This window comes from Taurulus bubalis, assembly GCF_910589615.1.
Source record: "Taurulus bubalis genome assembly, chromosome: 13".
Taxonomy (NCBI): Eukaryota; Metazoa; Chordata; class Actinopteri; order Perciformes; family Cottidae; genus Taurulus; species Taurulus bubalis.
In genome coordinates, this window is record NC_136601.1 from 2,063,635 (window position 1) to 2,135,723 (window position 72,089).

At 42.5% G+C, this 72,089-nt stretch overlaps 2 protein-coding genes across 2 annotated transcripts; one reads left to right on the forward strand and one right to left on the reverse strand.

Moving 5' to 3' along the window:
* Nucleotides 1–3,797: 3,797 nt before the first annotated feature.
* Nucleotides 3,798–16,169, forward strand: LOC306745723 (uncharacterized protein; the record flags this gene model as incomplete). Its single annotated transcript, XM_079228562.1, has 21 exons — nucleotides 3,798–5,375; nucleotides 5,518–5,579; nucleotides 6,046–6,081; nucleotides 6,394–6,473; nucleotides 6,554–6,585; nucleotides 6,682–6,804; nucleotides 7,276–7,401; nucleotides 7,917–8,033; nucleotides 8,686–8,810; nucleotides 8,898–9,487; nucleotides 9,654–9,798; nucleotides 9,875–10,038; nucleotides 10,126–10,310; nucleotides 11,460–11,538; nucleotides 11,641–11,711; nucleotides 11,799–11,927; nucleotides 12,026–12,156; nucleotides 12,241–14,383; nucleotides 14,575–14,692; nucleotides 15,259–15,380; nucleotides 15,499–16,169. 21 exons carry the CDS (start codon nucleotides 3,798–3,800, stop codon nucleotides 15,529–15,531), a joined length of 6,189 nt encoding a protein of 2,062 aa, XP_079084688.1. The 3' UTR covers nucleotides 15,532–16,169.
* An 879-nt stretch (nucleotides 16,170–17,048) lies between these two features.
* On the reverse strand, nucleotides 17,049–30,180 carry slc25a48 (solute carrier family 25 member 48; the record flags this gene model as incomplete). The annotated part of the gene is made up of 7 exons (XM_079228705.1): nucleotides 17,049–17,675; nucleotides 21,298–21,431; nucleotides 23,325–23,612; nucleotides 24,652–24,904; nucleotides 25,280–25,351; nucleotides 26,936–26,979; nucleotides 30,126–30,180. 7 exons carry the CDS (start codon nucleotides 30,178–30,180, stop codon nucleotides 17,571–17,573), a joined length of 951 nt encoding a protein of 316 aa, XP_079084831.1. The 3' UTR covers nucleotides 17,049–17,570.
* Between the last annotated feature and the right edge of the window lie 41,909 nt (nucleotides 30,181–72,089).

A 72,089-nucleotide genomic window follows, 5' to 3' on the forward strand; every position in this document is an offset into this window, starting at 1 on the left:
CGCCACCTGGTGGGCAGCGGCCGAACCACCAGACCTCCAAAGGATCAACATTGGATTAAAATATACTATAATATAGTTTAGACATACACACTAAAATAACAGAAAATACTACACAACTAAATGTAGAAAAGTGAAATAAAATGAGGATGCTACACAATAATAAAAGTGTATATATAGGAACATTTGACTGAATTAAAATCTATCTAAACATATTGTTGGAAGACATGCAATGTTATGTGAATATCTCATCAACGTAAAGACCTGACCTTTCACTGCAGCTTTAACTGAGAAGGTTAAAGCTGCAGTCATTTGTATAAGTAATATACAAGTGAAATATATGGTTTGGTACGTGAGAAAATTAAAATGTCACAGTGTGCAAATGCACATTTTGGAGACCTCGTCTGAATGTTCTCTGTTCTAAACCCTCTGTATCTTTGTTCTGCTTCACTTTATCAAAGTCAACCTTTGCAGAGAGAATGTTCACATATTGAGTTATGATTTGGGTTAGAGAATGTTCACATATTGAGTTATGATTTGGGTTAGAGAATGTTCACATATTGAGTTATGATTTGGGTTAGAGAATGTTCACATATTGAGCTATGATTTGGGTTAGAGAATGTTCACATATTGAGCTATGATTTGGGTTAGAGAATGTTCACATATTTTGTATGATTTGGGTTAGAGAATGTTCACATATTGTGTATGATTTGGGTTAGAGAATGTTCACATATTGAGCTATGATTTGGGTTAGAGAATGTTCACATATTGAGTTATGATTTGGCTTAGAGAATGTTCACATATTTTGTATGATTTGGGTTAGAGAATGTTCACATATTGTGTATGATTTGGGTTAGAGAATGTTCACATATTGAGCTATGATTTGGGTTAGAGAATGTTCACATATTGAGTTATGATTTGGGTTAGAGAATGTTCACATATTTTGTATGATTTGGGTTAGAGAATGTTCACATATTGTGTATGATTTGGGTTAGAGAATGTTCACATATTTTGTATGATTTGGGTTAGAGAATGTTCACATATTTTGTATGATTTGGGTTAGAGAATGTTCACATATTTTGTATGATTTGGGTTAGAGAATGTTCACATATTGTGTATGATTTGGGTTAGAGAATGTTCACATATTGAGCTATGATTTGGGTTAGAGAATGTTCACATATTGAGTTATGATTTGGCTTAGAGAATGTTCACATATTTTGTATGATTTGGGTTAGAGAATGTTCACATATTGTGTATGATTTGGGTTAGAGAATGTTCACATATTGAGCTATGATTTGGGTTAGAGAATGTTCACATATTGAGTTATGATTTGGGTTAGAGAATGTTCACATATTTTGTATGATTTGGGTTAGAGAATGTTCACATATTGTGTATGATTTGGGTTAGAGAATGTTCACATATTTTGTATGATTTGGGTTAGAGAATGTTCACATATTTTGTATGATTTGGGTTAGAGTTGGACCTTACAGTTGCATCATTTCAAAGAAACAATCATCCTGAAAGTGATTTTTTTTTATAGGTGGACTTGAAACCTTTTCATTTGTTTCTGTGTGTCATCTTCATTTACTTTTAACCAGTAACATATAGACTGATATTGACACATCTGAACAACATCTCACATGTGTACCTTTTATTATAACACAATTATTCAAATAGCCCTAGTGGTTGCAGAGATACACCCTTTTTAGTTTGGGGATGATATTTATGAGCAGAGGCCTAAAAATAGGTTGGTTTTCTATTAAGCAAGCGTCTGACACAATCGACCTAACGCAGAACTCTGCAGGAGGAAGAGCCGTAGACGGTAAACGACCGTTAGTTCAGACCTGTCGACATCCTGAGGTTCATTTATACCTGGCTGGCCTCTGGCTCCCTGCCGGGCACCGCTGTGTGTCTAGTCTACCGGCTGAGGATTAATCGTGTTAAATCACCTTTGCAAGAGTTTGTCAAACTTGAATGAAATATAAAATAAACGGTGTCTTGTTGGAATAACACTCACTGCAATAACAGCACAGCAGCAGACTGTTTAACAATATATAAATAAGATATCAAACAAAACCCAAAAAATATATATACAATTATATATACATATAAATATTTTATAAAATATTTTAATTTAATTTAATCTGATTTTGTTACTTTATTTTACTTATTAAATTAAATTTAAATAATTATATTTAAATCGCAGTGCGCCCTCCACGCCAGCAGGTGGCGGCGAACAAATCCGCGAAGAAGAAGCAGCTAAAGCAGAAGACGAAGAAGAAGAAAGATGGCGCTTCTTGCACGTAGCTAGCTAGCTTGTCACGAACCCAAACAGCTCGACGACTTTCAGCATTCGTCTTCTTTTAAACAACGTTTTCACACCGGAGGGTTTTTTTTTTACCGGCTGACGTTAGAAAGCGACAGCGGCGGTTGCTCGATCAAATTCGGCGTTTAATTTGAGGTAAGCCCGCTGTTGGTTTCTGCCTGTTGATGTTGTTGTTGTTGTCTGTTTGTGTTGTTTTTTTTCGCAACACACACATTATGAGGGTGTGACATTCACACTGTCAGCTTGTCCTGTGTGTTAAATACACGTTGTGTTCAGCCTGCAGTACACAGAAGATGGAAGAAGCTGCGGTAAATGTACTAATACTATCAACACGGTGACTGATGCTCTGCAAACATCCTGCTTTCAAACGTGACTCACCAACGTGTACTAGAAGTAGAAGTACATGCTAGTGCTTTAAAATGGTCCCTACCGGTGCTCTGCCATCAACACGGGATTTATTTCCTGCTGCATTAATGTGTAGTACAGTAAAAAGTACAACATGTACCTCTGAGATGTAGTGGAGTAAAAAGTACAATATTTAACTCTGAGGTGTAGTACAGAAAGAAGTACAATATGTACCTCTTAGATGTGGTACAGTTAAAAGTACAATATGTACCTCTGAGATGTAGTAGAGTAAAAAGTACAATATGTACCTCTAAAGTGTAGTACAGTAAAAAGTACAATATGTACCTCTGAGGTGTTGTACAGTAAAAAGTACAATATGTACCTCTGAGGTGTTGTACAGTAAAAAGTACAATATGTACCTCTGAGATGTAGTAGAGTAAAAAGTACAATATGTACCTCTGAGATGTAGTAGAGTAAAAAGTACAATATGTACAATAAATAGGTAAATGTACAAGTACATCAACAACGAGTACAGTGCTCTAATAAATGTAGTTCATGTTATATTCCACTTGTAATAAATACTTTAAATTCTTTGTGGCACGACAGCAAAAGCCAAATATTTATTTGATGTTTTCATAATTTCCAGACATTTAAAGCCAGTACTATTAATACATAAAAATATGACCTCTATGGCTATAATTTACTTTTCTTAAAATACCTTTTTAAATCTGCAATGAGCTGATATCAACAGACCTGATGGAAGTTATCTCTGGTTGTCATTTATTACACATATAAATATACATATATTAATTATACTGAACTTTTTAGTCAGACGCAGCCACCTTTAAGAATACTGTGATGGGTATTTTTCTTCTTCTTTTCTCGCGGTCGAATCAAAGGTGGCTTTGATGACTTTAGTAACACTTTGGTGAGCGGTCTAGTGACTTGTTGGTCTTCTTTGAGTCCGCCTCCTCCCTCGTGTGCGTTTACTCGCTCGTGTTTTTCCTCTCGACACGAACCGTCCTCGTCCTTTTTTTTTTCTCTCCGCGTCTCTGTAAGTCAGATTTTTACATCTCCCTTCTTCCCTGACACCCTCTGTCTGCAGAAGACGCCCCCGAGCGTTTCCACCATGTCTCACAACTACCCCTACAGACCGCCTGCGTCCGACTCCGATCGCAGACCCGATCCCGGACCTTGCGGCTCTTCTTTGGACCGCCGCCGCCGCGGCTCGTCGGACCGCGACTTTTACAGGCCGCCCCAGGAGTCCTTCTCCCCGCCCTCGTCCTTTTCCTCCAGAGGGAGCCAGTGGGCGCAGGACGGCGCCCTCGGCATCCTGGACAGCTGCGGCCTGGAGCCCGCCGACCTGGCGCTGCTGGCCGAGCTTCCCGAAGACGTCCTCACCGTCGAGTCGCTGCCTCAAGTCCTCAAGCAGATCAAAGGGAAGCGGGGGACCGTCAAACCTTTCCCTTCCGATACTCCTTCTCCTTCCTCTTCTTCCTCCCGCCGCCAACCCGCCGCCAACCCCGCCGCCGCCGGCCGGGATCACCCCCGCGGCCAGCCGCTCCAATACCCTCTAGACCAGGTGACACCTGGTCCTCTTTCATCCGAGCGTGAACGCTGGGGGAATCCCAGGACCCGCGGCTCGGTCAGAAAAGACCTACCGTCGTTGTTGTCTATCTCCAGCTTTGTGGTGGACCACAACTACAGACCAGGACCTGCTGGTAATGGCAAGACGGGCAGAGACGCCAGTCAAGTGTCCTCTCAGGACTACAACCACAGACCAGGGCCTTCTGATTATGGCAAGACGGGCAGAGACGCAGCTCCAGTTTCCTCCCAGGACTACAACTACAGACCAGGACACTCTGACTATGGTAATGACGGTCCAGTGTCCTCTCAAGACTACAACCACAGACCAGGACCTTCTGATTATGGCAAGAAGGGCAGAGACGCCAGTCCATTGTCCCCTCAAGACTACAACCACGGACCAGGACCCTCTAAGTATGGTAAAGCCGGTCCAGTGTCCTCTCAAGACTACAACCACAGACCAGGACCTTCTGATTACGGTAAGACAGGCAGAGATGCCAGTCCATTGTCCCCTCAAGACTACAACCACGGGCCAGGACCCTCTAAGTATGGTAAGACGGGCAGAGATGCCGGTCCAGTGTTCTCTCAGGACTACAACCACAGGCCAGGACCTTCTGATTATGGCAAGACAGGCAGAGATGCCGGTCAGGTTCTCTCTCAGGACTACAACTACAAACCAGGTCCTTCCGATTATGGCAAGACGGGCAGAGATGCCGGTCCAGTTCTCTCTCAGGACTACAGCCACGGTACAGGACCCTCCAGGTATGGTAAGACGGGCAGAGGCGCCAATCCCGCGTCCTCTCAGAACCGGCCCCCTTTCCGCTCTGCAGGAAGAACCAATAGAACTCGTGCTTCCAAGTTCTCTCCGCCGGAACCAGCTGGTCCCATGTTGGCGCCTCATCCTGAAGAGCACCGCCCAAAACCCCGTGGGGAGCGCTGTGAGTCGGGGTCCTCTTCCACCAAGAACATCATCCAGGTTGTCCCCACCGCCACCGATGCCGCCGCCGCCGCCGCCTCCTTCACTTTGCCCTCCAAGAAAGAAGCTGTGGACTTCCACGGGACGTCTCCGCCGGGGTTCCCGTACTCGTGCGCTCTGTGTAATATCACTGTGATGTCAGAGAAGGTAAGTACACCTGTCGTCCTCCTCAACAAACCTCTCTCTACAGAGTGATGGGGGTGTGTGCATGCAGCTGCTGCAGCTGTCAGGTAGACGCAGTCTAGTGAGGCGGATTCATTGATGCTGCTGTGTCTTCTTGTGTCTTCAGGTGTGGATCAAACACATAAATGGGCCTCACCATGCAGACGGACAGCTCAGACTGCTGGAGCAGTAAGTTTCTCTCACTTTAACGCCTCCGAGGCCCGAAAACCCGCCGGCGGCATTCGAGAGGAAAAGCGTGTTTTCTTCAAACAATCGCCTCCGTTTAGAAGCTTTTAAAAAAAACGCCATTATCGTGAGATTATCATCTTTCCAGAAGGTCCTCGAACACATCACATGTGACCAAACGAGGAAACGCGACGATAAGGAAGCTTCATATTGTGACATCTCATCACAACAAATGTTAGAAACACGTCCGCCGATACACAAAGAGTCTGGAACTGTTTCAGGACGTCTTTACCTTGAAAGGAAAAGGTTTGTCTTCAGTGACCTAGAACCCAGTCCTAACCCGAGAGGACTAGAATGAATCCGTTATAAAGTGTAATTTATGTCTGTGATTTGAGGTTTAAGGACTTCTTAGGTTTCCTGATGATCTTTTGTTTCTGTTTTTAATAACTGCGTCCCGTCTCTTCTGCAGATTTCCTAACTGGGACTGTCGCTTGGAGACGAGCAGGTCAGTGTCTCACACCACAACAACCACAACAACCACAACAACCGTAAAGACTGCGGAAAAGAACTACAACGGCATATAAGGGCAACAAAAAATATCGGAGATCAAAGGGCTACGTTTCCGAGACAAAACATTGAATACATTTAGGATATTTTCTTCGTCAAGGATCCATACATCAACCTAAATAAATATAAATATTTATTTATTACTTTTAACCTAAAAAAAAGTCCCTCATATGCCGTGGTAACAGCCTCCATTCATGTAGTTTTGATAAAGAGGTTCACATCCTGAATACAATGTCTCTTTTCATTTTAGGCCCGACGACCAATCAGAGAAGAAGGATGATGAACAGGCCGCCGCCCAGCAGCCACAGGCGGCCAATCAGAGCTCCTCCAGTAAAGACATCTTCTTTTCTACCAGCTGTTCATTATATCTCTTTAACATGTATGTGACGTACGTTGTTTTCTGTTTACAGACCCGGCGTCGAATAAAAAACCCCAAAAGAAGGTAAAGACTCGGAAAGCACAAACGTTTAGTGTATCTGCTCCCCGATGAGCTCTTACATAACAAAGTGTGTGTGTGTGTGTGTGTGTGTCCTGTCAGACGTCGGAGAAGGGCAAGGTGGTGTGTGTGAGGTTCCCGGCTCAGGCCGTGGACGAGGCGTACCTCCGGAAGCTGACCGAACCGTTTGGAAAGATCGTCAAGGTCCTCATGTTCCCGTCTCTCGTGAGTCTCACACACGGCCGTTCACATGCCACGGATCAGCTGTCGCATTCATGTCCTGCTTCAGCAATAAGACACCAAATGTATTTTCATACATTTGGTGTGGGGAATTGATTTGTCTGCAAAATAATGAAATGATTCCAACCCAGCCGATGTCCCCCCAGTGTTGCATGACCGGAGAGAATAATGTTGGACACTTGGACTTTGGATTTATTTATTCATATTTTTTCAGTCCAGAAAAGAGCAAGTGACCCTCGATCGTTATTGAACCACGCGGTGCAACAGGGCTCTGTTTGTATTGAGTTAAATGTCATGCATGTTGCACATAAACGCTCAACGTATCGCAGACTCCAGACCGACGTGCAGCTCAGTGAAGCATAACTCCTGTGTAGAAAAGAAAATGCAAAAAAAAAAAAAAACGTTTGTGTTTTTTCCACACACAAAAAAAATCAAATCTATTGTGAAACCCTGCAGGCGTTTGTGGAGCTGGGCACCGTGGACCAGGCCAAGGACTTGGTGAAGTTCCACGGGAACTATCCTCCAACCGTGAACGGAGAGAAGATGGAGTTCAGCATCTCCAGTACCTTCAACTTCCTCCAGGTAGACACTCACCCGACCGGCCGCTGTGAGACCCGAGCATCTGACCAGTCACGACGAGTCCCTCCCTGATTGGTCACACAGCCGGGAGTAAACAAACAACAACGGCCTTGATTAGCGATGGACCACCAGGTCAATTCAGCATGGATGATGGATTACAGGCCTTGTTGTCTCTTTACTCGCAGCTGTTGTGCAGGAATGTATGTTTATGGAAGATGTATGTATATATTTATTTTATTTTTTCTTTGTTTTTATTGTATTATAATGATTGACTGAATAAAACGCACAAACAGTTAAATTCTTCACTTTTGTATATAATTCTACTGCAGCCGCTCTCCTTCTCGTATCGATGCATAAGTTGTTTTCTGCACAACTATTGCAAAGAAACTGTAAACAAACAAAAGCTAAAAAAAAGCGACAAGAAAACTCGAGAGCAGAAGAGGACGAAGCCGAGAGGAAACGGGGAAGAGTTGTGTGTTCGTGACCCGTAATCTAGTCCAACGCCCGTTTCTCCTCAGAGTTCTCGGGTGGTGAGTTTCTCTCCGGCTCCGTCGGGAGACGACGGCCAATCGGACCTGATCGCCGTCATCAAGCGCTTCGGCCTGCCGCTGTACACCCTGTTCCTGCCGTCCACGGTGAGGAGAACCCACGCTGTTCTGGTCCCGTTGGGGCCGTGGTTCTGATGCGTTGATCCAGTACCTCCTTCTTCTTTTATACATCTGTAAATGTTTTTGTTAAAATCTAAAATCAAGAGGTGGTTTAAGAACGTTGAACTAAGGACAATGTGTTCTTTGTGTTTTTGTTGTAGTAATACCGTACAGCAGTACAATATCATACTGTAGTACATAGTACTGTATGGTATTACTGTATCGTAGATACTGTGTTGTAGTACCGTAAAAGTCGGGTTACAAGCCGCTCCTCCGGTCAGTGTCCCCGCTGTAGCAAGCTAGGAGCAGCGCAAGCTAGGAGCAGGGCAAGCTAGGAGCAGGGCAAGCTATGAGCAGCGCAAGCTAGGAGCAGGGCAAGCTAGGAGCTGCGTGAGCTAGCGCTGATGCTGCTACTGCTCGCGTCCCCTCTGCCCAAATCGGGTGTCGAGCCTGGTCCCGCTACCTTTTGGTGGTTGTCAGGGAGCTAGCGGAAGTTAGCGGGGAAGTAACGGAGCGCTAGCAGGAGCCCCAGCTGGCTACAGCGGGTAGCTAACGGGGACACTGACCGAAGGTAGTAGCGGCTCGTAACCCTCGTCTTTTACGGTACTATAGCCTAACATCAGGTGTATTGGTTCCTCAGGCCTTTGCAGAGATGAAGGATACTCCCGATGCTCAGAAGATGGTGGATTATTATTCCTCCAAAACTCTGACCATCAACAACGACGCCATCAGAGTGTCTTTCTCTGGAGAGTTCAAGAGCCTCATGTGAGTACGACCCACCTGGCGGGTGATCGATCAGCTGGTTCTGATCCGTGGGTTATTGATCTGTGAGAATCCTCCTCGTTCCTGCAGGCGGGTCGCTGCAGCCAAGAGGTACGAAGAGGAACCGCCGTCCACCAAAAGGACCCGGAGCTCCAGCCGAGAGAATCCGGACAAGACGATGGAGACCAAGAGGAAGAGGAGGAGCAGGGAGGAAGAGGAAGAGGAGGGAGATAAATCCAGCTCTGAAAAGAGATCCAGGTCCAGAGATACATCGAAAGACAAGTCCAGCAAAGAGGGGTCCAGGTCCAGAGAAAAGACGACCGAAACCAGGTCTAAATCAAGAGAAAACGCCACTAAAGAGAAAAGCACCAGAACCAAGTCCGGATCCAGAGAAAAGACCATCAGAGAGGGGCGGTCCAGGTCTAGAGAAAGGTCCATCAGAGAGGGGCGGTCCAGGTCTAGAGAAAGGTCCATCAGAGAGGGGCGGTCCAGGTCCAGAGACAAGTCCATCAGAGAGGGGCGGTCCAGGTCCAGAGACAAGTCCATCAGAGATGAGGCCACCAGAACCAGGTCTAAATCCAGAGAAAAGTCCACAAAAGAAAGAAGCTCCAGATCCAGGTCCAGCAGAGGGACCCAGTCCAGAGAAAAGTCGTCGGTGCCGGAGAAAACAGAGACAACTGGTGTGTGTGTGTGTGTGTGTGTGTGTGTGTGTGTGTGTGTGTGTGTGTGTGTGTGTGTGTGTGTGTGTGTGTGTGTGTGTGAGATTATAATTACATTAAGTATTAGTAATGATATGTTTTTCCACTTTATAGTTCACATTTTTAGTTATTATTGTTCTCTCCTCAGACTCTGAGTCCAGGACTGATCCGGCTCCTGTCAAAGAGTCCAAACCCGAAGCTGAAGACAACGCAGCCACTGAGGAGGAGGAGGACCAGGAGGAAGAGGAGGAGGAAGAGGAGGAGGAAGAAGAAGAGAAAGAGAAAGAAGAAGAGTGAGTGTTTCCTGTTTGTTACGTCAATCCCACATTCAGGACCACCTGCTGCTTTAACCTGTGATCGTACCTGCAGGTCGTCTGCAGAGGAGAGCGACATCGAGGGGATGGAGGTGATCGGAGAGGACGGAGAGAGTGTGGAGGAAGAAGATGTGGAAACTCTGGATGATGTCGAGGAGGAGGACGAGGAGGACGAGGAGGACGACTGTCCTGCAGAGAGAGCCGACTCACCGAAAGAAGGTAGAAAGGAATAAATCCTCAGCTGTCTCTGGAAAAAGGAAAACCAGAGACGGACTTTAAAGAAACTGTTCTGGTTTCTGTTTTCAGATGAGGAGGAGGAGGAAGAGGAGGAAGAGGAGGATGAAGAGGCTCACGATCGTGTGAAAATAATAGGGATAAAGAAGGAAGGCGTTGATGATTTGGAGAGAGTAATGGCGATAAAGAAGGAAGCGGTTGACCATCGGGAGAACGTAATGGAGATAAAGAAGGAAAAGGTTGACCATCAGGAGAATGTAATGGAGATAAAGAAGGAAGCGACAGAAGTGGAGGAGGAAGAGGAGGAGGAGGAGGAGGAGGAAGCAGAAGCAGAAGCAGAAGCAGAAGCAGAGGAAACTCGGCCGGAGGAGGACGAGGTAGAGACGCAGCATCAGACTTCAATATAACATTTTAAATACATACTTTATTGTCCATGTAACGGCCCGTAATTGATCAACGTCACTGGATGAGTTTGAGTTAAGTTTTACCCCCATTAAAGCTTTCTGGTTGCGACATCGACAGGAGTAGCGCTACTGGAGCTAACGGCTAACATACAGAGGCTCCATTGACTTGCATTAGAATGCGTTCAAGCTAGCGCTACTGGAGCTAACGGCTAACGTACAGAGGCTCCATTGACTTGCATTAGGATGCGTTCAAGCTAGCGCTACTGGAGCTAACGTACAGAGGCTCCACTGACTTGCATTAGGAAGCGTTCATGCTAGCGCTACTGGAGCTAGCGTACAGAGGCTCCATTGACTTGCATTAGGAAGCGTTCATGCTAGCGCTACTGGAGCCTATTACCACCTGGCTGGGTCGTCACAGTCTAACGTACAGAGGCTCCATTGACTTGCATTAGGATTCGTTCATGCTATCGCTACTGGAGCTAACGGCTAATGTACAGAGGCTCCATTGACTTTCATTATGAAGCGTTCATGCTAGTGCTACTGGAGCCTATTACCACCTGGCTGGGAGGGTCGTCACAGGCTAACGTACAGAGGCTCCATTGACTTGCATTAGGATTCGTTCATGCTATCGCTACTGGAGCTAACGGATAACATCCAGAGGCTCCATTGACTTGCATTAGGATGCGTTCATGCTAGCGCTACAGGAGCTAACAGCTAACGTACAGAGGCTCCATTGACTTGCATTAGGATGCGTTCATGCTCCACTCAGTAAAATTTAGTATTGAGTAAAGGTGGATGTAAACACTATCGTGATGTGCTAAAATTGAATCTTATAAAGTGTAGTTTTTATAAACCTTTTAAATATATAGAGGGAATAATGACATGTTTTAACACATGCAGCTTATAATACATCAATAAAACCACTCATGATAAAAATTTTATTAAACTAATGTTTAGGCTCCAAACTATGAATACTGACTTCTCTGGTCGTTTTGTGTGCAGGAGGAACCAGACTTCCCTATAGACCTGGAGAACTGCATCACTCTGGATGAACTGGGAGAAGACCAGTCTGATGACCAAGGTAAACCCAGAGCAACTGGTCTGGAAAGTCCTCACTCGGTCACTATCAATCATATTTAATCTTTCCCTGCTTGATTTGAATCTTCTGCCTTGTTTGTTGCAGATGAAGAAGTCCACGATGAAAAAATCCACGATGAAGAAGTCCACGATGAAAAAATCCACGATGAATCCGAGGTGAGGAGGAAATAATGATGTTGATAAAACGTTTGGTTTTGTTTGTCAGACGTGGTTGATGAGGTTTTTGTTGTTGTTGTTTTGCAGTCTTCGTCCTCCCGAGTGGTTTACTTCACCAACCTCCCGCTGTGTCCCTACGAAAACGCAGACTTCATCAAGCTGGTGAAAGATTTTGGGACGGCGGTGAAGTTCTATCGGATCAGCGGACGCAGATCGGTGAGAAACTGTTTGTTAAACACACCTGAGATTTGCTACTCACGTTTCTACCCTGGGTAAACACCGATGATGACATCTCTTGATCATTGTTGTTTCAGGGTTTCATTGAGATGTCGACTTCTTCTGAGGCGCTGAGAGTCGTTAGAGAGCTGAAATGTAAATCTGTAATAATCTACGGCTCCAAAGTCTACGCAAGCATCTCCGACCGATACAAGAGTCTCCCCGACGGGTCAGAATCCCCAAACTTTCACCTTGTCTTCTGTTCTCCGTTCAGATTTCTGTGGTCATTAACCCTGATTGCCTGTCTTCACAGGTTGTCGGCTCAGTGGGCCGAGGATGGGGGAAAAGACGGCAAGAGTCAAAGCAGCAGCAGGAAGAGGAGTGAGAGACTAGACAAGGACAAATCTGATAAGAGGAAGTCTGATGGGAGCAAGGAGTCCTTGAAGAAAACTCCAGAGGAAGAGCCGATGTCTAAAAGGAGTCGAGGTAAAGAGTCAACGTCTAAAAAGACTACGGAGAAAGAGTCAACATCTAAAAAGACTCCGGAGAAAGAGTCGACGTCTAAAAAGACTGACGAGAAAGAGTCGACGTCTAAAAAGACTGAAGAGAAAGAGTCTACGTCTAAAAAGACTGAAGAGAAAGAGTCGACGTCTAAAAAGACTGAAGAGAAAGAGTCGACGTCTAAAAAGACTGAAGAGAAAGAGTCGACGTCTAAAAAGACTGAAGAGAAAGAATCCACGTCTAAAAAGACTGAAGAGAAAGAGTCGACGTCTAAAAAGACTCCGGAGAAGAAGTCGACGTCTAAAAAGACTGAAGAGAAAGAGTCGACGTCTAAAAAGACTGAAGAGAAAGAGTCGACGTCTAAAAAGACTGAAGAGAAAGAGTCGACGTCTAAAAAGACTGAAGAGAAAGAGTCGACGTCTAAAGAGACTGAAGAGAAAGAATCCACGTCTAAAAAGACTGAAGAGAAAGAGTCGACGTCTAAAAAGACTCCGGAGAAGAAGTCAACGTCTAAAAAGACTGAAGAAAAGGAGTCGACATCTAAAAAGACTGAAGGAAAGGAGTCCACGTCTAAAAAGACTCAAGAGAAAGAGCCAGTGTCTAAAAAGACTGAAAAGAAAGAGTTAACGTCTAAAAAGACTGAAAATAAAGAGACGTCCAAAGAGACTCTAGAGGAAGACTCGGCAGAAAAGACTGAAGAGAAGAAGTTAATGTCTAAAAAGACGAAAGAGAAGAAGAACTTGGCCGAGAAGATTGAAGAGAAGAAGCACTCATCTAAAAAGAGCCAAGAGAAAGACTTGTCTAAAGTGACCCAAGAGAAAGACTCGTCAAAAGTCACCCAAGAGAAAGACTCGTCAAAAGTCACCCAAGAGAAAGACTTGTCTAAAGAGACTCGAGAGAAAGACTTGTCTAAAGAGAAAGGGTTAGAGAAAGAATCCACGTCTAAAAAGACTCGGGAGAAAGACTCTTCTAAAAAGACTCAAGAGAAAGACTTGTCCAAAGTGACTCAAGAGAAAGAGTCCTCATCTAAGAAGACTCAAGAGAAAGACTTGTCCAAAGTGACTCAAGAGAAAGAGTCCTCATCTAAAAAGACTCAAGAGAAAGACTTGTCTAAAAAGACTGAAGAGAATGAGTTGTCTAAAGAGACACGAGAGAAAGAATCCACATCTAAAAAGACTCAAGAGAAAGACTTGTCTAAAGAGACACGAGAGAGAGACTCGCCCAAAAAGACTCAAGAGAAAGACTTGTCCAAAGTGACTCAAGAGAAAGACGTGCCTAAAGAGACTGGAGAGAAAGACTCCACGTCTAAAAATGTTCAAGAGAAAGACTTGTCTAAAAATGTTCAAGAGAAAGACTCGTCTAAAAAGACTCCAGAGAAAGACTCGTCTAAAAAGGCTCCAGAGAAAGACTCGTCCAAAGTGACTCAAGAGAAAGACTCCACGTCTAAAAAGACTCAAGAGAAAGACTCCACGTCTAAAAAGACTCAAGAGAAAGACTCCACGTCTAAAAAGACTCAAGAGAAAGAATCCACGTCTAAAAAGACTCAAGAGAAAGAATCCACATCAAGAAAGACTCCAGAGGATGACTCGGCTGAAAAGACAGAATATAAGAAGAACTCGGCTGAGAAGGAGTCTGCTGCTGAAAAAGCTCCAGAAAAAGAGTCCGTCCCTAAAACGAGTCCAGAAGACAAGCGGTCAAAAGGAAAAGAGACCCATGAGAACGACTCGGTGCCCGAAAAGAAAGAAAAGAAGAACGAGTCGACGAATGATGAGAAACAAAAGTTACCGATCCACAAGAAGGAAGGAACCACCATGAAGACTCCAGATACGGACCAGCGTGAAGACGGGAAGTCCTCTGGCGGTCAGGGGGAGACGTCTGAACCAGGACCGACGGATTCAGAGAGTCCTGATCAGCCAGACTCCACTGGAGATCCTCCCAAACCACAGCCGGAGCAGGTACCACTGAAGACCAGCAGGGAAAATGTGGTTTAAAACCTCAAAGATACGCATCAGTGTGTGTATGAATGAGGAACACGAGATAACGGTTCTAACGGGCTGTGTGTGTGTGTGTGTGTGTGTGTGTGTGTGTGTGTGTGTGTGTGTGTGTGTGTGTGTGTGTGTGTGTGTGTGTGTGTGTGTGTGTGTAGAAAGCTGCTGTTGATCGGCTGCAGGACTCAGAGGATTCGCCGGCTACACTTCAAGTGCAGCAACAATCTGGACCTGCAGGGGGCGCTGAGGAGCAGCAGGAACCAATGAGACCTGTCGGTGAGAGAATTCAGCTCATTGTTTACACTGATCATCTGACCCTGGAGTCACCGCTGAAGGGTCTTACACCTTTTATTCTCTCTACTGACCACCAGGGGGCGACTCCTCTGGTTGTATAGAAGTCTATGCTTCATGTGTTAAAGCTGCATTCTCTCTCCTGACCACCAGGGGGCGACTCCTCTGGTTGTATAGAAGTATATGCTTCATGTGTTAAAGCTGCATTCTCTCTCCTGACCACCAGGGGGAGACTCCTCTGGTTGTATAGAAGTCTATGCTTCTTGTGTTAAAGCTGCATTCTCTCTCCTGACCACCAGGGGGAGACTCCTCTGGTTGTATAGAAGTATATGCTTCATGTGTTAAAGCTGCATTCTCTCTCCTGACCACCAGGGGGCGACTCCTCTGGTTGTATAGAAGTCTATATAAATGATATCTCTTGATTTGAGTAAATTATGGTAATTTAGAGTCAAACAGACCATAAAGCAGGGGACGCTTTAGGGGCGGGGCTACCAGGTGATTGACAGGTTGGTAGGGCGTCCCTCACTGGTTGTTTCGTGTCGTCCTCACAGGAACGGAGTTTGTTCGTCCGGTCGTCGGTTACTTCTGTAACTTGTGTCAGCTGATCTACGCCGACGAGGACGAAGCCAAGCTGCAGCACTGCAGCACGCCGGCGCACTACAGGAAGTACCAGGTGATGACTCATCGTTAATGTGTTCCGATTCGTTCACGCTTTTAGGCCCCGCCCCCTCTCCTGTCAGCTGGTTTACCGCTGCCCGCTGTGACGGAACAAACCTCTTCCTGTGTTTCAGGAGAAGACGGGGAAAGATCCGTGGGCGAGCTGAGCGTTTGAATCACGCAAGACTGAACACACACACACACACACACTTTGACTCGTTTATTATTCTGATTTATAGAGGAACTTTATCAATTATAAAAGTTACTGTACGACCAATTTCTGAACCTTTTTTGAATTTACCCAGAAATCTGATTCAATGATTGTCAGAGGAGAAAACTTTCATATTTGTTGTTTTTTAATTTAATTTCTACGTAAAATATTCAGTGTTTTGCTCCAGGGTTTATATTGTATGATTGTGTGATGCATAAATAATAGGCCCGGCCCAACCATTATAAAAAAGAAGAAGAGAGAAACCAGACAGAAACAGAAAATGGGATTTAGTTTATTTTTCCAGGATCGAGACCATTACAATTTTTCTTCAAATTTTGAAAACATTTTATGTATTATTAATTCCAGCTTCAAAAGTTCATAAATTCATCGAAAGAATCTCCCAAAATGTTTGCGTCCAGCTGTATATTCCAGTGTTACGGTCCTAAAAGTCATTTCTGTTAAAATCAGCTGAAAGAAAAAGAACATTAAAGCTGCTAATTTGTAATTTTAGAAATTGTGTTCATGTTTTCTAATGCTTAAATATTTAAAAAAGATTTTTTGATGGACTGTAAAATTACTTTCTAATAAAAACAGTTTGAAAATGATATTGAGAAATCCTTCATTTTTATCAACATAATGGATTCAATTGATCGCCGAGCAAATGTTAGAGAAATTATGTATTGCATATATTTCTTTTAAACACATTTTAGGGACACTAAAGTATGGAAGCCTGTTCTCGCAACAGGAAAAAAAAAAGTCATGACTTTTTATCCTATAATTTCGACTTTCTATCTCATAATTATGACCTTTTATCTCTTTTTTTGTTTGCTGTTGGTGCGCAAACGGGCTTCCATACTAAAATATGACTTTTTTCAACATATACAATGTGTTTTTTCTCACTTCTTTTTTTATATACATTTTTCTAATAACGTTATCATTACTTTTTAAATACCTTTTTGTTTTCTTTACAAAATACACTGACTTTATAAATACATACTATGTCTTTTCCAACTTTTTTACAACATAGTATATCATTGAATAACTTTAAAGTTTGAATTACTTAAAAAAATACAACTTTTTGAATACATATTTAGTATGTATTTAAAGTCGGTGTTGTATTTCGTTAAAAAAAAAAAAATTCTGATTCTGTTTACAACTTTTTTCATTAATTAAATGTAATTACTTTTTACATATATTATGTATATCCAACATACTATTGTATGACTTCAACATTCTAAACTATGATAAATATATATTGTTTTGACATGCCTGGTGGACAGTCAACAGGTTCAGGCAAACAGAGCACGGTACAGTAGTTTACTGTATTCTGACCTCGCAGCTCCAGACTGTTATCAGCCTGCAGGCAGCGGGCCAACAGCAAGCGTTTGTCTGACTACTTTGTCTTTGACAGGTAGTCGCATCAGTCAAACAGTATTCTGAGAAGAAGAAGAAGGAACACTTGTGTGTTTAAAAGCTTCATTTATTTACAATAAAACACTCTGAAATAGCAGTTCACATATTTACAAGTATTTACAGGACAACAAACTATTTAAAACTTAGCTGTCAGGCAGGCAACATGTGAAGGGACTAAATCCTAGTTTAAATGTGCTTTTAATCCATCAAAGTGACAAAATAATAATGATTCCCTCTTTTTTAAATCTATTTAAAATGTCTGTGGAAATATTTCCTTCAAATAACTGGAATAATGAAAGTTTTTCACCAAAATAACAAAAAATGAACATCATAATTTACAATAGCCCAATAAATGTTTCACTGAATCGAGCTTGAACGCATCGTAATGTCATTCATTGCAACCTCCGTTAGCCGTTAGCTGTTAGCTCGTTAGCTGTCAGCTCCGTTAGCCGTTAGCTCCGTTAGCTGTCAGCTCCGTTAGCCGTTAGCTCCCAGCTCCGTTAGTCGTCAGCTCCGTTAGCCGTCAGCTCCGTTAGCCGTCAGCTCCGTTAGCCGTTAGCTCCATTAGCCGTTAGCCTCCTCCTAGAGACTCCTGAAGAACTGCAGGGAGAGTTCGTAGGTCAGGAACATGGTGGCGCTCATCGGGAAGCCTCGGACGGCGTTGACCGACCACCCGCGGAAGAAAACCTGCAACAGAAGAGCGTTTCTGATGAGCCACAGCCCAGATTATTGTAAGGGTTATGACATCATCTCTGCCAATATATGAACCCAGAGTCAAACCCCTAGGCATTTCATGTAGGGGGAAAAAAGTCCCCAAAAAAGGTGATGTGGTAAAAAAAAGTAAGGAAAAAGTCATAGCATAGTTTGTGGAAAAGCCACAATAAAAATCTAAGGATTTATTTTTCATCAAAGTAATGATGAAAAGAAAGTCACAAATCAGTAAGGTGAAAAGTCAGAGTATAGTTGTTGTTTTTTTAAGTCATAGTATGTTGAAAAAAGTAATGAAAAAGTCATAGCATAGTTTATGTAAAAGTCATAAAAAGGTCAAAATATATTGTTAAAATAATAAGTCATAAAGTAGTATGTTTAATTTTTGTTTTAAATGCTCTTTTTATATATTTTATTGCGTAACCTGTATGTAGTTTTGAAGTTTAAAAATGTTTTTATGTATATTTTATTGCGTGTATAGTTTTAACATTTATTTTGGATATATTTTATTGCGTAACATGCATTTTTAAAGTTTTAACATTTTCTTTTTTATATATTTTATTGCTTAACATACATGTATGTAGTTTTAAAATAAATACAAAAAAACGTTTATATATTTAATTGCGTAACATGTATGTACAAACGCTGCTGTAGCGAGAGAAAACAAAGTATCTATCAAAAAGCCATAGTATGTCGAAAGAAGTTTAAAAAAAGTTATTTTTCAAAAAGTCATAAAGGTGACATAAAGTTAAATAAGTCCAACTCAAACATCCGGTGGATTCCTCAGCACATGTTTTGTAGCCCAGAAGGCCGACTTCCTACTTCCTGTTCTCAACCCGTCGATGCGCAACGTAAATAAATCTCTTTAAGAGCAGGAAATAATCGGATTGCGTCACGACTCCGGCTGCGTGTAGAATCTGTCGTGTTACGCAACTCTTTGTTTCTGTCCACCGCCGCCCGGCTGTCGCTCCCCGTCTTGTATTTCTTGCCCGCTGCTGCTTTACGTGACTCGTCCTGTAATGACCCGACCCCCGCCGTGACCACGAGGTCCAACGCCGCCGGCCTCCTGATAGCCTGCAGTTTATCGGAGCGTTTCCCCGCCGGACGTCTGGACGGTGCGTCTACGCGTTGACCTTTGGCGCCTCGATCGCCGTGACCTCCGCGCGCTGTTGACTTTAGGCCGGAGGCGGCGGCCATGTTGCAACCGTTCACCCGACGTGACCTCCCATGAAGCAACACGTCTACTGACAGCTGATTAACTGAATCAATGGAAACTGTTTGTCTGCATTTCACTAGAAAAGAGACATACTGTTCTTCGTTCCTTTGCAGAACGACTCGCTCCACCTTTCCTAGTAAATGAAACCATCTGGTGAAGAAATTATCTCGAGTTTGTGGCGCTGGAGTCTCATCGTCGACGCGGTTTCACCTCCTGGCGATCAAACCATCTGTTTAAATGACAGCAGCTCGTACAGAAGGCTTGGCTGGTGTGAGAGGATATTTATAGAGCTTGTATTTTGTATATGGGATGGATTTCATGGCCGCGATTGCACGATTACACCATGAGGATGCTGTTGAAACCAATGCACTGTATTACAGCAGCCCTGCAGCAGATATTCAGGGTTCTTACGGTCATGGAAAACCTGGAAAATTCGCTTTTCGCAACCATTCGCGTCTGTGCATTGACTTTGCATGTAATCTACTCGTGCGTCAAATTCGCAACGCCATTGGTGTGAACGCAGCATTACAGAAGCACGTTTTGTCAGCAGAAAAGTGTCAATGTCAAACACCGGAATTTGCGCGGTGTCAGCCAATCAGCGTTGAGAAGCTCCGCCCGTCATCACCGCCGTTGCTAAGTCAAACTGCTGCTGGTACTGAAGTAGCGCTGCTAGCGGCTTCATTCAGACGTGGGACTACAGATAATATTATGAACCCAGACACCATGGAGTTTGATGTTCCAACGTATGTGGAGTTTACACAACAACTATAAAGCAGAACTAGTGGTTATTTCCGTGGTGGATGGCGGAAACAGTAACTGTTTTTACGGAGATAAGCCACGCCCCCTTTCAGGCGCGAGTAACATTTGCAATGTGTTTGGTGTGAACGCAGCATGACTCTTGACCCCTAGATGGGTTTGTAATGCACATCTTGAGGCCTGTTATCTTGAGACCTATAATCTTGAGGCCTGTCATCTTGAGGCCTGTCATCTTGAGGCCTGTAATGTTGAGGCCTGTAATCTTGAGGCCTGTAATCTGGAGGACTATAATCTTGAGGCCTATAATCTTGAGGACTATAATCTTGAGGACTATAATCTGGAGGACAGTAATCTTGAGGACAGTAATCTTGAGGCCTGTAATCTGGAGGACAGTAATCTTGAGGCCTGTAATCTTGAGGCCTGTAATCTTGAGGACTATAATCTTGAGGCCTGTCATTTTGAGGACTATAATCTTGAGGCCTGTCATCTTGAGGCCTGTCATCTTGAGGCCTGTCATCTTGAGGCCTGTAATGTTGAGGCCTGTAATGTTGAGGACTCTTGAGGCCTGTAATCTGGAGGACAGTAATCTTGAGGCCTGTAATCTTGAGGACTATAATCTTGAGGCCTGTCATTTTGAAGACTATAATCTTGAGGCCTGTAATCTTGAGGCCTGTAATCTTGAGGCCTGTCATCTTGAGGCCCGTCATCTTGAGGACTATAATCTCGAGGCCTGTAATCTTGAGGACTATAATCTTGAGGCCTGTAATCTGGAGGACTATAAACTTGAGGCCTGTAATCTTGAGGACTATAATCTTGAGGCCTGTAATCTGGAGGACTATAATCTTGAGGCCTATAATCTTGAGGACTATAATCTTGAGGCCTGTAATCTTGAGGACTATAATCTTGAGGCCTGTAATCTGGAGGACTATAATCTTGAGGCCTGTAATCTTGAGGACTATAATCTTGAGGCCTGTAATCTGGAGGACTATAATCTTGAGGCCTATAATCTTGAGGACTATAATCTTGAGGCCTGTAATCTTGAGGCCTGTAATCTTGAGGACTATAATCTTGAGGCCTGTAATCTTGAGGACTATAATCTTGAGGCCTGTAATCTTGAGGACTATAATCTTGAGGACTATAATCTTGAGGACTGTAATCTTGAGGACTATAATCTTGAGGCCTGTAATCTGGAGGACTATAATCTTGAGGCCTGTAATCTGGAGGACAGTAATCTTGAGGCCTGTAATCTGGAGGACAGTAATCTTGAGGCCTGTAATCTTGAGGCCTGTAATCTGGAGGACTATAATTTTGAGGCCTGTAATCTGGAGGACTATAATCTTGAGGACTATAATCTTGAGGCCTGTAATCTGGAGGACTATTATCTTGAGGCCTGTAATCTTGAGGCCTGTAATCTGGAGGACTATAATCTTGAGGACTATAATCTTGAGGCCTGTAATCTGGAGGACTATAATCTTGAGGCCTGTAATCTTGAGGCCTGTAATCTGGAGGACTATAATCTTGAGGCCTGTAATCTTGAGGCCTCTTGAGGCCTGTAATCTGGAGGACAGTAATCTGGAGGACTATAATCTTGAGGACTATAATCTTGAGGCCTGTAATCTCGAGGTTCACCTGCGCGCCCTCCGTCCTGTAGCTGGTCAGGATGCAGTGGACGATCCCCTTGTACTTCCTCTTCCGCTGAGCGTCCGCCTGCAGCCGGCTCTTCACCACGTCAGCCGGCGTCGCCGTGACCCAGGAGATGGACCCTGAAGGAGGGAGAGGGAGAGAGGTCAGCTTTCAGCTACCACTGGCAAAACTCTGACGGGGTCCTGGGTTCAACTCCCATTAGCAGGTCATGTTGCATGTTGTAATGCAGAAGGTCAAACGACAACTACAGGTGTTAAACCTTCAGCAAACAAACACGGACATTATTGAACAAAACATTTGTTTTTGGTGTGAATACTGAGTTCGTTTGGAACTTTTATTGTATGCAGAAAGTTAGCTTTTTCATTCTGAGGGTTTAAAACACAATATCTGTACTCGCATACAGTATCTATCTAATCATCCAATCTATCCATCCCTTCTTCCATCTATAAAAGAAAGTATCCTTTATTAATCCCCTTGGGGAAATTCTTCTCTGACCCTGGATGGGGGCAGTGGGCAGCCCTGGGAGGCGCCCGGGGAGCAGTTGGGGGTTGAGTGTCTTGCTCAGGGACACTTCGACATGTGAGCTATTGGGGGACTGGGGATCAAGCCGGCTACCTCGTGGTTGCAGGACGACCACTCATCCCCCTGAGCTACAGCCGCCCTCCTGCTTGGAGGGACTTGGCATTGGCTCGTTTCTATTTTAAATCCCCACTGGCCACCACACGGGTCAAAAGGTTTGACATTTAATACCATCAACTATCAACACATCACTGAATAAAGTGATCAACCAGCAGAAGCATCGATCATGAAAACCCTCCCAAACTAAATAAACGCTCCTCTCGGCTGAACATCCACAGCTCTGGGATTTATGACCTGCGGCCGATTCCCGGCTTTTGGCCTCCGTCACGCATTCAGAGGGTTGTCAGCTTGTATCTGGAAAGAAAGTCTGCAAGAATCCTCTGAGACCAGATCCCTCCCAGACCGGAGTCACACAGTTTATCCACACAGCTCGTGTTCACTGAAACATGAGGCTGGAGGTCCTGCTCGACAAATCAGAGCGTGTACTTCTAAATACACTTGTCAAAAAAGACACCACGAGCTTTGATTTATCTCTCTATATATATATTTATATCTAATATATTATCTTCCTCTCTTGACCTTGGATGGCTTTAGATGACTGATGTAGGGCTGCAACCGGTCAATTAAGTCCTAAAATAAATAAAAGATGCTTGTTACAACCCAAAATGTCACTTTTAAATGTCTTGTTTTGTAGATTGAGAGAGATGGATGATGGATAGAAACATTCAATATAAAAAAGCAAACTTTCTTCATGATGGCCTCTTCCTCTGAATTCAATACTTATAGATGATCCATCCAAGTGAAGTCCAAACCAAATGGACTTAATTTACTTTGCATGCGAGCTCAAATCAGAACCAGACTCATTTACCTCCCCACTCCTCTAGTTGAATTAAAAACAATCAAGAAACTCCATCTAACACATTAAAATCAACCCAAATGTGCATACCACTCTGGGAGGAAAATGGTAAACAGCTGCGGTGGTTTTGATTTAGTAAAATATTTGGTTGAAAAACCCAACTGACTTCATTTCCACCCCAAAGGCGAAGCAGCAGCATTTTTAAGGCCTTCATCGATCCTTGTGGATCGTCTGCAGCTTTCTGCCCGAAAGTCTGGATCACACATCTACCCAGCATGCTTTGCGCTGCCGACCCAGCGTTCATTGCGCTGCCGATGCATGCTGGGTAGATTTGTGTCCGACTTGGTCCCGACTTGCTCTGACGTCATGCACACGTGCGCAACGATAATCTCACGAGATCAAGGCGGCCGTTGATTTTTTTTTTGACAGGCGCCGCAGTAGCTCTCCACCAACTGCGTGGCCCAGTGCATGATGGGAAATGCCTGGCTGTTGCCACATCAGAGAGCTGATTGGCTCTTAGATCTGACAGCAATACTTTGAAGGCAGCTGAAAACAGTTTCTTGTCCGGGACTCGTACCTGCGAGGCCCCCGGCCAGCATGATGGACCCGGGGTGAAGGCTGGACGTGCCGTCGGGCCTCAGCAGGTCGCAGAGGACGGTGTAGGGGATGAAGTAGAGCATGTAGCCGGGGACGTCCCTCAGCACCATGGCGCCGGCGCCCCTGTAGAGGCCCTGCAGGCCCTCGGTCTGCAGGATGCTGCTGATGCAGTGCAGGGGCCCCCGGTAGAGGCTCTTGGTGGGGACGCTGATGGAGCGCATGGGGATGTTGGAGCCGCTCGGCACGTTGCCCGCGAGGTGCAAGCTCTCTGTGGAGAAGGAAAGCGACGCGATCAGCTGTTTCCTTTGATGCATCTCTGACTGGAGGATTGTCAGAAGTATGGAAGCTTATTCCCGCAGTAAAAGAAAAAAGGTAATGAAAACGTAGCTTTGGTAATAAATATATATATATGTTTTTCTAGCTTCTTTTGTATTCTTCTTATCTGCGCTGTGTGGTATGGAAGATAACAGGAAGAAGAAGAACAAATATATAACGAAGCTAGAAAAACAAAAAGAAGCTACAGCAGCACCACTCAACTATCTCTCCAGAAACTGAAAGAACTGCTTTAACTTTGAGTTACTGACTCTGTCATCAAAACTTGATTTTTTAAACGTGTAAAAGAGAAATGTTTTAAATGTGTTAATCTCACATTTGCTCACATGACGTGCGCCACTTTGACCGCTTTAAAAAGACCAAAGCAGGAAGTCATCACGTGTCGGGTGAGTCATCACGTGTCGGGTGAGTCATCACGTGTCGGGTGAGTCATCACGTGTCGGGTGAGTCATCACGTGTCGGGTGAGGACAGGTGTGACGGGTTCGAGCTCCACAGACGCCATAAACGAATAAAAAGGAAGTAAATGTTTTACGCGTCCTCCTTATCTTGTGATTGACCTTCTCCGACCTCCGTTTTACTGGTTTCATGTTTAGATGGAGGGATGCTTTCCTAACACTTAACTTCTTTATCGACGGTTATTGTATAAAGTCAATAAAGTAGTAGAATGTGAGATATGAGTTTACAGATAATAACAAATCCTCGTCGTTGTGGAGGTTTGATTTATGGATTTCTGTCTGTGTTCATGTCTCTGACTTCTTATAGAAGGCACAACATCTGAGATTATAAAGATCAAGAAGACTTTTCTTCTTCTTGATTAGTTTCAGATGTATTCAAATTGCCATGTAAACAAGGTTATTGTCCACGGCAGGAGGCCGACCGAGAGGAAAACAACAACATTATTCTTTTCAGCTTTAGAACACTTTCTCCTCCTCTTCCTCCTCCTCCTCTTCCTCCTCCTCCACCACTGATTTACCTGCGAGGACCATCTGGGTCTGCATCTGCAGCCGGATCTTCACCAGGTCCACCGGCGCCCCCAGGCTCACGGACACGAGGCCCGTCAGCATGCTGGCCGCCGCCAGGTCCGCCATGCCGCAGGGGCGGCGCCCGTCGCCATAGCGATACCGGCTGATGAGCCTCTGCGTGTTGCTGAAGAAGCCGAACACCACGGAGTTGTAGACGGTGATGCTGGCCAGCGGGAAGGACATGCCCTTGAAGAAGCCCATGGCCTGAGGAGCGGAGAGGACGGGGAGGAGGTTAAAGCAGGTTGAAAACAAGCAAGAAGTTTTCTTTAATTCAAGGGATTAGTAGATCATTTTGACCCGAGCCAAGAATGAAGAATGGAAACAAAAGCAGCGGTGGACTTCTGCCCAGTGTGTGTCTGGAAGTATGTCCTCTGAGTGAAAACACTAAAACACAGCTGTGCGGCGCCTGAGTCGTCATGTGACCTCAGGGATAAACACAGCGGTGGTTTGTTGTGAGGCCGTTGACACGTATGTGGATACATCAAACTCAACGGTGTTGTTTAGGCTGAATGCTGCCGGTAAATTAATATAGACATTTCTGATGAAATGCATATGAAACCTTCACAGCGTGGAGTTTACCGTTTCCTTCCTGTAGATGGAGAGGACGCAGTGGAGGCTGCTCCTGTAGCCGTGACCCGCCTGCAGCCGTGTCTGAGGACAGGCATGCTGATTATAGTCATGCTTATTATACATTAATATACAGTCATGCTTAATATAGTCATGATTATTATACATTAATATACAGTCATGCTTAATATAGTCATGATTATTATACATTAATATACAGTCATGCTTTATAGTCATGTTTATTATACATTAATATACAGTCATGCTTTATAGTCATGTTTATTATACATTAATATACAGGCATGCTGATTATAGTCATGCTTATTATACATTAATATACAGTCATGCTTAATATAGTCATGATTATTATACATTAATATACAGTCATGCTTAATATAGTCATGATTATTATACATTAATATACAGTCATGCTTTATAGTCATGTTTATTATACATTAATATACAGTCATGCTTATTATAGTCATGCTTATTATACATTAATATACAGTCATGCTTTATAGTCATGTTTATTATACATTAATATACAGGCATGCTGATTATAGTCATGCTTATTATACATTAATATACAGTCATGCTTAATATAGTTATGCTTATTATACATTAATATACAGTCATGCTGATTATAGTCATGCTTATTATACATTAATATACAGTCATGCTTAATATAGTCATGTTTATTATAGATTAATACACAGTCATGCTTATTATAGTCATGCTTATTATAGATTAATGTTTATTTATACATTAATATATAGTCATGCTTATTATAGTCATGTTCATTATAGATTAATATACAGTCATGCTTATTATAGTAATGCTTATTATACATTAATATACAGTCATGCTTATTATAGTCATGCTTATTATACATTAATATAGTCATGCTTGTATAGTCATGTTTATTATACATTAATATGCAGTCATGCTTTATTAAAGATTCATGTTTATTATAGATTAATTTTTATTTATGCATTAATGTTTATTATACAGTCATGCTTTAATATAGATTCATGTTTATTGTAGTCATGTTTATTATACATTCATGCTTATTTATACATTCATGCTTTAAAGATTACAGTTTCTTTATAGATTATAGTTTCCTTATAAATTAATGTTTCCTTATGTATTAATGTTTATTTATAGATTAGTGTTTCCTTATAGATTATAGTCTCTTTATAGATAATAGTTTCCTCACAAATTATAGTTGTTCTGTCCAAACTTCTAAGATAAACATTTCCTCTTTTACTGGATGAGTAGAATCTTAAAGTTTCTCTAAACATTCACCGATAAGATAAGATACACTTCTACTGTTGAATACTGATATGCATAGAAAGTAATGCAAATAAACACCAGGAGGTCAACTCAAACAAGAAAGGAATACAAAATAAACCACACTTTATAGTTTCTGTGCATCAACATATGGATCAATGCGTTGTGTTTCTGCTATATATATATATATATATATATATATATATATATATATATATATATATATGTGTATATATATATATATATATATATATATATATATATATATATATATATATATATGTGTATATGTATATGTATGTATATATATATATATATATATATATATATATATATATATATATATATATATATATATAACTAGTCGAGAGTCTCTACCTTCACGGTGTCCAGCGGATGGCCCACGACTACGCTGGCGCCTCCTGCAGCCACAAGAACACAGAGGAGACAAGAACATGAGAACCACAGAGGAGGAACAAGAACATGAGAACCACAGAGGAGGAACAAGAACATGAGAACCACAGAGGAACAAGAACATGAGAACCACAGAGGAGGAACAAGAACATGAGAACCACAGAGGAGGAACAAGAAGAGGTCAATGCTTCCATGAAACTGATGGTGGATAAAAGAAAGACAAATGATTGTTTGTTTTTCTGGAAAATGAAACTTTTCTCCTGAACTTGATTTATTTTGGACACTTTGTATTCTCCCTAAAGATAAAAGCAACGGAACTGAATGTTTATTTTCTCTTCTATGAATTCAATGTGAAGTCTGTTACTAACTAACCATCAACTATTCCACTGTCTCAATAAACACAACGGTTTTCTCTTCTTTGAATTCATCTGCTGTAATGATGTAATCTTCATGCTTTGGCAATACTGTCTTTTTGGAGCATTAATGCCAATACAGTGGAATTGAAATCAGTCTTTGTTCATAACTCTGACTTACACTCAGGCACAACATTTATATTATAAAGATCAGGGACTCTTTTTTCGTTCAAGTTTAAGCGAAACAAAACTGCACAAATGGGGACGAGGTTATTGTTTATGATAACCAGATGAAGAGGAAAACAACCCATCCTCATATTGTGTCCAGCTTCGGAATGTGAAGTACATGAGACGGCTTCTGGCTGAGAGAGAGAGAGATGTTTGATTAATGAGAACGTGATCCTGTGTGTGTGTGTGTGTGTGTGTGTGTGTGTGTGTGTGTGTGTGTGTGTGTGTGTGTGTTCCCTCAGGCGCTAATATCTAATTTAGATATTATTACATGACAAGTGTTTTATGTGCGCTAAACAAGGTTCCTAAAAAACCTCCTAATTTCCTGTGATGTCACATTAACCAGGAAACATACCATAATATTATATGTGTGATATCGCTTGAATCTCTTATGGATCCCTCGCTTATTCCACGAGCACGGACCGGCCAATCACAGCGCAGCTTCCTTTTGGGTCCATGGATGTTGTAAACTTGACTTTTGCATTTTATTTAAAAAGTTTGACTTCAGTTATTTTTATTGGACTTAAAACATCTGATTTAGTTCAATGAGGTACAAGAACCGACTGAGCCTCAGTCAAACTGGGGTCCTACACGGTCCTCTACGGGGTCTTACAGGGTCCTTTACAGGGTCTTACAGGGTCCTTTACAGGGTCTTACAGGGTCCTTTACACGGTCCTCTACGGGGTCTTACAGGGTCCTTTACAGGGTCTTACAGGGTCCTCTACGGGGTCTTACACGGTCCTCTTCGGCGTCTTACAGGGTCCTTTACAGTTAATCTACAGGTCCTCTACAGGTCATTTACAGTTTATCTACAGGTTCTCTACAGTTGCTTTACATGGTCTCCTACAGGTCCTCTACAGGTCCTCTACATGTCATTTACATGGTCCTCTATAGGGTTCTTTACAGTTCTTCTACAGGTCCTCTCCCGGTCATTTACAGGCTCCTTTACAGGTTCTTCTACAGGTCCTTTACAGTTCATCTACAGGTCCTCTACAGGTCCTCTACGGGTCCTTTACAGGGTATTCTACAGGTCCTCTACAGGTCCTTTACAGGGTCTTCTACGGGTCCTCTACAGGTCCTTGACAGGGTCTTCTATAGTTCATCTACAGGTCCTTTACAGGTCCTTTACAGGGTTTTCTACCGGTCCTCTACAGGTCCTTTACAGGGTTTTCCACAGTTCATCTACAGGTCCTTTACAGGGTCCTCTACGGGGTCCTTTACAGGTCCTTTACAGGGTTTTCCACAGTTCATCTACAGGTCCTCTACAGGTCCTTTACAGGGTTTTTTCACAGTTCATCTACAGGTCCTCTACAGGTCCTTTACAGGGTTTTCCACAGTTCATCTACAGGTCCTCTACAGGTCCTTTACAGGGTTTTCCACAGTTCATCTACAGGTCCTTTACAGATCATTTACAGGTCCTCTACAGGTCCTTTACAGGTCCTTTACAGGGTTTTCCACAGTTCATCTACAGGTCCTTTACAGGGTCCTCTACGGGGTCCTTTACAGGTCCTTTACAGGGTTTTCCACAGTTCATTTACAGGTCCTCTACAGGTCCTTTACAGGGTTTTCCACAGTTCATCTACAGGTCCTTTACAGATCATTTACAGGTCCTCTACAGGTCCTTTACAGGTCCTTTACAGGGTCTTCTACAGTTCATCTACAGGTCTTCTACAGGTCTTCTACAGGTCCTCTACAGGTCCTTTACAGGGTCTTCTACCGAGCCTCTACAGGTCCTTTACAGGGTGCTCTACAGTTCATCTACAGGTCCTCTACAGGTCCTTTACAGATCCTCTGCAGGTCCTCTACAGGGTTCTTTGAGGTCAACAGCAGAACTACAACTTGAGGTCACTGAGACAAAATGAATGCATTTAAATGGCTTGAGGTTGAAGTTATTTTTCTTTCTATTAAATCACAGAGCATAACTTTATAGTTTTTAATGACGCAACTATTCATCTTAAATTTGGAACGTCCATCGCTCGTCATCATCCGCCTGTTTCTTGATTAAACTTGAAATGATGTCTCTTTATAGTTTTGGTTTACTATAAGTCAAACTTAACTTTTTTCTTCGTTTGAGCTTTTAACTTCTTTTTTTCTAGGACAAATGCATTAAAAAGAGCTGCAGCGGTCTTAGTGCTCCTTGTATTGGAACTCAGGACACCAACACTGCTCCTTTTTAGTTTGTGCAACAACAACAAACATATTCCACTTTGTTTTCTTTTTTCCATAGAATTGACACGCATCTGAGAGAGATAGCACATTGACTGCTTTATCTCAGTCATGAGGTAAAACACTGGCTCTAATATGTGTGTGTGTGTGTGTGTGTGTGTGTGTGTGTGTGTGTGTGTGTGTGTGTGTGTGTGTGTGTGTGTGTGTGTGTTATACAACAAAAATAACAACTCCTGCTTGTTTCTAAACTTTTCCCCCTCCTTTCACAGTTGATTTAATCCAAACAAACATGCATTCATCCCCGCAGACCCCCACAGACCCCCACAGGGGCCCACAGGGGCCCACAGGGGCCCACCGGACACCGGGGTAACGGAGAACACAAAGCTGGAAATAAACTCGTCACTCACCGCCGATGCATCCTGCAATGAAATCATCCATCCGAAAGCTCTGTGAGGTCTGCATCTTCCTCTCATCGGTCAGCGGGTCAATAACTGGAGAGTCTTCTGTCGGACGGCTTTTATTGACGATGCAGCTCTGGTTCTGAGAACAGGAAAACAAGAGATGCTGTGTGTTGTGTGAGCTTTGATAAGAGAGCTGCAAGGCAGGTCTGGTCTGCACGAGAGACCAATCAGAGCAGAGGTCCGAGAAGGGGGCAGTGTCCTTGGCCAATCAGGTGCGAGCTCCCTAATGACACGCAGCCTATTGGCTCCGAGATGGAAATGAGCCATGAGGTGGACAGCTGAGCAGAAATACACAGGACACACCTTTATTTTATAAAAACAAAGAAAAAAAGAAAAGAAAAATTCTTTTTTTATTTTTGTTTTATATATTTAAATAAAGTACATACATATATATAATAATATACTTAACATAACAATATAATAATTCAACAAAACACAACCTAGAGACAATTAACCACATCTATAAAATGTAGATTATTAAATACATAATGTAATAATTAGGAACCTAAGAGGAAACAGAAAACAAACATCATACGAAATATAATGAAACTAGATTTCTGTTAGACCAAACCTGCTTTTATTATGTTTACATTTATGTATTTAATATTTTTTTAAATATATTTATATATATTACTCTGGATTCAAGGCCTCAACAGAGACGGCCCTCCTCGCTGTCTCTGAGCAGCTTCACAAAAACACTTCTTTTCCGACTACACCTTGAATAAGGAAAGCAGCACCTAGTAGCACCTAGTAGCACCTAGTAGCACCGTAGCAGCACCTAGTAGCACTTACATGTCTCTTACTGATAGCACTTTGTACTTTCACTTTATTGAAGACATTGTACTTTCTTGATTCTTGTTGATCTGAGTTTGTGCTTGTGGTTGATGCATTTATTGTAAGTCTCTTTGGATGAAAGCGTCAGCTAAATGAAATGTAATGTAATACTCAGATCTCTTCCCTGGATGCTTTTAATCTGTTATTTATTGTTTTTAATTTATTTTATTATGCTTTCTTACCCGTTGTAATGTTGTTGCCCCTGATACGGTCACTTTGGGTTCATTTATGTTTTTTGTTTTCTCGACTCCTGTACAGCACTGTGTGACCTTTGTGCAATACAAATACACTTTACTTACTCACTGTGATATCATAAACTATAACGTTATCATGAAGGAGCCTAAATCATGTCTATGGAAGTCCCTATTAAAGTTTTAATGACTTCTTATGATGTTAATGTATTACTTTTACAGCACATTTCATGTTTATTATATTTACGACAAATATCAAGCGCAGAACTCTGACGTGAACTTCAACATTATAATAATCATTATATATATGTTTTAATTTAAAGACCTATATCTATTTGTGAAACCAAAATAGGGAACCGTCATGAAGGTTAAATGTGCTTTGAAAAGGTTTTTGGATGATAGGAAAGAAAAAAGATGATGACTATATTTCCGTAATATTCCCCTTTTTTTTACAGTATGACGTGAAGTATTAAGTCTGAACTACTATGGAAAATGTATTACTTTGACGACAGTTTACTTATCTGTGAGGAGGCTGAGAAAAAAGAACTGTGTTTCCAGTCTGTGGTTTTTAAAGGTGAGTAAAGCTTTATTGTTCAGACCTGTGGGGACGCTGGTCCTAATTTAATAAACACAGCCAAGGTCAGTCAAGGGCAGCGGCAGGAGGATTCCTGATAGCGCACATAAAACACTTGTCATGTAATAATATCTAAATTAGATATTAGCGCCTGAGGGAACACACACACACACACACACACACACACACACACACACACACACGCACACACACACACACACACACACACACACACACGCGAGGAGGAGGACGAGCAAACAGAACGAACCCGCTGAGCCGTGACGGGGTTCAAACTCCGGCCTGCAGATACTGAGAGTAGATGGCCTTGTGAAAATAAATAATGAATAAATCTGTGAAAGCATGAGAAAATTAATGGGGAAATGGAAAAGAAGAAATTAATAAAAGAGGAACTAAATGTTGAAAAATAGACAAATAAGAAAATATACAATTATTTTCATTTAATTTCAAATTTCTTTGTTCAGTTTTTTCTGAATGGATTTATTTATTTATATATATTGTATATTTATAAATATATTTATTTATAAATATGATATATATTTTTAACTATCTAGTTTAGAATATAAATTATATATATATATATATATATATATATATATATATATATATTTATATATATATATTTGTATATGATTTATATGTTTTTATTAGCTTTTTCCCTTATTATTTTTTAAAGGCTGAGCTGTCAATCATCTGGCTTTCACATGATATCAAATAAAAAAAATATGAATTCTCGCCTGACACATTTGGATCACGGTGCAGCAACGACTGGAAGATGATTTTAGTTATGTTGTTTGTATCTGGTTTATGCTCACTGCTGGAACTGGATATGAAGGGGTTAAGTTGTGTGTAAACATATACCATGATCATAGTTAATGTTTTACAGTGCTTATGAAGGACACCCCCAGACAAACCCAGCTCCACCTGCGATAAGACGCTGATAACGGACTCACACTTTGTCACACTTTGGTGGAAAATTACCAGAGAAATGCAAGTTTGACCTCATACTTCCATCTTATCACTTTTTAGTTATTTTCCTTTCTCTAAACTAATGAAAGTCTCTATTTGCTCTTTTTATCCTCACTTTTCCATCTCCTAGCAGCAGGTTACTGTAGAGTGAATGTTTCCTCTTTATCGTCTAAAAACGTTTTCCTATAATTCTACATGTCCTTAATAGTCTGGAAACATTTTATAATTCACCATCAAAGAGTCACGACTCTCTTGGAAAACATTCATTGCTGTTCAGGTTCAAGGTCGCCAAAAACAACTCAACAGGAAGATCATATAATGTTACCTAGAAATAAATAGTTTAAGGTTTAATGCTCACAAATTAACATGCAAAACACACCGCAACCCGTCGTTTGTATTACATGTGAGAATGTTTCCATCAAAGCAGTTGCAGACGCAAACAGGTGACAATATTCACGCAGACTTTAAACCTCTCAGTTGACTCTCAGTTTTCTCTTTGACTTCTTGCCTTTTACTTTTTGTCTCGATTGCAGAATTTCTCTTTGACGTCATAAAAAAGATACAAATAATGGAAATCACAATCAGAGACTCTATTAAAGTTTAGTCCCTCATTGAAAACTCTGTAGGATGAGAGTATAAATACTTAAATATACTTTCTGACACTATGTTTAGTCGGGGTTTCCTGATCTCGAAGAGGAACTGAACAACTAAACTTAGACACATGATCCCTGTGTTACATTAAATATCATGTAGATATCACGCCAATTAATCATGCGTCCCCCAGAAATAATAAGAGACAGACATTGTTCAAAATAAAAGAGGCAAAAATGAAGACAACGAACAGTAAAGACAAATTTTGTTTTTAAGCCTGAAGAACTCACACACTATAATGTGACTATTGGACGTTTATTATTGAATTGACAGGACGCATTGAGCACGTGTGACACTTCTCTCCTGGAGATGCTTCTGTGCAGTGCTTGAGGAGTCCAGGATGTGTTGAACCTGACTACAAGGTTATCTTTTTACGTTTCTATTCACAGACGAGATTAAATCAATTAGAGGGTTGCTCAAGACGTCCTTTGTGTGGTTTTAAATGGTTTAAAAAAATCAAGTTTCCACAAAATGTTCGTACGTAATCCAGCCGATGTGGCTGGGATTAGATACGTAGATGTGGAAACTTGATTTTTAATGGTCACATACAGACAGACATATACTTGACTTTGACCCCTTTTATTGGGAGCATTGGGTGCATTGGGAGCATTGGAAGCATTGGAAGTAATGGAAGCATTGGAAGAATTGGGAGCATTGGAAGCACCGAGAGCATTGGGAGAATTGAAAACATTGGGACTATTGGAAGCATGGGGTGCATGGGGAACATTGGGAGCATTGGAAGCATGGGGAACATTGGGAGCATTGGAAGCATGGGGAACATTGGGAGCATTGGAAGCATGGGGAACATTGGGAGCATTGGAAGCATGGGGAACATTGGGAGCATTGGAAGCATGGGGTGCATTGGGAGCGTTGGAAGCATGGGGTGCATTGGGAGCATTGGAAGCATGGGGTGCATTGGGAGCATTGGAAGCATGGGGAACATTGGGAGCATTGGAAGCATGGGGTGCATTGGGAGCATTGGAAGCATGGGGTGCATTGGGAGCATTGGAAGCATGGGGTGCATTGGGAGCATTGGAAGCATGGGGTGCATTGGGAGCATTGGATGCATGGGGTGCATTGGGAGCATTGGAAGCATGGGGTGCATTGGGAGCATTGGCGCAAAAGGCAGTTTTTAACGCCCAGAAAACGAGAGGAAGAAATGCACTCTAAAAAAAAAAGCAGACTAACTCCCCACCAGATGTTTTCATGTGAAGATAAAACTTTATTTACAGATGGAACTGAGCTGTGCTCAAATTCATCGATTTGTTTTCAGGGAAGAATTGACTGTTTCCTTAGAGGCTTAGAGGATCAGTTCATATTTCCCCAGATGAGAGAGACACTCTGAAAACATGTCGGTATGAAAGAATGCTGCATAGCTTATTAACGTTGATGGATAACCTGCATAACTATAAATAGAAGGTGTGCCTCACGTGTGTTTTGCTGATGATGCATCTTGTGTTTCTGGATCACGTTTCAGGGACTGAAGCGCACACACACACACACACACACACACACACACACACACACACACACACACACACACCCGGCTGTAATCACACTCGACCTGCTGACACCTCGACTCAGATATGAATCAAATGCTTGATACCATCACTGATAAATATGAACGTGTTCAGTAACGAGTGTGAAAAAAAGACACAATTAAGTCACTCAATCCATTGGATTAGTTATTTAAAACCTTCAGAGGTGCTTTTCTTTTAATTCAATTCAATTCAGTTTAATTTGTATAGCCCAAAATATTTTTGGGAATCTCAAACAACTTTAAATAATTCATGCAGCGAGAAGTCTGATTGTTATTCTCTATAAAGAATCAGTTGTTTCTTAAATTGTGTCCCGCGAAGTGATCACCTGACATCCCAGATAAAGAAACATATAAAACAAATGAGCATTCAGAAATTTAGAAATAAGCAAATCAAACATGTATGATGTATGGTAATCATAATACATACTTCTACATGAAATCCTGAATTTGATCAACTGTGGACAAAGTCCATGTGTCAATATTGCCTTAAAACACAAATGCACACATGAGGTCTCCCACTGTATCTCCTGTGTGTGTGTGTGCGTGTGTGTGTGTGTGTGTGTGTGTGTGTGTGTGTGTGTGTGTGTGTGTGTGTGTGTGTGTGTGTGTGATTCTGGCCTCTGATTGGTCCACGGGGACAGGTGTGGTTGACATGTTTGTTTCATCGAGGGAGAAAGTGACTGACTTTGAATCTTTTGATAATAATAAAGCAACATTTTCTCTGTAAATCATTAAATATGAGAGATATAAACTGCAATAACATTTAAAAAAGTGACAAAAGTCACACCCGAAGACAAACAAACTAATAAAAGTAGAGAGCAGTCAGAGGACTCCTGATGAACCAACACTCCAGTTGGAGGGTGAACTGTACAAACTGTGAGTCAGACTCTGGACCGCTGAGTTCATGTCATTTAAATTCATGTCCGAACCAAAGCCATTCATCAAACTGAGATGTGGCATCAAACTGAAATATTAATAGTGATTCTAATGTTACCACTCACTTTAATGTCAATGAAGTGAAACCAGACTGAAACAAGGACAGCTCTCAGAACGACAACGCCTGTCAATCACCCTGTAGCCCCGCTCCTAAAGCGTCCCCTGCTTTATGGTCTGTTTGACTCTAAATGACCATAATTTACTAAATGCACATCATGCTGTATTGATGAAGACTTGAAACTAGGACCATAGCAATTGGATTCTTGGCTGAACGGATTTCCACCAAATGTAATCACAGTTTCCTTGAAATCTAAACAAACTGACAGAAGATGAAACGTCCTCTGCGGAGGCTTCGAAGAGGGACCGTGAATAAATAAAGAATCCATTCCTAAGCCTGGATCTTTACCAAATGATCCGCCGTCTCTCGTTCTACGGCTGCCAGCAGAGTTTTGGACGAAGCTTTTTCATCTGTCTGCTGCTCTTGGAGCCGATCGCTAAGGATCGATCAAAGAGATGATCAATCAAACAGAGGATCAATCAAACAGATGTTGGCGTTGTCTAAACATACGCCTTCATGGCAGAAACTATCAGAATCTAATCTCGGGCCGATGGGAAGCTGAGACATCTGGGACGTCCGTTCTGGACGGCGCTGCAGAGTGACTGGTTTTCATATTTTCTCTGGGATGTTTGGAAGTTTTTTTTGTTTCAGCTCAAACTGAATAATGACTTTCTCCTGCAGCTTCCATCTCTGTTGCATTGTGAGAGCTTCTCACACACACACACATACACACACACACACACACACACACACACACACACACACACACACACATACACACACACACACACACACACACACACACACACACACATACACACACACACATACACACACACACACACACACACACACACACGTACACACATACACACACACGTACACGTACACACACACACACACACACACACACACACGTACACATACACACACACGTACACATACACACACACACACACACACACACGTACACATACACACACACAACATACACACACACACACACACACGTACACATACACACACACACACACACACGTACACGTACACATACACACACACACACACACACACACACACACACACACACACACACACACACACACACACACACACACACACACACACACACAGCTCTGACGTGTGTTGTGACCGATAGGACTTGAGAGACGAGATCGTTTCTCAGAAATCAGTTCTGATTTGATGTCACATCAAACAACAACACAGCTGTTGTGTTCTTTTTTCTTCTTGTTTTTAAAGTGCACTGACCGGCTGTACGCATCGTGGATCTGTTTGTGTTTGCAGAGGGCCGGTCGGGTCGTGACCTCTAGGTGGGCAGCAGAGGACGGGGACCCTCATCCAGGAGGTGTTGTTGGTTTGGAGGAGGAGGTTATGGGGGGGGGGGGGATAACAATCTGAAGAAAAAAATAAAAATAAACACGGAAAACACGAAAAATGATTATTTTCATTTTGATCGTTCGTCGGTAACTAACTATTGATTATTGATGCTTCTTTTTTTTTTACCAGGAATGTTTACATTACTGTTTTCCCTCACCTGTCTCATAAATTAGCAAAACAAAAGGAAACTTAAAAACATGATCCTGGCAAAACCTTTCACATCATCAGTTCTTAGACAAAAACACATTGAGAGCACACTGGATCACCAGAATGAGTTTTTCTCAGTATTTTCTCAGTAAACTTTGAAGACTCAAAGTTTAAACCAGACCATTCCAGAGCCGCTGGGCGGAGGTGAGAACATGCTATTAAAGTATAGCAATATATATATATATATATATATATATATATATATATATATATATATATATATATATATATATGATATTGTATATATGTATATATGATATTTAAATATATTTATATATATATTTATATATATATATAAATATATTTAAACATCATATATATATATTATATATATGTATTATATATATCATATTTGATATATATATATTATAAATATATTTATATATATTATTTCTCAAACTTACAGTGAATGCAATAATAGCACAAGCTTTAATTCCTTATAACAGCAAGGAGTGTAGGAGGTCAAAGGTCAAACTGTTCCTGCAGCTGTGCATGAAGGAGGAGTTCAATGGGAGTAAAGAATGTTATTTATGAAGACTCATGTGAACAGCAAAATGAATATAAACAACAACTAACAACACGACTGCCTGCGGCCACCAGGGGGCAGAACAGCTTCATCTCTGAGCGCCGGGTCGTCGCTTCCTCCTCTGTCTCTGCTTCTCAATGTCACAGTTTCAATCACCGACGACCTCTTTCTTTCTTTTTGCCTCGCATGGCAGCATTCGTGTCACGCAACATGCGATTCCGATGGAATTCCTAAAGCAGCCCGGTAAATATATCTGACCTCAGATCAGATGCACGCGATGAAGCAACAGAGAGAGAGAGAGAGAGAGAGAGAGAGAGAGAGAGAGAGAGAGAGAGAGAGAGAGAGAGAGAGAGGGATGGGGACTCAAAAGGTCGTCAGCGCCTCGGTGTTTGTGGCTTCATGCATGAGAACCAGCATGAGTCCATCGTGTAGAAACGACTGTTTGCAGCACACGTGCACATCCTGCTTCACGTGCACATCCTGCTTCACGTGCACATCCATGTATCAGGCCTTGACCTTCCTCTTGTGTTCGGGTCGGCACCGACCCGTTTTAGGTTTTAAATGCCACATCAATGTGTTTACTGCATCAAGGCTTTTTGACGTTGTCAGGAACCTCTATTTCAACAAAATAAAAATAAAACTTTTTTTTCCACTAAATTATAAAATGCTCTGGTTGAAATTATGACCTTTGTGTTGTTAGGGTCGGTTTTGACCCAGAAATAAAAATAAGATTTGCTTGATTTGTAATTTTTTTTGACCTTGCAAATCTATATTTTGTGTTTTGACTTGTTCTGCTTTTCATGTTGTGTTTGTATTAAAGTTCTATTGCTAAAAAGAAACACTTTTGAGCCTTTTTCTTGAAGTAAATATATATGGGTCAAAATTGACCCGTATAGTTAATAATACTACAATTAAAAAAAAATGAAACAAATGTATTTAAGAGATGTGTTCTAATACCCTCAGTAATAGTCAGGTAACACAACAACCTTTTATTTATTCATATGATTCTCTTGAGGTTCATTTTACCATTTTTTTTATTGAAATGGAGGTATCCTGACAAAGAAAAGGCCCAGAGGCCCACAACAAAAATATTAAAACATAAACAATATGTTCATGGATAAGGAAGCCTAACAAGGTCACCAAGAGATGAGAAACACATTGGATGATAGATAATTGTTTTTAGTGTATTTTACAGCTGATTTAAGACATGGGTCAAAACCCACCCGTTAACACAAGAGATGCTAACAGAAAGCTAACACAAGAGATGCTAACAGAAAGCTGACACAAGAGATGTTAACAGAAAGCTGACACAAGAGATGCTAACAGAAAGCTAACACAAGAGATGGTAGGTAACAGAAAGCTGACACAAGAGATGTTAACAGAAAGCTAACACAAGAGATGTTAACAGAAAGCTGATACAATAGATGCTAGGTAACAGAAAGCAGGACACAAGAGATGCTAACAGAAAGCTAACATAAGAGATGCTAACAGCAAGCTAACACAAGAGATGCTAACAGAAAGCTAACACAAGAGGAAGGTTAACTGACAGAAGCTGTCATGGCACGAGCTTTAATGTCATTAACTGGATGTTTTGCCGTGTCGAGGTCTCTGTACGTGAGGGTTGGAGTTGCCGGAGGCGGGAAGCGAGCGCTCCATCCGGCGCGGGCTGAACCGGCGCCCTGCCGTCCTGAGGGGTTCGTTATCTGCCGTGTTTGTGTTGCATATGTTTCAGCTGCTTTTGAAACACGCTCGTCTTTAAGCTGTGTTCACAACAGTATGTTGCAACCGGGGGTAAAAAACAGTGTGATGGTGATAATTACCAAGGAGAACTTAATCCCCCCACTTACAGTCAACAACCATGAAACCCAAGGGATTATGGGTAAAAACAAACTGAAGTCTGGACTGAATGTTTATGTCCATCAACTACTCGGTGGAACACAACAGGCCGAAATATTCTTCTTCTTGCACTGGTACTTTTTGAGACTTTGGGTTATTTCCCTTCCATAACATAACATGTCTTTATTCAGACTAGAGGAAAGACAACATTTAACTTACTATTTTGTCTGTTTGCGTCTGTAGATTTCTGCAAAATTCAACAAACGTTACCATATATATATATATATATATATATATATATAAGAATATATTGGTAACAGTATGTAAAAAACAGTTTAGAGCGAAAGTGTTTGGTTTAAGTGTGAACCAAAAATATATACATGAGAAATGAACTAAAATGGTGTTGCAGAATAAAAGTGTTTACAAGCCTCCGGTCTCCTCACCCATCAGGAGATGATCATCAACATGAGCCTCAGACTCTTGTTGCTGTTTATCCTCCACTCTCTTTTTTATATTATTATATTCTCACACTTTTATGGTCCAAAAACAAAACAAAAATGTTTAATTTATGGCAACAGCCCAGAGCCAAAGTGACTTTTACTGCGAAGCTAAATAGATTCAGCACCTCCTCTCCGTCCGACTAATCGTCCAGCAGAACACACACACACACACACACACACACACACACACACACACACACACACACACACACACACACACACACACACACACACACACACACACACATTTTGTTTTTAGGGTTTGCAGACTCAGAACGAGATGCCGGCTCGTTGCTGCGAGGGCCGACATGACAAGAAGAGAAATGCGTTTTAATGAGCCGGAGTCCCGAGGCGACAGAGTCCATTTTGTGTATTTGCGGCCAAGGCGGTTAGACTTTAAAGAAACAAAACAAATGCATAACAATTAGGAAATATTGTCTGAGAACAAAAAGAAGAGATGAGAACAATATTCAACCTTCAGTTGTTACAAAAACATCAGAAAACAGAAGCAGATAATGCATCCTGAAAGTTGATGCATGCTGCCCCCTAGAGGCTGCAGTGTGCACTACATCACTCAATATATATATATATATATATATATATATATATATATATATATATATATATATATATATATATATATATATATATATATTGAGTGAAATAGCAAACATTTTACATTTAGGCTCACTAGATTAAAAGCATGATTCAACCTTTGGTGATCATGATTATCTAGCAAAAGAACACCAATCCTGTCTGTTAGATCATAACATATATCTTGTGCACAGTGCCCACAATGTTGTCGTGGTTGGTGCTATACAACAATGCTCATAGAGTGTCCAAAAATAAAATGGGTTCATCCTCTGAGGAGCATGAATACATAAGTTGAGTGTTACGATCGTGCACAACAAGGTCAAAATGCAAACGTTTAATTCACGTCATTCATTCTTCTTTCCCCCCAAATTAAAACGAGTGCAGCGACTGCCACACAAGAACAAATATCGAAGCAGGTATCATTTAGCAGAAACTGATATCAGCCAACCAATGATGTTGTCAGTAAACATTTAACAGAAACATTTAAAGTGCTAAATACAAGATTGGGACCTTTTTGATCGACGCTGAAGAGGAAGAAGCTAACGTGCTAACGGTGCTATTTAGCATCTTTAACTTGTTGGGACTTTGAAGATTCTTCATTATGTTAAATTAAAATGATATTCAGGACACATTGCGATGTATTTTCTGTAGATTTGACGTATTTAAATGTTCTGTTAACGCGTTGAATGATGTTTTATGCACAAGGCGTCCGCGGTGCTCTCACATCTTCATTTTGCCGCCATCTTTTCCCAGACTTTCCAAGTTGAGCACATTCCTCTGAAGTCTGTCATCGTTCATCCATTTCAAGAGAAATTAGCAGAGATTGAGGCAATTACGCCTCGAGGCTTCTCCTTCAGCTCATCCCATCAAGGACAATAGGACATGAAATGAGACTCATTTTCAATTTCCATGAAATCATGGCGCAGACAAAAGCCTGTCCTCATCGTTTACCCAGCATGCAGCTGACGCTGTCCATTGTACTGAGCGATCACTCTGTTTGGAGTCTGTTTGGAGTCCATTGATGGACGCCTTTCACAATGTGTTGACCTTTTGACCCCCTCTCTGGTCTAATGAGATCACACTGGTGCTCGTCTAATGTTATTATCATCTTAAAGTCTGTTAGATATTCTGTGTTCTCTGCTCTGAACAGATGAAGGTCAATCTGTGTTATAGAGGAGAGTGATCCTCCAGCCTTCCTGCCACTTCCAACACTGTTTGTGCGTTCGTGTCAAAGAATGTTTGTGACGGTTTGTGGACTAATGATACAAAGCCTCAAGTTCGCCGTCGCCATCTTGGATTACGGCCGTCGCCATCTTGTTTTTTCTGCAACCAGTGTCAGGAAGTGACCATTTATGGAGCGATGTAGAGACGGCGTATACCTGTCAATCACCTTGTAGCCCCGCCCCTAAAGCGTCCCCTGCTTTATGGTCTGTTTGACTCTAAATGACTATAATTTACTAAATGAACATCATGCTGTATTGAAGAAGACTTGAAACTAGAGATTGTGACATAAACTCATGTTTACAATGTTTACTGAGGGAATACATCAAGAGAAGTAGAGTCATTTATATAGACTTCTATACAACCAGAGGAGTCGCCCCCTGGTGGTCAGGAGAGAGAATGCAGCTTTAACACATGACGCATAGACTTCTATACAACCAGAGGAGTTGCACCATGGTTGTCAGTAGAGAGAATGCAGCTTCAACACATGAAGCATATACTTCTATACAACCAGAGGAGTTGCACCATGGTTGTCAGTAGAGAGAATGCAGCTTCAACACATGAAGCATAGACTTCTATACAATCAGAGGAGTCGCCCCCTGGTGGTCAGGAGAGAGAATGCAGCTTTAACACATGACGCATAGACTTCTATACAACCAGAGGAGTTTCCCCCTAGTGGTCAGGAGAGAGAATGCAGCTTTAAGACATGACGCATAGACTTTTATACAAGCAATACAAAATAATAAAAGCACATGATTTGCTTTTGAAAAGTGACAACATGAATGTTCAGTACTAGAGCTGGAGATGAGAGAGTGAGATCGTTTCCGGCCGCTGTGGCTTTTAAAGAACCCGGCAGACTCCCGCGCTCTCTGCGTGATGAACTGCGCTGCTGTTGGAACGAGGAGCGCTTCATACGTTGACTGCTTGTGCGGGACCCGGCTCTCGGCGCTACGCTACACTTCACGACTTCGCTCGTCTCCAAAGGCCAGAGTTGATTATCTGCCACAACAGAACACAAGCGGTGATCCTCGGCCGTGTGTGCGAGAGATTAATCATGATGCATGTGCAGCGTTCTGCTTGCTCAGCTCTTCCTCCTCCTCCTCCTCCTCCTCCTCCTCCTCCTCCTCCTCCTCTTGCACACGTTTCTCCGTGACTGCGTCGCTCTGCTGCATATACGTGCTCAGTATATTTCACTCGCCGTGCCGATTGGTGTTGATTGGATTCATCTTTAATGTTGCCTGAGGGGAAACCAAATCAATATTTCAGCGCCGGCGTGTCCTTGCTACATTCGTGTGAATGCAGATCCTGCGTAACAGGTGTGAGTACGGGAGCCTGTAAAGTAAAAGAAAAATAAGATGAACATTTAGCTGTTATACAATAAATATCCCCATGGTAAATCAACATTATGAGATGCAAAAGTCATATATGAGATAGAAAGTCGAAATTATGAGAAAAAAAAGTGCATTCACACTTTCTAATTCATAATTATGACTTAACTACAGTGATCTAAGTGTTTCTTTAAAGAAAAAGAGCCACACGTTTAAAGACTAAAATAAAAGTACAGATACAAGGTGACCAACATGAAATAATCAAATATTTTAAATGTTAGCAGCTAGAATACAAAAGTAAAAGTATAAACGTAAATATATACGTGAAGCCTGCCATCTGCTGGTGAGAAGCAGAGACTGAGGTGTGTAACTCTATTGTTTATAAATAAAGTTTTAAAGTGAAGTGAAAACAAAATCGCACTTATATTGATCAGACACTTTAAAACACCAAAATAATTGGAAGAATGCCATAAAAAAGCAACTATATAATAAACAGTGTGTTGGATTTAAGAACGCAAAAATAAAATATGATATTCATGACTTTTTTATTAATGTATATTCACATGAAGAATAGTTTATTAGAACGAGTCCTTCGTACCATCAAAGGGTTCTCCTCATATTTCTGGTTCTGCAGCGAGGTCACGCCGGGCCGCTGAAGGTGTGATCACACCTCCAAGTGCCGCTCTGTGGTCGCAGCCCAGAGAGGAGGACGTTGGCTCTAACTGTGACCAGCAGAGACGCAACACTGGGAGGGACGAGAGCCGAAAGGAATAGAAGATGAACGTTTTGTCTGGAAAACCTGCTGAGAGTCTTACTTCCTTTATGAAAGGAGACACATACACACACACACACACACACACACACACACACACACACACACACACACACCGTCCTTCGTGCTGCGTTCAAGGTGTTCAAGCTCTTTTTGGACGGGAAGGTTTTCAGTTAAAGAGCAGAGATGAGTGATGGAGGAGAGGCTCAAAGGTTAAAACTGTCACTGCCTGCAGGCCGGCGCCTGCAAGAGGAATGAGTCAGTGAGGGTGTGTGTGTGTGTGTGTGTGTGTGTGTGTGTGTGTGTGTGTGTGTGTGTGTGTGTGTGTGTGTGGCCTGTGCGTGTGCAGTATATCAGTATGTATTCCTCTATTGGGATGACCTCGTATGTTTGTACAGTTACTGTGGATTTGTGTCTCCATGCATATACAGATATGTCTGTTTGCATAATATATAAATAAATAAATATATATATATATATATATATTATATATACAGATATGTCTGTTTGCATAATATATAAATAAATAAATATATATATATATATATATATATATATATATATATATATATATATATATATATATATATATATATATATATATATATATATGATATATACAGATATGTCTGTTTGCATATACATATATATGTAGGTGTATTTGTTTGCATGGATATACAAATTGTGTTTGCATACTGATGTGTGTGTGTGTGTGTGTGTGTGTGTGTGTGTGTGTGTGTGTGTGTGTGTGTGTGTGTGTGTGTGTGTGTGCGTGTCTGTGTGTGTGTGTGAGATCTTGTTTGTGTCTGCTATCTTTGTGAGGACCACCTTTTGAACGTGAGGACATTTTTGCACAATTGAGGAAATAATTGGAATGTTTTTTTTTCATGCATTTTAAAGAAAATTACATTTTGAAATCTGAACAGTTTTAGAAAGTAAAGATGTTTTTATGAACATGAAGACAATCTTTTAGTTTGTGATTTTAAAAATGAAGACTTTTTGGTAAATGAGCACCTTTATTAATTTCTAGAAGCCGGCTGTAAAGGTGAAGGTTTGGATGAGTAGATCTAGGGTTCAGGACTCAGAGCGTCCTCACAAGTGCATCAGAACGTACTGCAGCAAGTGTGCGAGTGAGTGTGTGTGTGTGTGAGTGTGTGTGTGTGTGTGTGTGTGTGTGTGTGTGTGTGTGTGTGTGTGTGTGTGAGGTGCTTATGTAAAACAAGGTTGCTGCTGCAGCCTCCAGCCGCTTGTTTGAGGGTGAGCATCCGTAATGTGGAGTGACAGCAGTAAGAGAATAGGCTGCCTGTCCTGTGGCGTGAGTGTGAGTGTGTGTATGTGTGTGTGTGTGTGTGTGTGTGTATGTGTGTTTTGATAGAGTGGGTAATGTGTTGACTCTGCAATGTTGGCCGCGAGGTTTCAAAGGAGCTTTTTGGTGAGGAGAAACAAAAATGAAGTGAAACAAAGTTAATTCTTTAAGTACGAGAAAACGTTTTCAACGGGAACGACAGAGGAGAAGCAAGACGGGAAACGGAAGGATTAAAAGAAAGAGGCGTCAGTCGGTTGCTGGAGGAGGAATAGAAGAGGCTGCAGGTGCTTTCAAGGCGTCCTCCACTTCAACAGTTTATTTTGTAGTTTCATTTAACATCTAGTGGATATTATCAGAAGGAATTCATAATGTTGTGCATTAGCTGAAGCACTCGGTTCCTCCTTGCATCTGCTTCTCACTCTGCTGTAATGAGCCATAACGTTTATTCTTGTTCTTCAAAAAAATCAAACTTCAAGATGCATCTAACTCTCCTACCGGCTGTCGTTCAGTCATGGAACCGCTTTCTTCCTCCTCAGCAATTTATCTGACTAAACACCAACACAGTGGACCAAGAGTCAAATGAGACGTCCTCACACACAACGAGTTCTTATGATACTCTACGGAAAGTTACTCCTCGTTTTTCATGCGCTTTCTCCCACGTGTCGATTTCTGCTCGTTAGATATTTAAAAGCCTTTTCAAAATATCACTTCTGTCTTCAGGGAAAGTCACAGTAAAAATGACTTCCTGTTAGTTCAGGTCTGTAGTCTGCAGACCTTGTTCGGGTGTGTTTATAAATATATATTTATGTAAAAATGTGTGTGTAGCTGCATCCTTTGTTCTTTTTATGTGTTGTATAAATAATCTTTATTATTATCAACCACAAGATATGTTTTCAGATTAAACCTGAGACTGATAGTCAACAGTCTAGCGTTAAGTATTACAACTACACATAAAATAAGGATTTCCTACAACACATGGTGTTTGCTTACAGATCTAAGAGCCAATCAGCTCTCTGATGTGGCGACAGCCAGGCGTTTCCCATCATGCACTGGGCCACGCAGTCGATGGAGAGCTACTGCGGCGCCTGGCTCTAAAATCTGCGGCCGCCTTGATCTTGTGAGGTTATCGTTGACCACGTGTGCATGACGTCAGAGCAAGTCGGGAGCAAGTCGGACACAAATCTACCCACCATGCATTGCGCGCCGATCACCTTACTTATGATCTAACAATCACCTGGTGGGGCATCTACCAATCACCTGATGGGGCATCTACCAATCACCTGGTGGGGCATCTACCAATCACCTGATGGGGCATCTACCAATCACCTGATGGGGCATCTACCAATCACCTTGTGGGACATCTACCAATCACCTGATGGGGCATCTACCAATCACCTGGTCGACATCTACCAATCACCTGGTCGACATCAACCAATCACCTGATGGGGCATCTACCAATCACCTGATGGGACATCTACCGATCACCTGGTGGGGCATCAACCAATCACCTGATGGGGCATCTACCGATCACCTGGTGGGGCATCTACCAATCACCTGGTGGGACATCTACCAATCACCTGGTGGGGCATCTACCAATCACCTGGTGGGACATATACCAATCACCTGGTGGGACATCTACCTATCACCTGGTGGGACATCTACCAATCACCTGGTGGGGCATCTACCAATCACCTGGTGGGGCATCTACCAATCACCTGGTGGGACATATACCAATCACCTGATTGGGCATCTACCTATCACCTGATCATCAGTCACGGCTCGATCTGTTTTCAACAGCTTTTGCTATAAATCTCGGATGAGACACGATGTTGCGCAATCAAGCTTCCAGTCAGAAACAACGATGATCTCACGGAGTTCATCAGGACTTGGTGGATGTCTTGAATGTCTGAATCGCCGGTAGATTAATGTTCATGTTTTGAGTCCAAATAAAACGGTGTTTCTAAATAATGCAACAGAGAAGAGGAGCAGCTCTGCAAGGTAACATTACAGAAACTACTCAAATGTGATGAATAATAAATGCGAGACACTGATTCTTAAAGCTTTAAGCCATAACTCACAGATCAGCCCTCCTGCGGGAAATATGTTTATTCCATAAAAAAAGTTTTGGGGGTTTTAGTTTTTTTCTTTAAACAACTTTTGCAACCCCCGCTGACCACACTTTAGACTTCATACTTCATATACTTTATTCTTTATATACTTTAAACTTTATTCTTTATATACTTCATGCTCCTGTGGGAAGCTCCTCTACAGATAGAACCAAAAGGAAGAGTTGTCTCCCTCTCTCTCTTCCTGCAGGATGTGTGATGACAGCAGCTCGCTTTCTCTCCATCGACTCGTCTTCACCTCCTTCCTCCATCTCTTCATCCTCTTCTCCCCAAAGCCCTCCTTCTTTAGGCCTCTCTCTCTCTCTCTCTCTCTCTCTCTCTCGCTCTCCGACCATCACTTTCTCTCTCGTCTCCTCACCTTGCCCGGAGTATCACCAGGATGAAATATAAATAAATAAGTTCTCTGGGCTCCTGTGTGTGTGTGTGTGTGTGTGTGTGTGTGTGTGTGTGTCTGTGTGTGTGTGTGTGTGTGTGTGACACCGGGCCCGGCGGCTCAGAGACTCTAACCTTGGACCTGACATCTGGGTAGCGATCAAGTGACAGACCTGAGCGCCCCGAGACGCTCGGCTCTGGACTCAGAAAGATAAAAGAAGAAAACCCAAAATAAATGTTGCAGTCAGAGAACACTGTCCAGACAAACACTGATGTTATGGACTTATGCTGCTTATCAAAAAACATCTCATTTACATTTGTAACTTTATTAAATGCAGGTCATGAAGAATATTAAAAACCTCCCATTAAAAATAAAAACAAACTAAACCTAAAGTCAAACTCTTTAACCTGACGTTACTTTTGTTTCCTAAACTTAATATTTCATTATTCAACCTAACAACGTGTTTTTGTTTCCTAATTAATATTAAATGATCTAACTTAACAACATGGTTGTGTTCCCTAAACTTAATATTAATGATTTAACCTAACAAAGTAGAGGAGGGGCCGTGACTCTTCTTGTCGCTCATGTTTTCCTGACATTTATGATTAAATAATTTATTTAATTTAATAAAGAACCTAATGAGCTAGCGAGGTTCAGTTCTCGACCCTCCGGCTGCAACCGGCCTGTCGGCTCAGTTTGTCTGAACATGACGGACGGTTCTTCACTCTGCTGCCAGGAAGCTGCTCCTCCTGGAGGAAAGGTAGAGAGAGGGGGAGAGAGGGAGGGAGAGAGGGAGAGAGAGAGAGAGAGGTGATCACATAATCAACCTCTCCATGGAGGCGGCTCTGGCAGGATGTCGTCTTTCTTCTTCTTCTTCTTCTTCCTCCTCCTCTTCTTCCTCGTCTGATGTTCACTCAGATCTTGACGTTGGCCGTGACAGGCGCCGTCTCCGCGGTGACGCTCATGCCCTGTGACATCTTCACGGCTGAAAACATGCAGATTCTGTCGAGAGAGGAGAAGAGTGTGGAGTCCTCCAGGGGAATTAAAGCCGGAGGTTGTTTTCACACCGCGGCTCAAAGTCTTCCTCCTCATTCTGACCTGAATATCTTCTTCCTCCTTCTGACCTGAACGTCTTCCTCCTCCTTCTGACCTGAACGTCTTCCTCCTCGTTCTGACCTGAACGTCTTCATCCTCATTCTGACCTGAACGTCTTCCTCTCCGTTCTGACCTGAACGTCTTCATCCTCATTCTGACCTGAACGTCTTCCTCTCCTTCTCACCTGAACGTCTTCCTCCTCGTTCTGACCAGAATGTCTTCCTCCTCGTTCTGACCGGAAAGAAGACGAACCAGAGCGAGAACTCTGCTCTTCTTCTTCAGTCCTCACATCCTCTGAAGTCGACCTCCATGATTAGTAGTGGAGCCGGTCTGGCTTCATGATTGTGATGCAAGTTTAATTACACATTATAAACCTCATGCTCTTGTTTGGAAGTGATCTCCCTGGCTTCGTGTTGGAGAAAGAGTCCGCGAGGAGACGTGACGCGACACCTTCATGGGCTCCGGGTCACGGAGGTCAGAGGTCACATGACGGCGAACTCAAAACTGCATTTTCTTGAGAGTTTGCATCTGTTTTTCTTCCCGGCGCTCATCAATATCACGCATCAGTAGCAGAGCGCCTGTGACGGATGCACATTGTGTTATCTCTGCTCGATGTGACACAACTGTGTGTGTGTGTGTGTGTGTGTGCACTCATGCAGGTGATGGAGATGTGTGACTGACGGCTTCAGTGAGGTTTTGAGATCCCGGTGATCATGAAGTTGATATTGTTTCTGTTTGGCATTATTTAGCTTCTCGTGTCAGTGGTGATCCGCTCATGATTGAATGCTTTTGGATGATTGTTCATATTTGTTCATATGAGGAGGAAGTATTTGTCGAGCATATCTTTACATGTATGAAGCTCAAAAAAAGGAGCTGTATCCATAGAAATATTTCCCACAATTACCTGGAATTTTTAATTACAGTTTGCAAGAAGAACTGCTGATCATCAAACTGTTAAACCTCTAACACCGAGAATTATAGCAAAGCAAACATCTGGAAATATTTTTGTGGTTTTCCAGCACCATACCTTCACCATGTCAGCAGAGAGGGAGAGAGAGAGAGGGAGAGAGAGAGAGAGAGAGAGAGAGGGAGAGAGAGAGAGAGAGAGGAGAGAGAGAGAGGGAGAGAGAGAGAGAGAGAGGGAGGGAGAGAGAGAGAGAGAGAGAGAGAGAGAGGGAGAGAGAGGGAGAGAGGAATAGAGAGGGAGAGGGAGAAAGAGAGAGGGTTAGAGAGGGAGAGGGAGAAAGAGAGAGGGAGAGAGGGAGAGATGATAGAGGGATGGAGAAAGTGAGGGAGAGAGAGGAAGAAAGAGGGAGAGACAGGGAGAGAGAGACGGAGAGAGAGCGGGAGAGAGAGGGAGAGCGGGAGGAAGAGAGAGGAGGAGAGGGAGAGAGGGATGGAGAGAGAGGGAGGGAGAGAGAGGGAGAGAGGGAAGAAGAGAGAGGGAGGGAGAGAGAGGGAGGGAGAGAGAGAGGGAGTGAGAGATGGAGAGAGAGGGAGAGAGGGAGAGATGAGAGAGAGGGAGAGACGAGAGAGAGGGAGAGAGAGGGAGAGAGAGGGAGAGAGAGAGAGAGACGAGAGAGAGGGAGAGAGAGGGAGAGAGAGAGGGAGTGAAAGAGAGGGAGAGAGAGAGAGAGAGAGAGAGAGGAAGAGGAGGGAGAGAGAGGAGGAAGAGAGAGAGGAAGAGGAGGGAGAGAGAGGAGGAAGAGGAGGAGGAAGAGGAGGAAGAGAGAGGAGGAAGAGGAGGAAGAGAGAGGAGGAGAGAGAGAGGAAGAGAGAGTAGGAAGAGGAGGGACAGAGAGGAGGAAGAGGAGGAGGAAGAGGAGGAAGAGAGAGTAGGAAGAGGAGGGACAGAGAGGAGGAAGAGGAGGGACAGAGAGGAGGAAGAGAGAGGAGGAAGAGGAGGGACAGAGAGGAGGAAGAGGAGGGACAGAGAGGAGGAAGAGAGAGGAGGAAGAGGAGGGACAGAGAGGAGGAAGAGGAGGGACAGAGAGGAGGAAGAGAGAGAAGTCTTGGACCAACAGGCACTAAATGTGCGCTAAACTTAGTACTTTCACATGAAGAAGAGCCGGACACTGAACCCACGAGCATTGTGGGTAATAACATAATGTGCTGCACGGCCTCCAGCGTCAGCAGCAAACAGGAGGCGGCTTCATGTCAGGACGCGGGAGACGGCGAGGTGAGGCGGGTCTGAGGGTTCAGGACTCCAGACTCCGCCTCCCAGAGCATCTGCTGCATCCCAGCATGCTTTGCTCCGGTGCAGCTGAGAGGAGAGAGGTTCACTGCGGGGGTCAAACACATTCTGACTTTAAACCAAATGTCATGACAAACATTTAGTGAAATCTGGGTGTAAACAGTAAGAAGTGAGTAAATGTAGTATTTAAACTAAGAATGAGAACACAAAGCATACAGTAAACCTTAAATGACTCAACTGAATGAGACAATAGTTTGATTAAAAGAATAAACATTTATATAGATGCCTGTATGTATGCCTGCTTATATTTTGAGTCTTTCTTTTAAAAGCATATTCATTATTTCAAACTCAGCGTAGATGAACGTCATGAACACATGAATATAACACATTTACATGAACACATGAATATAACACATTTACATGACTTTTCCTAAACTTTGGGATTTTATTTTTTTCAAGGACTTTTCCTGGCCTGGAAATAACCATTTTAAAATGTCATGACTTGTCCAGGTTTCCCACGACCGTAAGAACCGTGTTCACAGTCCTCTGGACGCCGGCTACCATCCTGCTCCTGTGAGGCGCCGCGTAGGGCCCAATGCCCTTCTGCAGAGGCAAACGACTTATTTGCAATTTTGGACAAAAGTGCAGCAGATTGGAGTCCCTTTATTACCACGTTAAGCTGCTAAAAAAGGAGGGAAGCGTTCAAAATAATGAATAAAAAGCTCATCTGAACCTCTCACACGGACAGTATTTATCTCAAGGTTGATATAATCTTTGGATCAATACTCTTAAGCCTCACAGTCACAATGGACTGAGATAACGACCGCACTGGATCCTCCTCCGTCCCGGGAGAGGTGCGCTTGTTTTACTAACGCGTGTTTAAACACTGTGTGTGTGTGTGTGTGTGTGTGTGTGTGTGTGTGTGTGTGTGTGTGTGTGTGTGTGTGTGTGTGTGTGTGTGTGTGTGTGTGACAGCGTCACAACACCATGTGTGTATCGAGGTGTTTTCAGTTCGCTGTGTAAATACATTACGATCTCACAGACTGAATCAAAGTGTAATTGGTGTCGCTGGATGAGCATTCATGATGTAAAATGTACCAGATCTAAAAGGAGAGGAGGGGGAAATGAGTGTGTGTGTGTGTGTGTGTGTGTGTGTGTGTGTGTGTGTGTGTGTGTGTGTGTGTGTGTGTGTGTGTGTGTGTGTGTGTGTCCTGCCTCTGTTTTGCTGAATAATGTCTCCCCTGCAGCTACGCCGTCCTAATGCAGCACATTAGTAAGTCCTCGGCTTTCCAATTCCCCCATTGTGTGTGTGTGTGTGTGTGTGTGTGTGTGTGTGTTTCATTAATGTTTTTTTTTGGCTCGTTCTATTCCAAAAAGGAGAATCTGATTATGGGCACCGAATGAGCCGCTCTGTCTCTCCTTTAATGGCCGCCATCAAAGTGTCCTTGAACGAGCTGCTTAAACTCTAACGGAGCTGCGGCAGTGAAGCCCGTGGTCCTCATATGGTATGCATAGGCAGTGTGTGTGTGTGTGTGTGTGTGTGAGTGTGTGTGTGAGAGAGCCTCCCGCCCTCACGTTGCTGCAGCGCCGACATATGAGTCATGCAGGAGAGACGACAGCGGTGTCAGGAAGTGAAGCTTTGTTCCTTTGGCTTCATTAGTGCAGTTCATCATCTGGGCCCATTCAGAGAAACACAAGGGGGCGTGGCCTAACCAAAATAATACAGGCGGCAGAGATAGAGAGCCCAAGTGGAAATGGAGCTTTTAATAACCTCATTCAATATCACATTTGAAATGTCGCAATTCCACATCTTGGATTGCGGTAGTCGCCAATTGTTTTTTTGGCAGCCAGTGAACAGGAAGTGACCATATATGGACTGAGGAGGAGTGAGCTTGAACACATGAAGCATATACTTCTATACAACCAGAGGAGTCGCCCCCTGGTGGTCAGGAGAGAGAATGCAGCTTTAACAGATGAAGCATAGACTTCTATACAACCAGAGGAGTCGCCCCCTGGTGGTCAGGAGAGAGAATGCAGCTTTAACAGATGAAGCATAGACTTCTATACAACCAGAGGAGTCGCCCGCTGGTGGTCAGGAGAGAGAATGCAGCTTTAACACATGAAGCATAGACTTCTATACAACTAGAGGAGTCACCCCCTGGTGGTCAGGAGAGAGAATGCAGCTTTAACACATGAAGCATAGACTTCTATACAACCAGAGGAGTCGCCCCCTGGTGGTCAGGAGAGAGAATGCAGCTTTAACACATGAAGCATAGACTTCTATACAACCAGAGGAGTCACCCCCTGGTGGTCAGGAGAGAGAATGCAGCTTTAACACATGAAGCATGTACTTCTATACAACCAGAGGAGTCGCCCCCTGGTGGTCAGGAGAGAGAATGCAGCTTTAACACATGAAGCATATACTTCTATACAACCAGAGGAGTCGCCCCCTGGTGGTCAGGAGAGAGAATGCAGCTTTAACACATGAAGCATAGACTTCTATACAACCAGAGGAGTCACCCCCTGGTGGTTAGGAGAGAGAATGCAGCTTTAACACATGAAGCATAGACTTCTATACAACCAGAGGAGTAACCCCCTGGTGGTCAGGAGAGAGAATGCAGCTTTAACACATGAAGCATAGACTTCTATACAACCAGAGGAGTCACCCCCTGGTGGTCAGGAGAGAGAATGCAGCTTTAACACATGAAGCATAGACTTCGCCTGGTCTAAAGTCTCGGAGTGATTTTCCTTTCCTCAACATGCAGTGGCATCAAAATTAATGGTTTAATACCAAACAATGCTGTGAGTTGGAAAATAAATCTTCAAAACGGTTCATCGGCTGCATCAGAGTTTTATTAAGCACTAAAAGTTCAAACCCGGGATGATAATGAGAGGTAATAATAATCATAATAGTATGCAGCCCTGACACACACACACACACACACACACACACACACACACACACACACACACACACACGCAAACACACTCAGAGTGCCGCCTGTAGAGAAGTGGAAAACGATTGATTTAGCTTTCTATTGGTTTAATAAGATTGTCTTGTAAACTGGCTACTTGTGAAAAACAATGTTTGTGTCGTTATTTTAAACAATGATCTTTTCCTCAACGAAGCGGTTTTGTTTCCTACATCAAACGGAGCTTCCTGCGGAAGAGGGAGCTTTTATTTTGAAAGGACTGTATGCAGGTAACGAGCCAGAAAATGACACGTGTTGCTGGCTTTTCGTACAAAACAATCAAAATAAAATGAGGAGTAACTTTTCGTAGGATGTCATCCGAACTGTTGTTCTAATCTAACCGTGAGCCGCGAGTCGCTCATGGAAAACAAAGTGTGTGTGTGTGTGTGTGTGTGTGTGTGATACGTGGAAACCTTTCCACGTGGCCTTATTACTTCAATCACACGGGGACGCTGTGCTTTTCTGAACTCATCTGGATCCATTTTATTTTGTATTATTATTCTGCGGGTCACTCTTTCTGCCTCTGCCTCCGTCTTCTGGCTCCTCCAGGCGGCATTAGTATTGACAGAGGAGCTCAGGCCATTCGCGGCATCACTGTACCGTCAGGGCTGCTGAGTTCTCTGCAACAAGCATTCCTCTCCACAGGAGGCCAGACATTCGATGTCAGCCTGCGGACGAACTGGAATGCAAAGAGGGGTTAGCATCAAATCTCTAGCGCGTCTCAGGCCGGTCTCATCGTTTGTAGATATCCCACGAAATATTTGTTTAATGTCGTCCACATATCTTGAAGGAGGTAAAGGCCGCTAATCAACAGCATCCGTAGTTATTTGAACCCAAATCTTTTCCTCAAACTAACTGAGTAGTTTCCTGTGAAGGCAGAACATTATTGTTGACACGTGTTGCAGGATTTTAACTGGAAAACGGCGAAGAATGGGGAGTGACTTCTTGCAGGTAACATATATATATACATATATATGTATATATATATGTATATATATGTAGTATACATGCATCATATACATCTAGATATCATATGCGTCTAGAAAGAGAAGAACGTGGTGATATGAGCAATACCTCCAAAAGAATTATATATATCCCACACAATCTGTTTTATGTTATCCACATATGTTGAACGAGGACATCATCAACAGCATTTCCTTAGTTATTTTAACCCAAATTACAATATTTTCTTAAAACTAACTGAATAGTTTCCTTTATGTCGTCATATACATCTAGAAACGTCCAGAAAGAGACGAACGTGGAAGAAGTCGCAGATGAACAGATGCTGTTTGATAATTATTAATGTCAGAGACAATATTACGACACAACAGTTTAATTTCCTGATATTGGACTCTGATTGATGAGCTCGGCTCATTTGAGTTCACCACAATAATCCGGATCACGGCCTCGCAGATGAAGACGTTGGGCTTCACTCTGAGTGACGTCGGGCCCCTCCCCCATGAGAGCATACCTTCACTCCTCAGGTGACGTGATGGAGGCTAATGGAGCGTGAATGTCCTCTGCTCACTGACGCTGTTCCTCTCGGTCCTGGGTAAAAATAAAGAGGATGAAAAAAGAGGAGAGAGCCCAAAGTAGCTGAATGTCCTCCTCTCCCATCTGCCCGGGGAGCGGAGGTGTTAATGTCCTGTCCGTCCTCCGAGGGACAGGATGTGGTCACTCTGGCTTTGAGCCAGGGGCGGGAGTGTGTGTGTGTGTGTGTGTGTGTGTGTGTGTGTGTGTGTGTGTGTGTGTGTGTGTGTGTGTGCATACATTTGCTCCCTTGTTATAGTGTCCATTAATCACGATGTCTCTATCATGTGGAGCATCTGTTTTTTCTTTATGAATAAATTATTTAGTAGTATTGAAGTGAACGTGGCTGTAAACTGTGTGTGTGTGTGTGTGTGTGTGTGTGTGTGTGTGTGTGTGTGTGTGTGTGTGTGTGTGTGTGCACATGCTCTACTTCTCGACTCTGAGGACCAATGTCGTCACAAGGACACGGAGCAACAGCAGACATGTTGATGCTTAAAGGTTGAGGGAAACAGATCAGTTATTTTGGGGATTTTAGTCATTCTGCATTCAGTTCAGACGAAACACTTCTGTCAAAAGAATAATGCTCAAATCCGTCTTGAGATCCTGGTCTATTTTTCCTCCATAACACGTCGTCTTTCAGACTCGTGGAAAGAAAACTTTATTTTACTTCTTTTGTCTCTTCATTTCTGCTAAAGTCACCAAAAGGTATCATTACATGCTGCCTCATTTGCATATTTAAACCTCATTACACTTCATATATTCATAAAAACATGGAGGAAATGAAAATTTTTAATGGATGCTGACAGTATTTTGTGATCCAATATTCCCTCATTATCAACCTTTGATTTTAATGTCAACAAAAGGACACAATTCACCATATATTTAATAAGATAAAGCCTCATTTACACGTTTAAACATAGATATTTGTTCACCCGTTCCACCTGTGGCGACTCCCCTTAAAGTTAGGGTTGATGTGAGAGGATTATACAAAGAGCGTGGGTCCTCACAGAGAAAAAATACAGAGAAACACGTGTGTGTGTGTGTGTGTGTGTGTGTGTGTGTGTGTGTGTGTCCCACCTTGTCGTGCTCGTCCTCTCCGGCCCTAACAGGAGCTGGCAGCAGCAGCAGCAGCAGCAGCAGCAGCAGCAGCAGCAGCAGCAGCAGAACAGGAACACAGGAACACCAGATCCTGTGGCAGCACATGTCACGTCTGAGAGGCCGATTAAAACATGTGACTGCAGGCCGGAGGCCCGAGAGGAGGAGAGAGGAACCGTCCCGGGAAAGAGAAAACATATTCACGAGTCCTCAGAGGAAACCTCCAGGATGTGAAGGCATCGCTCCATCTGTAGCGTGGAGAGACGGACCAGAGCGCAGGGTTCTGTTGAGTCACGCAAAGGTTTTTAAATACTTTTGGACCGGTGGCGATGAGAGAAAGGGCTTCTGGGAGAAAACCTGCGAAAGGCCCCGCCCCCTCTACGTCCTCTGAGAAGACACAGACTTTATAGTGTTTAGCCTCGGTTTGTTGTTGCTTCATGTCTCTTTGTAGTCGCTTTGAGTCTCTTTGTAGTCATTTTGAGTCTCTTTGTAGTCATTTTGAGTCTCTTTGTAGTCATTTTGTGTCTCTTTGTGGTCGTTTTGTGTCTCTTTGTAGTCATTTTGTGTCTCTTTGTAGTTATTTTGAGTCTCTTTGTAGTCATTTTGAGTCTCTTTGTGGTCGTTTTGTGTCTCTTTGTGGTCATTTTGAGTCTCTTTGTAGTCATCTTGTGTCTCTTTGTAGTCATTTTGAGTCTCTTTGTGGTCGTTTTGTGTCTCTTTGTAGTCTCTTTGAGTCTCTTTGTAGTCATCTTGTGTCTCTTTGTAGTCATTTTGAGTCTCTTTGTAGTCATCTTGTGTCTCTTTGTAGTCATTTTGAGTCTCTATGTGGTCGTTTTGTGTCTCTTTGTGATCATTTTGAGTCTCTTTGTAGTCATCTTGTGTCTCTTTGTAGTCATTTTGAGTCTCTTTGTGGTCGTTTTGTGTCTCTTTGTAGTCTCTTTGAGTCTCTTTGTAGTCATCTTGTGTCTCTTTGTAGTCATTTTGAGTCTCTTTGTAGTCATTTTGAGTCTCTCTGTAGTCGTTTTATGTCTCTTTGTAGTCATTTTGAGTCTCTTTATAGTCGTTTTGAGTCTGTTTGTAGTCATTTTGAGTCTCTTTGTAGTCATTTCAAGTCTCTTTATAGTCGTTTTGAGTCTGTTTGTAGTCATTTTGAGTCTCTTTGAAGTCATTTTGTGTCACTTTGTAGTCATTTTATAGTTTTATTTTACTCTGTTGTTGTGTTTCACCTTTTTGTAGTCATTTTGCGTCTCTTTGTAGCTGCTTTGTGTCTCTTTGTGGTCATTTCCAGTTTCTTTGTAGTTGTTTTGTGTTTCTTTGTGATCATGTTGTGTCTCTTAATTGTTTTCTGTCACTTTGTAATATTTTATCTGTGGTTGTTTTTCCCCTTTTGTTTCTCTTTGTCTCCTTGGAGCTGCTTGCTCTCTCGTTGTGTTCATGTTGTGTATCTTCATGGTTGTCTTTCCCATTCATTGTCATTGTCATTGAGTCTCTTTGTGTCTCTGCGGCTGTTCTTTTGTGTCACTTTATAATTGTTGTGTTCTTATTGTAGTTATATTTGTCTTTCTGTTTGTTTTGCCTCTTTTTAATAGTTTTCTATTTTAAATCTTTCTTCCTGCATGTTCAGCCAGAACAGACGTGAACTGGTGAATCTTTATGAAACATGACCTTTGTCCCAGTTTGTGTCGTCGTCCTAAACTCACCCTACGAATCTTGACTTTTAACTCCACTACGCCTGTTTTCATGTTTGTCAAGTGGAAACCATTCGGCTAAGACCCTCATGCTTTACTACGAATGTAGAAGACTGACACGATGACTGCGGGGGAATCTAACCACCGGTCAGTCAGAGGGTGGGACGCGCTCACGTGATTGGTTTTAACCTTGATGACATGGTGGAGGTGTCGCCTTCGGCTCTATTCTGTTTCCTCTTGCTCTATTTTAAATTCAACCACTGGGAGAACAAAATAAAACGTGTTTTTGTACACAAATAGCAGTCGCCGATTACTCTGGTGAGCTTTTGCACATCAACCAGTCACCCGGCGTTAAGTTGAACTCTTGAAGGAAAGGCTGTTTCTCTCACATGTGGTGAACTAAGAATAAAAATCAGGAAACCTGACTGTTCAAAGCACTTTAAAACATTCTCAGAAGAGTCGCACACCGACTCAAGTGTAAGACTCCTTATGTGAAAGTGTGTTAAAAAGTCAGATAATCCATCTTGTTAGACTTCATGTGTTTGTGTCTGGACCAATCAGCAGCTAGGACCAGCTGGGGGGCGTGGCTTATGTGAAAGAAGAACAAAGAACGACACTGAAGGTTTTTCTCAACGCAAAAGAGGTTTTCATTCTTCTACCGGCTCTTTTCCAGCTAAGAGTTTGATTGACAGACGGTTCCTCCAATGACACGCGACACACACACACACACACATATATATATATATATATATATATATATATATATATATATGTTTCTTTTTTAAGCGTTTCCACTGGCAGTGCCGTGAGAACATTTCACAGTTTGGTTTTATTTCCTCCAGTGTCTCAGACCTCCAGCCTGCAGCACAACTTGTGCTTTATTAGGCTGAATGAAACACGAGGTCGCGGACCGTAACAAAGAAAAAGAGCAGAGTGACTCATAACCGAAGTGTTTCTGACTTTTAAAGGTCAGCTTTAGCTACCTGTAATCCTCACTGAATACCAAGCACTGAGCCGACCCACCCTCCGACTCCACGCTTTGATTTCTGTCCTTTGAAAGTTTCACAAAGCCCGAATTACACGGAAAAAACCCCGGAACAATCGCTGTTCTTGTTAATTTGGACTGCCGCGTGACCTTGGGATTGCCGGGTCGGCGGCTCGCGCTCGTCGTACACCTGAACCAGATGGCGCCGACAGTTTTAAGCAATGAAAAGGCCGAGGCGTCGCAGGCAGGACCTCCGCCTCGTTGACGGAGAGCAGATGGCGACGACACGGTGATAATTTGTTTTCCGCCCGCCACTCCGCTGTTGCCTCTTTAACCAACATGAACATCCTTGTTGCTTTGTTTTGTTCGGTTCAAGCCAGAAGATGAAATCCTGTGTCGACGGGAGGAAGTTAGAAAATGCCCTTGGATGGTATTGGAAGCGTTAGAGATAAAGGAAAAAGGAAATGCTTTGTGATTTTAACACAATCAGTCACTTGGGACCAACAGTGGAAAACAAGCAGGGACTAATTAGTTGTAAGAAAGTCAGTCTCTCGTGTACCAACACCACTTCTCTACAGGCGGCACTCTGAGTGTGTGTGTGTGTGTGTGTGTGTGTGTGTGTGTGTGTGTGTGTGTGTCAGGGCTGCATACTATTATGATTATTATTACCTCTCATTATCATCCCGGGTTTGAACTTTTAGTGCTTAATAAAACTCTGATGCAGCCGATGAACCGTTTTGAAGATTTATTTTCCAACTCACAGCATTGTTTGGTATTCAATCATTAATTTTAATGCCACTGCATGTTGAGGAAAGGAAAATCACTCCGAGACTTTAGACCAGGCGAAGTCTATGCTTCATGTGTTAAAGCTGCATTCTCTCTCCTGACCACCAGGGGGTGACTCCTCTGGTTGTATAGAAGTCTATGCTTCATGTGTTAAAGCTGCATTCTCTCTACTGACCACCAGGGGGTGACTCCTCTGGTTGTATAGAAGTCTATGCTTCATGTGTTAAAGCTGCATTCTCTCTACTGACCACCACGGGGTGAATCCTCTGGTTGTATAGAAGTCTATGCTTTATGTGTTAAAGCTGCATTCTCTCTACTGACCACCAGGGGGTGAATCCTCTGGTTGTATAGAAGTCTATGCTTTATGTGTTAAAGCTGCATTCTCTCTACTGACCACCATGGGGTGTCTCCTCTGGTTGTATAGAAGTCTATGCTTCATGTGTTAAAGCTGCATTCTCTCTACTGACCACCAGGGGGTGACTCCTCTGGTTGTATAGAAGTCTATGCTTCATGTGTTAAAGCTGCATTCTCTCTACTGACCACCAGGGGGTGACTCCTCTGGTTGTATAGAAGTCTATGCTTCATGTGTTAAAGCTGCATTCTCTCAAGAGAGCAGGTTGTGTTTGTGAGAAATGAAAACCAAAAAAAAAATCAATTCACCTCTTCTCAGGTTCCTAAAAATAATTCTGGGAAAACCACAAGTTCATTAATAAAAAGTCACTAAAAGAATAAACAACGGCATTAGAGGAAACTTTAAATGTGGTCCCAGACTCAGAGGTTCACATGCACGGTAACAAACGTGCACTCAAGAGACCATAATGTGAGAAGATGGAAAGATGCAATTTAGTTTTCTCAGATGTGTTTTATTTGTTTGGTCCCCGTGTTTTTAATGTGTTATATTTGCTCATGCAATATTAAATCAGCTCGTAGCATAGCGACTAAAGAATTATTACACTTTTGTGAGTTGGTTCTAAAGGTTATAGAAAGATCAAGATCTTGGTTAAATATTGAATAAGTCAACAGTGACTCGAGGCACAAGACGTGTTTACTATTTAAATAATTAATCAGAACTTCAAGCTAACTCTCTCTGCGGCTTCAAGAGCGTTTAGGGAGCTGAAGAAGATTTTAAATTAATATATTCATATGAATTACTTGCAGGTCATTTCTAGTAAATATCACGATACATGCTGATAGGTTGTCAGTGTGTTTCCTCGTGGAACAGGAAGTGCATTGGGACGCATTCAGTGTGGATCCAGAGCGTCCCATGTTATTATTATTATTAATACTAATATTGTTATTATTTTGTAGAACTCAGCTTAGCCACTGATACAATCATAAGATACTCTTCTGAAGACCAAGAAATTTTCCCCAAAAAAATTTCTGAGCAAAAAGTCAATTAATTAGGAAAAGTATCGTCATTGTTTAATCTTGTGTGTAAACAAATAGTGTTTCTTGAGCCCCGAAACTTTGAACCTCCATTCTCAGCTCATCAATGATCTCAGTGATCGTCTCATTGATTAGCCCTCATAGTGATTACTGATCAGACTGCTTACCCTCATACCTACCTACCTACCTACCTACCTTACCTTACCTACCTACCTACCTACCTACCTACCTACCTACCTACCTTACCTCACCTACCTACCTACCTACCTACCTACCTTACCTTACCTACCTACATACCTACCTACATACCTACCTACCTACCTACCTACCTACCTACCTTACCTCACCTACCTACATACCTACCTACCTACCTACCTTACCTTACCTACCTACATACCTACCTACATACCTACCTACCTACCTACCTACCTACCTTACCTTACCTACCTTACCTCACCTACCTACATACCTACCTACCTACCTACCTACCTACCTTACCTTACCTACCTACCTACCTACCTACCTTACCTTACCTACCTACCTACCTACCTACCTACATACCTACCTACCTACCTACCTACCTTACCCTACCTCCCTACCTACCTTACCTTACCTACCTATCTACCTACCTACCTACCCACCTACCTACCTACCTACCTTACCTACCTACCTACCTTACCTACCTACCTACCTACCTACCTATCTATTTACCTATCTACCTTACCTACCTCCCTACCCACCTTACCTTACCTACCTACCTACCTACCTACCTATCTACCTACCTACCTTACCTTACCTCCCCTACCTACCTTACCTTAGCTACCTACCTACTTACCTATCTATCTATCTTACCTTACCTTACATACCTACCTACCTACCTACTTTACCTTACCTACCTACATACATAGCTACCTTACCTTACATACCTACCTACCTACCTACCTACCTACCTTACCCTACCTTACCTACTTACCTACCTACCTTACCCCCCTAACTACCTACCTACCCACCCATCCATCCTCTATCTGTCTATATTGTGCACACCGATGGTTCCCGTGATCTCTTGTATGTCGTTTGCTTGATCTATGTTCTCCATCCACTCTGTCCCTCCTCATCCTGTCATGGTCCCAGTGGGAGGCGCCTTGTCATGCCAGCAGGAGATCTGTGAATGAATCCATCTTTCGCCTCCTGTTTCCCCACGCGGCCAGATGACGGACGCAGTCAAACGAGGACGTGTCCCGGGAACACGGTGACATCTGCTGCGTTGTAAAAATGCTGTTATTGCTCTCTTTTAACGCCGCTGGATCTGCTTTTCAGAGGACGTAAAGTGAGGACGCCGAGGGGGAGACGGGCTGAGGACGATGGTGAATGTTGGCACAGAGAGAAGAGATATAAAGGCTGGCTCTAAAAGGATAAACCGGAAGTAAAAGAACAATCAAAATAACTATAACACTATTTTCACGCCTAGACGACTGGAATGTGCTTTCAACTCAACACGGTCGCCAGAACACAATGTTGCCGTTGTGAGTTTCAATAAATAAAAACAACACACAGCACAGCAGTGTAAATATGATGGATTAAAGTGCAAAACAAGAACAAATAACGACATTCAGAAATGTACGCCGCCGACTCATATTTGAGTTTTTTCCATAATCAACTTGTTTTTATTGCTGGTGTTATTCCCTTTTTTTCATCTCTTTAGGACTTTGTTATTGTATTGTTTTCCCTCCTCGTGTCTCCCGCTTGAGTCTTTTAATACTTGTGTTATTGATTTGCTTCTCCTGTGAAGCACATTGAGTTGCATTCTGTTATGAAAGGTAACTAAAGTTTATTGTTATTACGATCATAAAGCTGGTCTGAAAAGAGACGCAGTGATCTGAATACAGACGAGTCAGACCACAGCAACCTCAAACCGGTTCAAGCATCTGCAGCTCAAAAGCATCCGTTTAGTTTTAGCGATCGTGGATATGAAGACATCTACGTTCTCCTCTGGAAAACCAAAGATCCAAAAGAATGTACTGCATGAAACTGAAGAAGAAAATGCCACAACAAAAAAAGTGAAACCAGTGAAGACGGAGAGGTTTAATTTCTGTCATCAGTCGTCTAGAAACAGGGAGCGATGGAGCCATCAGCTACCCGGAGGGGGAGACTCTACTACATTTCTTATGAGGACACAATGATAGAAATCAATGCAGCAGAAATGGAGATATCATCTTTTTTATGTCAAGCTATCCTCTCTTGACGAAAAACCTGCTGCCTACACTACCCACAATGCAACGTGACAAGCAGTCAGTTCAGTCAGGGATACCGACGTGTTACGCTCGTAGCATCTATCGTAGCTAGTAGCATCTAACGTAGCTCGTAGCATCTAGCGTAGCTCGTAGCATCTAACGTAGCTCGTAGCATCTAACGTAGCCTCGCGCTGCAGAGGTCTGGTAAGCTCACTTCTTTCTCACGCCTGGTCCAGCTGATTGCATTAGCATTCATGCGGCTTCATCTGTAGCCATAAATTATTGTTGTGCAAATCCTTTTTTTTTAAACATAGTACCCCTCCTGCAGCATCATGAAGCTTGACTCGGTTCAGTCTGTCCTTGCACTTTTTTTCAGGAACTTGATTATTTTGCTCAATCCATTTATTTTTTTAAAGCTGCCATTTTTAAGTGAAGCCCCCTCAAGTGTCAGTTCAAAGTTAATACTGGATCTGAATGTGTTATTTATTAACTTTAAGCCAGATATAAACCAGGATTTTATTTATTTTAAAATGAATCCTTGTTGGTGCACTGAAGCACAGCTGGTTTCTACTTTCTGATTCAGCAGATTATCCATTCATCACCTCACACAGAGCAAGATACTAAATGAATACTAATCACCATGTAGGTCTGGACCGGTCAAGTCAAACAGGAACATAAGTCTACAATCTACCAGAGGCCTCTGAGTTTTTTATTTCATTATTTTAAATAAAATGTATAGTTATTTTTTATTACATTACATTAACTACTATAAATTATTATTTTTCTTTTTTTTAAATAAAAGTTAAAACTGAAAAAAGCCCTAGATTTAATAAAAAATCAGGGTTGTGGCGATTCTCGAAATAGAATTAGCAGAGGGAGCACTTTGTATGCTAATCAGTTATTGATTCCTTTAATTGCTTTGAGGGACTCTGGTGCATAATAAGCATTTCATCATTCACTTTTAGTCGTGTCAACGCAACAGGACTCGCTCGCTGGAAACGCTGGAGAGCAACATCTGTGTTTCCCACGACATTAAACATCTTCAAAACGTGCACCTCGGATTTTAAATAGTTGTAAATTGAAACCACTTAAAGACGCTGACCTGGACATGAACTCGTCCTCACTGTCATGGAGGAGTTCACCTATCAGGGCTGAGAGCGACGCCTCCTCTTAAAGGGCCAGCACGCAGCATTTAAGAGGATCTATGAGCAGAAACTATGTTTTCACGAGTGTATAATCACCTGCAACTATTGTATGTATATTGTATGTTGTATGAACCGAACTGAGTTTCCCATGAAGATAGCACTTTATTTTGAAAATACCGTGTTTACGTCAAAGGCTTTCACAGGAGTAACTTTTCATAATAGACGGAGTAAGCCCGCCACGTTGCAACCGCCATGCACTACGGAAGCACAGAACGGCCAAACAATACAGTGACTTAGAAAGGGGCAGCGGCAGTATCAGTTGGTTGCAATCTGCATCTTCACCACTAGATGTCACTAAAGTCTAAACACTGGACGTTGAGAGTTCAGAGGGCGTCGTATCCTAGTTTGTGAGTTTGTGCTTTTATTAATTAAATTGACTTGACTTCCCCCAACCCCAAATTACTCCCAGTAATCATTGAAGCTATGTTTTTGTGCTAAGCTAAGCTAAAGGCGCCGTGACTTGTCTGTCTAGATGTACAGCGATGAACATGATATTAATACTGAAAACCCATTCCCCTTTAAAATTCTTTCTACCTCGACTATTTATCTACATCTCCTTTTTAATTATTACTGATTTAATTAGGAATAATGGCTCGTACCTGAATCTTTCTCATCAGTGCACTTAATGAACTAAGTGTCTCCAACACTTTATGTGGCTGTACGTCATCTTTAGCATCTCAGTGTTTTACATCATCCTGCGCATTTTATATCCTCACAGATTTATTAAGGTGGATCCATAAAGTGCCGACGGCTCATGGATTCACCGCGTCGGTGTCTCAAAGTGCCTCATGCATCTTACACTTTGTGGTAATTATTTCACACACACACACACACACACACACACACACACACACACACACACACACACACACACACACACGCACAGAAACATGCTGCAGACAGAATCGGACACGTCAGCAGTGTGGACGGGACACGCTCCCCCTTCACCTGGGGGCCAAAGTGGGCGGAGTCTAATGTGTGAACAGGAGTGATACTTGGCCGAGGTTCTGCTCGGGGTGAAAGCGAGGAACAGGCGCTGCTTTCACCCCGCTGAGCACGGAGAGCGCATTAAGATGGTGCTTTTGGCTGCAGACCAGTTCACCTCCACACACACACACACACACACACACACACACACACACACACACACACACACACACACACACACACACACACACCACACAAAGCGCCATAGGTGGCTCTTAATCATATTATCCTTGTGAATAGGGTGAGCAGCATGAAGTCTTAAGTACACCTCAGCGAAGTGTGTGTGTGCAATCATACACACAGCATGTTAGGACACACACACACACACACACACACACACACACACACACACACACACAGGCCTGCAAGCAGCAAACACTCACACAATCAGAAATATAATAATGGGGAAACTGCAGATATTAAATATATGGAAGCTCGTTTTCGTCAGTAAATGAATACATACAATGTAGCTTTGATCATAAAAAATCTACCTTCTTCTTTTTAGCTTTTTAGCTTTTTTTAAAATAAAAGAACAACAACAAAAAAGCAGCACCACTGAAGCGCATGCTATGCCAAAATTTTTACTTTCTATCTCTATAATTATGACTTTTTATCTCATAATTAATTATATTCTATTTTGCATTATCGTGGCTGAATTTTCATCTTTTTTTTCTTCTTTTACTGACGGTAATGGGCTTCCATTAATAACGTGATGGCCTTAACTAGAAAAAACTAATTTGTAATAAACCAGAATTATCCTTCAACTAAAGAATTACAATCGAGCTTCCACCAGTGAGTAACACGACACTGGAGACACTGGTTTCACTGGTTTCACTGGGCAGCTCCCAGGACTCTCCCCAGAGAACAACGCACCAGTTAACTGGTCTGCAGGCTGGAAGAAGCCGGCGGTCGGAGAGCGTACGAGGAGCAGAGCGACATAAATTCGATCATCTCTTCGGGGAAGAAAACTCAATAGTCAATTCAGCGGCTCGGCCGGATCAATACGGAATTTATCGCCGATAAAGCTGAGTATTGCCTCGGGCCGCTTAGTGCAATGTTGGTGTGTGTGTGTGTGTGTGTGTGTGTGTGTGTGTGTGTGTGTGTGTGTGTGTGTGTGTGTGTGTGTGTGTGTGTGTGTGTGTGTGTGTGTGTGTGTGTGTGACACTTTCAAAGTTCATTGATGAGGAATTTAAATGTTGTTCTCCCTTGAGGGATTTCTGTAAAAACAAACAGCAACAACAACAACAAAAAGGTAAAATCTGAGACTCTTTTTGATTTTATTCTCCTAATGACCACTTAACAAATCAAATAACACTTCCTAAGGCCGTTGCACACCAGGCCTGTATGTGTGTATATATATATATATATATATATATATATATATATATATATATATATATATATATATATATATATATATATATATATATATATATATATATATATATAGGGTTGTTTGGCCGCTCTGAGCCACCGTACTGGCAAACGTCATCATTTCAAAATGGCCTCTGATCAGCTGATTCCCCTTCGTCTCCAGTCAGTTAATTATTGAAACAATTATCTATCATCTTGCTGACTCTTAATTGGATCTGTAGCTGCTTCCGACTCGGCAGAGCTGAGGACCCAGAATCTATTTCCATATTTCCATATTTCCAGCTCTAAACTCGTCTTTCTAAAACAGAAACCATACAAACCGTCTCTTTCTCCCCTCAGCTCCTGCACGGCCGCCGGTCTCCACCCAGCTGTGTGTTGTGACTGCATTACGGGAGGAACCCGCCTCACCTCGCCATGCGGCGCGTGCCGCGGCGACCCCGCCGGGGCGGCGCGTGATTGATGGCGCCGTCGTGAGGAAGGGTTACTACGCCACGATGCAGAGGCCAATTAATCATTCTGAGGCCGGGGCTGACATGCAATTTCTCCCCGATACGTGGAATCCTCCAGCAGGGGCGAAAAGGCACAAATAGCAGTGTTTACCCCGTGGAGGCGGAGCTACTTACATACGCCAGAAACAGTATTAAAAGAACCTTTTTGTGAAGCTGCTGCGTGTTTCCACAGCGGCCACAAGGCGGACACACGGTCAGGAGATGCAACTGTTCTTGCTTTAAAAAAGAGGCTCAGAGAAAAAGCAACTTGATTTAAATGAGCGCACTTTAGAGGAACAGATATAGAGATGGGAGTTAGCTCTTTTAGCACGTTAGCTGCTCTCTTGTCTTCTCCAGTTCTTGGTTGGGGGATGAAAGCTAAAGAGAATAAACCCTGCAGAGAAATGTTTGATATCAAATACCGTGTGACGCGCATTAGAATGCATACAAAAAATGCTTTTTCTTTTGTCTAGTTTTTCAGATATTCTAATCTAAATGATGATAATATTGATAACATGATGATGATCATGCTTTTCATAATGTCCCAGCATGACATAGGGTCTCCTGTATCTGGGATATATTTCCAGGTGAAACAGAATATTTGAGCGCTGCACAGTTTCAAAAAGGATTCAAATCAAATCCCTCTTGTTTGATTGGATCCCTAAAAGAGTGGGCGGAGTTAGCATCTACACAGCAGACTCTCGGACCTGAAGTCTCAGATACATTACTGGTTGGTACTAGCTTACGTAACGCACACGTCATATTTCGTTTTTGATCATTGGAAATTGATAACAATAATAATTTCTTGCCATTGAGATTTGTATTTATTTTGTATTTGTCTGTTTTGCATTTATTAATAAAGGCTTTATTATATATATATATATATATATATATATATATATATATATATATATATATATATATATATATATATAGGTCATCTTGACTAAATATTGCAAACATACCCTCAAACTCAGAACTCAGAAGTAGTCTCAGTTTGTATCACAGATTGCTTTATCAGATTAAATATAATTGGAGTACAACATTATTTTGAAGGTGCAATCCCCAAAAGCGTCAGTGAGTTTACCCGGAGACATTTTGATTTTGTGACTTTTAATCCCTTTCTTTTCACTTCCTTTCACGAATAAAGGGTGAACAACAATCTCATGCAGTTGCTGATAGATGCTGGCAGGGCCGAAGGGCTTTCTGAACCAATCAAAATGTGTTTTTTCTTGTGTCTGTCATACTCTCCACAGGAACTATTGTTGTGCCTGCAGAAGGACATGGATCGTCTTCCTCCGCCGACCTTTATCACTTATAACAGATGAAGTTTAGTTTGTAAAGACATCGACACAGTTTGTATAAATGTCCTGATACTTTCCTCTGATGTGGAGATGACGGACAGATCATTTAACCACGTAAAAGATCTTAAGTGAAGTCCCATAAGTGAAAATAAAACACCTGCAGTTTCAATTGACCCCCGTGTCATTGGAGTAGCCGTGACACGGGGATCAACTAAACTACTTGGTTAGGTTTAGAAAAATATCCTGGTTTGGGTTCATTATGACCTAAAATACCGAGTTTGTTCGGTCCACCAAGTTGTTGTGTAGAACCCCGTCTCGTCCCCGTGCCGGACCGCTTGTGGTTCCGTTGTGTCTTTGCATTTGTTGGCCAGATCACTGGAGATTACTGGAGTCCCTGGACGAACCGGTGCGTCCCATCCGGACACCAAAGGGTGCCTCATGCGTCGGTATCAGACTCACAGGAGTATGACAAAGCGTGGGTGTTGAGGCCGTGGGGATGTGACCGTGTGGCCGTCCTCTCCCGTGGTGTCCTCGGTGCTCGACTAGTCTGACAAAATGCCCCCTGCTTTCAGCAGACTGTCACAAAGTTCCCGAAACAGAGCAACAAGGCCAAAGGCCGCCTTCAGACGTATCAAAACCTATTTAGCTTCCTGTCCGTTAGACCGCTGGAGACGGCTTGTATTGGTCGGTACTGCACCGCGGTGTAATTTTCACTGAGATTGTGTTGCCTGAAGGCCTCGGCAGCACTTGTTCTTCTTGTGGAATGAGGACAGCGCGGGGAGGGTTGATCCGGAGAGACAGCAGTAGACGGAAACCCAAAGAGAAGGTAGAAAAATAGAGAACGGCTTTGAGAGTTGAGGGGTTGTTGTTTCCTTGGTGGCCACCAGGGGAAAAGGTGCTGACCACGAACCACAGCATCATGTTGGCCTCCAGCCGCTCATCCTTTCAGCATGTCACTCTGCAGCAAAACATATTGTAGTTTGAAGTAGAAGAAAGTTCAGTTGCATCAAAAACCCTTTTAAAGACGTTAGATTAGTGCTTCCTTCTCTCATCTTTTACCCGTTTATCTCTCCCGCCGCTCTGTTGGACTGCCGCTCAGCATCTCTTTTCTATCTCAAAAGATAACACTCTTCTTCTCTGGCTGCCTCCGTCTGTCTCTGTGATGCATCAGCATCCCGGAGAGATCCCACAAAGTCATTTATAGAGGCATAGAATATATATTGCCCTCATAAACAGACCCCGCCATTAGCATACTGTTACAGTATTTCTTACTCTTTCCTTCTTATTCAAGTCTTACTTGGGCTGACGAACTGCAGCTGAATTGCAAATGAGCTCACGCACACTCACATGTATGCAGTGCATTCACACCTATACAGAGATATACACATGCATGCATGCATAAAGGGATCCTTCAGTCAGGAACACACACACAGAAGCATATGCAAAGATCCATCAATAAGTAATTACACAGCAAGAATATTTTATTATTTGTTGTTTTGCATGAGCCCCTGATTCAATCTGGTCTTTTTAATCGGCTACTTGGTTTGTGTGCAAATGTCTCATGAACCGGATCGTTCAGGAACACGTCCGACCCGCCCGCTGATGGATAAACATCGCAGAGGTTTCAGCGACATCGCAGTCTGCCGGTCTCGATCAGACACGCAACTAAAATCCAATCTGCATTTTTTTCAAAAGGCTCTTTTGTCCCTCAAATGTCTCTGCGAGGCATCAAGGATTCTGTCATCACACCAGGCTTGATACACAATCAGTGGCTGCTGCAGATGTTCTGAATGACAAATACTGCTTTTGAAAATGTGTTTGTGTGTGTGTGTGTGTGTGTGTGTGTGTGTGTGTGTGTGTGTGTGTGTGTGTGTGTGTGTGTGTGTGTGTGTGCAAGTGAAACTCTAGTGGTTTGTTAGCTGGCTTCACACTCATACATCCCCATTGCATAGGTTGGTTAGAGTTTGGGGTGGATGTTTATTGGTTGAGTGGTCGCTCAGTTGGTTGTCTTACTGGTTGGTTGGTTGGTCAGTTGGTTGTCTTACTGGTTGAGTGGTCGGTCAGTTGGTTGTCTTACTGGTTGGTTGGTTGGTCAGTTGGTTGTCTTACTGGTTGGTTGGTTGGTCAGTTGGTTGCCTTACTGGTTGAGTGGTTGGTCAGTTGGTTGCCTGGTTGGTTGGTTGGTCAGTTGGTTGCCTTACTGGTTGAATGGTTGGTCAGTTGGCTGTCTTAATGGTTGGTTGGTTGTCTTACTGGTTGAGTGGTCGGTCAGTTGGTTGTCTTACTGGTTGAGTGGAAGGTCAGTTGGACGTCTTACTGGTTAAGTGGAAGGTCAGTTGGTTGCCTTACTGGTTGGTTGGTTGGTCAGTTGGTTGTCTTACTGGTTGGTTGGTTGTCTTACTGGTTGAGTGGTCGGTCAGTTGGTTGTCTTACTGGTTGAGTGGAAGGTCAGTTGGTTGTCTTACTGGTTGAGTGGAAGGTCAGTTGGACGTCTTACTGGTTAAGTGGAAGGTCAGTTGGTTGCCTTACTGGTTGGTTGGTTGGTCAGTTGGTTGTCTTACTGGTTGGTTGGTCGGTCAGTTGGTTGTCTTAATGGTTGGTTGGTTGTCTTACTGGTTGAGTGGTCGGTCAG